Genomic DNA, 72,089 nt, shown 5'->3' on the forward strand with positions numbered 1-72,089 from the left:
AGTCCCAGTCCGGCACATATTTTCACTGACGTCATTCCATTCTACAGCCGATGGTAGTCCTTATTCGCAGTTATTCATTTGATGATAATCACTTGAATGCAAATAACAGCTCCGCCAATGCACTGCCGTTTTATATCTACACGATAGCACCGTCGTTTCTATAAGTGCATATCGCTATACCATGACTTCTGTCACCTCAGTGAAAAGCACAAAAATGGAAAGAAACATGAGTCAAATATTACGAAACAGTCGCATTATCAACCCAGTTATATGGATGCGGATTGTGAATATACAAGGATCGGAAATGGGATTTCTTGGAGCGGTGAAGGAATGTAAAAGAATAAGGAAAATACGTAATTGAGATGTTCGAAAGGAGTTGAAAACTTGGAGTATGGATGAAACCAAAAATATATGATACGAAAATCTGGAAATAATGGATCAACAGAGACTGCCGCGTCAAATGAAGAATATACCAAAGGGTAAATGGAGACCCTGGCAGGTCGAGAACAAGATGGGAACCGTAACAGGCTGCAAATTGTCTCATAAGGACAGTGCAGAAGAGAATGTATAATTACATGCTCTGTCACTAATGACCTCGTCGTTGATGGAACGTTGCACTTTAAGTCACCTCCCATTTTACACACAGGGTGGTCCATTGATCGTGACTGGGCCAAATATCTCACGAAATAAGCGTCAAACGAAAAAATTACAAAGAACGAAACTTGTCTAGCTTGAAGGGGGAAACCCGATGGCGCTATGGTTGGCCCTCTAGATGACGTTGCCATAGGTCAAAAGGATATCAACTGCGTTTTTTCAAATAGGAACCCCCATTTTTTATTACATATTCGTGTAGTACGTAAAGATATGTGAATGTTTTAGTTGGACCACTTTTTCGCTTTGTGATAGATGGCGCTGTAATAGTCACAAACAACTGGCTCACAATTTTAGACGGACAGTTGGTAACGGATAGGTTTCTTAAATTAAAATACAGAACGTAAGTACGTTTGAACATTTTATATCGGTTGTTCCAATGTGATATATGTACCTTTGTGAAGTTATCATTTCTGAGAACGCATGCTGTTACAGCGTGATTACCTGTAAATATCACATTAATGCAATAAATGCTCAAAATGATGTCCGTCAACCTCAATGCATTTGGCAATACGTGTAACGACATTCCTCTCAACAGCGAGTTCAAATGGTTCAAATGGCTCTGAGCACTATGGGACTCAACTGCTGAGGTCATTAGTCCCCTAGAACTTAGAACTACTTAAACCTAACTAACCTAAGGACATCACAAACATCCATGCCCGAGGCAGGATTCGAACCTGCGACCGTAGCGGTCTTGCGGTTCCAGACTGCAGCGCCTTTAACCGCACGGCCACTTCGGCCGGCTCAACAGCGAGTAGTTCGCCTTCCGTAATGTTCGCACATGCATTGACAATGCGCTGACGCATGTTGTCAGGCGTTGTCGGTGTATCCTTCAACTTTCCCTACAGAAAGCAATCCAGGGACGTCAGATCCGGTGAACGAGCGGGCCATGGTATGGTACTTCGACGACCAATCCACCTGTCATGAAATATTCTATTCAGTACCGCTTCAACTATGTTCTGTCATGCAGTGAAACATCTTGTAGTAACATCGGTAGAACATTACGTAGGAAATCACCATTAAATTGGCATCGATAAAATGGGGGCCAATTATCCTTCGTCCATAATGCCCTACCATACACTAACCCGCCAAGGTCGCTCATGTTCCACTTGTCACAGCCATCGTGGATTTTCCGTTGCCCAGTAGTGCATATTATGCCGGTTTACGTTACCGCTGTTGGTGAATGACGCTTCGTCGTTAAATAGAACGTGTGCAAAAAATCTGTCAACGTCCCGTGCCCTGTGGCAGGACTGTACACAACGTTCAAAGTCGTCGCCATGGAATTCTTGGTGCATAGAAATGTGGTACGGGTGCAATCGATGTTGATGTAGCATTCGCAACACCGACGTTTTTGAGATTCCTGATTCTCGCGCAATTTGTCTGCTACTGATGTGCGGATTAGCCGCGACAGCAGCTAAAACACCTACTTGGGTATTATCATTTTTTGAAGGTCGTGGTTGACGTTTCACATGTGGCTGAACAATTCCTGTTTCTTTAAATAACGTAGCTATAATGCGAACGGTCCGCACACTTGGATGATGTCAAGGAGAGCAGCATACATAGCACACGCCCGTTGGGCATTTTGATCACAATAGCCATACATCAACACGATATCGGCCTTTTCCGCAATTGGTAAACGGTCCATTTCAACACGGGTAATGTTGTTGTTGTTGTGGTCTTCAGTCCTGAGACTGGTTTGATGCAGCTCTCCATGCTACTCTATCCTGTGCAAGCTTCTTCATCTCCCAGTACCTACTGCAACCTACATCCTTCTGAATCTGCTAAGTGTATTCAGCTCTTGGTCTCCCTCTACGATTTTTACCCTCCACGCTGCCCTCCAATACTAAATTGGTGATCCCTTGATGCCTCAGAACATGTCCTACCAACCGATCCCTTCTTCTAGTCAAGTTGTGCCACAAACTTCGCATCTCCCCAATCCTATTCAATACCTCCTCATTAGTTATATGATATACCCATCTAATCTTCAGCATTCTACTGTAGCACCACATTTCAAAAGCTTCTATTCTCTTCCTGTCCAAACTAGTTATCGTACATGTTTCACTTCCATACATGGCTACACTCCATACAAATACTTTCAGAAACGACTTCCTGACACTTAAATCTATACTCGATGTTAACAAATATCTCTTCTTCAGAAACGCTTTCCTTGCCATTGCCAGTCTACATTTTATATCCTCTCTACTTCGACCATCATCAGTTATTTTGCTCCCCAAATAACAAAATTCCCTTAACTACTTTAAGCGTCTCATTTCCTAATCTAATTCCCTCAGCATCACCCGAGTTAACTCGACTACATTCCATTGTCCTCGTTTTGCTTTTGTTGATGTTCATCTTATATCCTCCTTTCAAGACACTATCCATTCCGTTCAACTGCTCCTAATGTATCTCGAAGCAAATACCGTCCGCACTGGTGGAATGTTACGTGATACCACGTACTTATACGTTTGTGACTATTACAGAGCCATCTATCACAAAGCGAAAAAAATGGTCCAACTAAAACATTCATATTTCTTTACGTACTACACGAATATGTAATAAAAATGGGGGTTCCTATTTAGAAAAACGCAGTTGATATCCGTTTGATCTAAGACAGCGCCATCGAGCGGGCCAACCATAGCGCCATGCGGTTTCCCCCTTCAAGCTAGACGAGTTTCGTTCTTTGTAGTTTTCCGTTTGATGCTTATTTTGTGAGATATTTGGCCCGTCACTATCAATGGACTACCCTGTATAATGCGAGACGCAAAAGCGGGCTGTTGAATAGAGATTATGAAATGGCCAAAACACTCGGTGCGTTGTGTTAACAGGGCGTAAGGGCCGCTACGAAGGCCACAGCAGCCGCATACTCGCGCCAACCGTGACCTCGGCCCGTTGTTTACTCCTGCGGCTGCGTAGGACCTACGGGAGCGGCGCCGGAACTGCCTTTGGCGGGCGCGGGCGCTGCCCGCCCGGCCCCTCCGTGGTGGGGGCCGGAGGCGTGTCAGCCGCTGCGGCAGGTCGGCGCGCCGGGGGCCGGGGGCTTCCTGCCGGGGAAGTACTGCTGCCCGCCGGCCGCGACCGCGCGCGGTCATATAGCGGCGGCCGGCGCACAACCAGCCAGTCCCAGACTAGCAGCAGCAGCAGCAGCAGCAGCAGCAGCTCAGCCCGGCTGACACTACTCCCTCTCTCCCCTCATGGCGCCCACAGCCACAGCCAGTGTCATTGTCGGCAATGGCCGCAGTCTGCGCTACGACACCAACTCCGGCATTCTACAGGTTTGTACCACCACCTACTGTGCACTTTAAGATTCGACAAAAAGAATGCAGGTTTCGTAGTAACACTGACCTTGACCAAAACGTGTCTCGTAATCGACATAATTGAACAGTAAACCTCTTACAACTCGCTTTCATTTTATTTTCGTAATCGACAAAATTGAATAGCTGAGCTCTTACAAATCGCTTTCATATTATCATTTATTGTATTGACAACATAATAAAACAAGATCAGTGGCACCTCCTGCGACACAATGCCGTCTTTTTGCTTTCATATTAATTTTTTGTTTTCAATGTTCAGCATAGTGTTTTCTGCGAATATACTAGTACTTTTGTAAGACTTTTTGGCTTTATCACCTGTTTATACTTTTATGACGGTAATCGGGCGTCACAGTTGATACCGGTTCCAATGTAACTCGTCGAAATTAAGTGATGCATGTGTTAAGTGACTGGATCCGTGTACATATAGCCCCTGATTGCGCGTTACATCCGTAAAAATATCACATACTAAGTCCAACCATGATCGGAATAGGCAAATCCGGTAATAAAGCTAACTTCTGTAAGCAATCGCAGCGGCTGAAGAAAATATGCAAATAATTAGTTGCTTTAAATGTAAGCGTTGGTTTCCGCGGCCATTGTCGTAGTCAATAAAATTCTTTTAGGTATGTGACCGAATTGTCATTGTGTAAGACTTCTGACGTTTCCGCAACTATTTCAAATGGCCTTAACAGAAACATACTGAGGAAGGCCATTTGCATTAGTGGCCAAAGCGTCGGAAGTTGTACACACTGACAATCCGGTCACGTACCCAGAGGAATTTTACTGACAGTTAGCTCATTTAGACTATTCTTATACTGTCTCGGGGTAATCAACATTTATTTCAGGGTGTCAAACAAAATTAGTTCCTTTGCACGTATTTAAACAGCTTATTGGAACAGTAGTAGTTCGTTTTTCACATTAATGTTATACAGGCTCTTCGTATTCATAATGAATTGTTTACTAGTTCTGTTGCAAATTTCATGCGTATCAGGTAATACCTAACTGCGATTTAGTTAATAATTAACAGTATTTTTCCTCGTAGCAGTAAACAAATGTCATAACGTACCAAAATGTGGCAAAATATCATCAAAAACTGAGAAACGACGCAGTAACAGTAAGTGACAGGGGAAAAGTGTTAAAGTAGCAATAATTAACAGCAAATCATGCACATAATCCACCTCCGTGGGTCAGGGCGTCTGACCTATACTTGGGGGACCTGCGCTACTTTCCCAGTGCCTCCCTAGCTTCTCCATGGTAGAAGCACTGAAATGGGGTGCCGCTTATCTCGGAGAAATAGTTGCGAATTACTTCTATTTATTTATTTTTTCAATTTATTTGCTTTCGGGACATACCCCTGCAGCCATGTCAATCCGTAGCCCACATCTCGTGGTCGTGCGGTAGCGTTCTCGCTTCCCACGCGCGGGTTCCCGGGTTCGATTCCCGGCGGGGTCAGGGATTTTCTCTGCCTCGTGATGGCTGGGTGTTGTGTGCTGTCCTTAGGTTAGTTAGGTTTAAGTAGTTCTAAGTTCTAGGGGACTTATGACCACAGCAGTTGAGTCCCATAGTGCTCAGAGCCATTTTTTTGTCAATCCGTTCTTGAAAGTGGTCGTCAACGACCGCGGACGAATACTGTGCTCGCACGTCTCTAATATCAGCGTCCATTGACGATGGTGCAGAGTGGAGCTTTCGAATCTTTAAGGTATTCCCGTCAGGGCAATGAATATCCGAATATACTTTCGTGTGAAGGGCAAAACAGGTAATAGAGCATGTAATACCCGACCTGTGGTGGTTGTGTACACATCATGTGGTAACAGTGGAAATATGTTCTTCTGTACCAACATTGTGACGCCGTATTAATGAACTTTTTTTGCTGAATATTGTCTCTGATCTTCAAGTCAATGGAATGTGTAACGCTTTTAAAGGGCGTTAACATAAACGTTTTTTTTAATTTACGTATTGTCAGCTAGAAGCATAAGAGTTTTGTAAAAGTTTGTATAATAATTCATTACGCCTCGGATGCTTAAATACACACAGAATATTCACATTACTGCTTTTGGCAAATATCCAGCATCTTCAGATGTTATAAAATCTACCACAAAGCTTCGTTCAGATATACAGTGTGAGTCAAAAACTTTACTACTTTGGAATGATATAGAAATTTACTGAGACAATTTACATAATCGGTACATGTGTCATTTTGTAGCAAACAGTCTCAAGTTTGATTCATATAGTGCATCGGTACCCCATTCCGACACCAGGAGCGCCAGCGTAGTGAACAGTTAAAATGGCTACTTTCACTGGAGCCGAGTGTTTTGGCTTCATGAAACGAACTCTGCAACAACTGTTAGTCGTAAATTTCGCACCGGATACGCAAAGGACCCCCAAGCAGGCCTACAATTTACTCTTGGCACAATGACTTTGTTGAGACGGGTTGTTCACAGCGACGTGATAAATCACCAGGTTTATTAACCGGTGGTAGTCACGTAGAACCAAAATGACACTTGATATTTTTATGTGATACTTGAGGGTGTTCGCTACAAAATAACACATATACCGATTCTGTAAGTTATCTCAATAAATTTCTATATCATTCCAAAGTTGTAAAGTCCTTTTCGACTTACCCTGTACAGCGTGGTCAGAGAGAGTCAGAGAAACTTGTAATGGGGTTGCAGGGGAGGTTGTTCACAGAAATAATTATTGAGAAAAAAATCGCTACGTTGCGTCGTTTCCTAGTTATTTAAACGTTGAAGTTAGCCATTCAGGTCATCGCATGTGCAAATTCAAGCAGCCAGCGAAAGACAGTGTCGCCACACTTGTTCTTCGCTTGGTTTCCTCAAATGGAATAAACGTAGCTTGTGCTCGCCTGTTTTAAATTTATCACTTCTGAAAAGCACACTTTTCAACTGGAAATGAGCATTTGAACAAGTGCTAACACACGGACCCACAGGTGTCTGTGCATTACAGAATTTCAGCGCATGCAAGTGCTTGCATTGTGCGCGTGCATCCACGTGATTGGCTCATTTCAGTGCTAAATAACTCGGAAACGGAGTAACGTGATGATTTTTTTTAACAATTATTTCTGAGCACAAACTCCCCTGCAGCATCCTTACAAGCTTTTCAGACTGTTTACGACAAACCTGAATAAGAAAAACAATTCGCAATTCAAACATCACGAAGTCATCTAATCTGTATGCAGTTTTGTAGTGGATTTTATCACATCTGAAGGTGGCAGCTATTTGCGAGAAGCGATAATGTCAATATTTTATAAATACTGAAACCATCATGACAATATATTATACATAAATTAAAAGTGCAATAGACTTAGTATGAGATAATTTTTCGTAGAGTTGACTAACGGAGTGAGTCCTGTTGTCTTTTTGCAGATAGTGGGAAACGGCAACAAAATCCGCGTGCGCAGCAACTCTGGCTGCATCCAGATCACGGGCAACGACAGTCGCGTGCTGGTGGAACAGAACGGCGGCAGCGTCTGCTACACGGGCAACGGCGGCAAGGTGCGAGTCGTCGCCACGGTAGGCGGGGGCTGCGTCACCTACACGGGGAGCGGAGGCCGCGTCAAGGCTCCCGCCGCCGTCGCCGCCCCCGCCGACGCCCCGGCCGCCTCCACCCCCACCGCCCCCAGAGCACCCGTCTCGCCGCCGGGTGCCGCTGCCCCCACCGTCACCACCACGCGGCGTTTCAAATCGCGCAGCATGACGCCGAAGGAGCAGGCCACGTTCGCCAGTGCGTTTCACATCCACGACCAGTGCCTGCAGTTCGTAGTGGGCGGCCTCGTGATCGTCTCCTAAGAGGCTCAACTCGGCTTCCCCAGAAGACGTGGCCGCAACCAACTCGGCACTCCACAACTCTCACTGGACCTCGCCTGTCTCCACGTTCCTTCAACAGAAGCACGAGAGGCTCATTCATCCCTTTGTGTAAACTAGAACGTCCACTTCGCTCAAATGATACTCGACGTATGTGGACAGGTTTCAAACAACCAATATTTTCCCAACAGGAAAAAGCTGTTACCCTTCCAGTGGTAAACCAGGTATCTCCAATTACAAATCTACCTCATGCACTATAATCACTCCTCTGAGATGCCACCTGCTGGTCCAGAGTGGTACAGTCTGCATACCTTCCCACAGAAACACTCCAGTGCCATTCATAAGTACCATTCTCTCATCCCAAACTACACGGTCCCATTGATCCAAATTTACCTCATCTACTCATCCCAAATACCCACCTGCTGGTTCAGTGTGGGTTAACTTACAGTGAAAGTCAGAAGAATAAATACTGCTTCAGTGTGCATCAGTCTACACTGGAAGACAGAAGTTTGCCTTCTGTGTGCATTGGGAATACCTTCGTGACCATTATGCCTAGGGTGGTGGAAACTCACCTCAAATGAAGACTGCACAAGTTAAAGACAATCTAATCAATCGACTTCTGCATGAACACGAATCTCCTGCATAATTTTGTTCTCATGTTTAAATCATCTCAGCCATTATTCAAGGAGAAGTTCCACCATCACAAAGGGCCCATCAGTGCATTTAATGCTCTGTATCCATATCGGGGTGTTCCTTCAATCAGTCGCTCTGCTTCATCAATTGTCATAGTAGAAGTAAGTGTCTTAAAACGAAAGGACTGCAATGGTTCTTCTTTCAGTGTTTTAAATGGACGTGTTCCTGAAGACATAATTGTGGGACTGTGTTGAAACGTATCTTTTGATTTACTACAGAGGAACAATAATGAAGTTTGCAGGTGGCGCTAACACATGTGATTCTGTTAAGTACTTATGCTGAAATATGTAACTATGGACTGCTATGTTGCTGTGCCTCGAAGAAATGGACATGCCAGAGTTTTCATAAATGAATCGTGTAGAAGTTCTAAATCAACTAGTTGTTGATTTCTTATGTCCATGTATGAGTGCATTGTCGATAAGTTTTTTTCTACGAAGCTGAGACACCAAAGACGCGCAAACCTGTGATACAGATTTATTTAAGTGTGTAATCAGTATTATGGTTCCTTTTGGTTATTGTTCCTCCATGCTGGTCTTGCCATTTTTGTGTCCGCAGAGGCCCGTATTATTCGTATATCATAATGGTCAGGAACCCTATTGTTTTGATCTGACTATTGTCTTCCAAAACTCGTTTATTTATTCTTTTTTAATAAAAATTTTGTTTCAATTGAAAAATATTCTCTTTCTTCTATGCCGCTACCTGTGAACAATTCCACTAACACAGAATACTTAATTTTCGAAGCCCCAGGTCTTGGGCAGCATAAACAACAGTGAAAGAAAATGGCAAAACTACAAACATCTGAAATAAATTTGTCAACAGATTGTTGGTATTCTCCTATTTATTTACGTCTATGTAATTTCTCATTTAACTTGCATCAGGAAATATGAATGATCTCTACCAGGAAAACAAATACAGCTGAAGCACTTCCTACAACGTCCGACAGTTCTCACATTGAGTATCATTTATTGCAGTTTTAATTTTCATTCGCAACTTATATCTGCCATTAAGCGTTTGATATTACGTTTAGTTAGGCATTCCAAGCAGAATTACCAATATGTGAAACTTTTTGTTCTTCGGTAATGCTATTACTTATTCCTGCAATGTTGAATGTTATAAACTTCATGAACCATTTTTTTTTCCTCCTTACATCGTCTGTGAGAGTGAATAGAAAATATACATTAAATATATAGTTCATAGAATCAATAAACAGTGCTGATACGAAAAATTAAGTAGATCTGATTGTTTTTTGCAATTATAACCTTGGTTACTGTACAACATTAACAAATTGTGCCAGAAAATCAACAATCAAATATTTTCAATTTTGAAAACTATAGTCAGGTACCAAAATTAGCTTTATGAGCAAGATAAACCCAAAGATTATGAGAAGATGACCGAGTTTAATATCACAAATAGAGACGAAACACACCGAAGTTAAAAATATACAGTAGAAAAAGAGAACACCTTACTCTTCAGAGAAAGCAAATAAAAACGCATTCCCATTTCCTATTTGCACCATGTATTTTGGTACTATTACGTTGGAATAAGAAGTAAATGGGTAACAAAAAATCAAATGAGCAATAGATAAAAATCGAAAACCAAACGCACCATGGCTGTACAGATGTGAATCTGCTCTTCCAGTTAGAAAAGCACAATATTTAAAAATTAAAGAACCTAGTTAACAATTGCATTTTATATTGTGTTTTGGAAGCTGTTGTGTGAAGCGGTGCTGTTGGTCCCAGTTTACAAACGACAAAGAAGAATCTCTCAGAAACAATGTGAAGCTTTATAAGCACTACAATATAGAGATAAAATAGACTTACATAAAAACGTCAAGAAGAATAAAAAGCTACAAACAGGCAAGGTATGTGATAAAAGTGAACTCACGAACAGGTAGAGGAAATTGAGGAAAAAATCTAAGAGCAATTTAAAGAAGCAAATTTGACAATATAACAACATAGGACAAAAACAAACTAACGCTATTTAAATTCTAGAAACTACGGAACTGAACAATTAATAGTAACTATTACAGTTAAAAAAATTTATAGAAAGGATATGAAGAGAGAAAAATCAAGAAATATTAATACCATCCCACAATCTAACAAAAGCTAACAATGGAGTAGGAAGATGACGAGGATATTTCTAACAAAGACTTAGGGCTAAAGTAATACGAGATGTCAGAAATGTGTTATTAAAACATTACAAATTCATTTCAATGCTACCTTCACGAAATTAGCAACTGCTGCACAATGCAGTCAGGTAGTTTATGTCAAAGCATACAACAAACTGCTGTTTGTTTACGCGATAAATGAAAAAAAAAGTATTTGTGGGACCTGTCAGGAATCTCCTGAGAGGCTAACTACTGGCTTCAGACCCCTTATCATATATGACGCATATGACACATCAGAGGCTGATTTCGATATCAGCTATGAAATGCCACACTAGAGGGTGATTATAATTGAACTTTAAAAACGCTGTATAAATAACACCACTTCTCAGAGTGACATCAAACTGCAACGGAATGTTATTGGAGAAGAGAGAAAACGTATGGCAGAAGAAAAAAAATAATGTAAAAATGCGCACGACCCATTGAAGTTGACATAAATACCCCGGGTACACGACTTTTCCTCCTTTCGCGTCTGCGACGTTCGCCATGACTGTCTCAAGGCAGTATCGCGCTCTGCTTGTAAAGCTGCATTACAGTAATGATGACTATGCACACGTCGCTCTGCAGAAGTTCCGGACAGTGAAGGGTTTGACAAAAGGCGTTGGTCCGATAACTGCCGTGGGTCTGCAGAAAAGATGGGTTCTTTTGGTGTGAAACCTGGTCGAGGGAGGAAACGAATTGATTCGACGTCAGGCCGGCCGGTGTGGCCGTGCGGTTAAAGGCGCTTCAGTCTGGAACCGCGTGACCGCTACGGTCGCAGGTTCGAATCCTGCCTCGGGCATGGATGTGTCTGATGTCCTTAGGTTAGTTAGGTTTAATTAGTTCTAAGTTCTAGGCGACTGATGACCTCAGAAGTTAAGTCGCCTAGTGCTCAGAGCCATTTGAACCATTTGATTCGACGTCAGTGGAAGCAGTGGCCACAGCAATGCAGGAGGAGACGAGTGGTGGTGTGCAAACGCGTACTGCAAGGAGAATTGCCCAAACATTGGACATACGTGAGAGCACGGTGCGTTAAATCCTACGAAATATCCTTCTATGCTATCCATTCTAAATTACTCATGTGCACGAGTTGTTTCCTGTTGACAGACCAGCAAGAGAGACGTTTGCTTTAGAATTTCTAAAATGGGTTACTGTTGATGGCAAATTGCACAGTCCGTTGGGTATAGGAGGGGGAAGGGTGTATGGAATGCTCAAATGTGTGTGTGAATTTCTAAGGCACCAAACTGCTTACGTCATCGGTCCCTAGACTGACACACTATTTAAACTAACTTATGCTAAGAACAACACACACACACACACGCACCCATGCCCAAGGGAGGACTCGAACCTCCGGCGGGAGGGGCCGCGCAATCCGGGACATGGCGCTTCTAACCGCGCGGCCACTCCGCACGGCAGGGTGTATGGAGATCACGGGAATGTATGACTTCTCTACGAAAATGTAACTTACAGGACATTCTTGCTGACTGTTCTTAAGTATTGCTCGCCTGCCTGGAACCCTCATCAAGTGAAAATTCCCATACTAAGGGCGAATTGGTTCAAATGGCTCTGAGCACTATGGGACTTAACATCTGAGGTCATCAGTCCCCTAGAACTTAGAACTACTTAAACCTAACTAACCTAAGGACATCACACACATTCATGCTCGAGGCAGGATTCGAACCTGCGACCGTAGCAGTCGCGCGGTTCCGGATTGCAGCGCCTAGGGGCGAATGAAGAGTTGCGTATTTCCTGATGGATCTGTTCGTTTGGCTCGAGAACACCATACACATGTTAACGGAACTTCAGAACGACGACAATTTGTCCCGCTACGAATATAAATGCTCTTATGACTACAATAATAAAGACACATATATTAGTGCACTTCAGCACCATACGGAAGCAGTCACAAACTGAATAAGATGGGGGAAGTCGCCAATAATTCTGTTATTACGTGCTCTGTGCCAAAGACAGCCCAATTGCTTGGGGACTTTGAAGACGTGTAGATTAAATCTCGACGTGTGTGGAGGTTCACAACTAAAATATTAAATTTCTGATTAGGAACAACTGTAGTAATGGTGCCAAAGACGTGCTTATTAAGTTACAAGCAGGAATGTGGTCACGTAGAACTACAAATCGCATCGCATTAAGTCCGCCATACCAAAACATCTAACAACAATAATTTGTGATTAGCGTTCGTTTCTTTCACTTATCGTGCAGGTACTTTGACTTCAGGAAAAATAAACTTTATACGTCATCTGAAATTATTAAAATAGAATTCCAGCAAATTTTAATGATGTGTCAGATAATTAGCGGAAGGCTACTCACGGTGTGAGAAGAAATCATGAAAGGAGTCTATACAGATAGATACGGGGGGAGTTTTGTGAACTCCCCTCTGGTGCGCATACATGTCTGAGACTTTGCATTGTCATGGTAAAGTTTCTTCAATTTCCTGAGGGTAGCACAGCTTTGTGCTGCTCGCCGGCACGCGGGAGAACGGATAGGTTTGCGCGCCCAACGACTCACGGTGCTTTTGTTCACTGCCAAGTCTCTGAAGACATTCTACAAGCGCCTATGAATATCTGTGACGCTCTGATCTTCCGCGAAAAGGGGCCCAGTGGCAGCTTTCTGCTTTAACCGCATCCCCGTTACAGACACCATTCTGAAGGTTACGTATAGCGCCGCCATCTATTGGAATCTCATGAAACTATAGGGGCCGAAGCGGGAATATTCTGCAATGTCTCACAACAAATTCCGCATATTTGCAACCGAAATTGGAGGAGAAAAAAATATTGCATTACTTATTGAACACCCCTCGTACAAATCCATATTTCGTATTGTTAAGAAGAAAGCGATTAAGGCCAAATTTGGTATCGCTTGACCTACAGTCCTTTCAGTTGTCATCTCCTGTTCTAAAGTAAGTGTTCCACAGTTTTACGACACTGCAAAAGAGTCAGTAAGTTCTTAAACAAGCAACAGAAGAAAACGGTACATTTACTCTGTAGCAGTTTATGCACAGCTGTGAAACTTCCTGACCGATGAAAACTATGTGCAGGGAGATTGAACTCGGAACCTTGATTTTTGCAGATGAGGCTGTTATGCCTCAGAGCACAACACCCGCAGCAGAGAAACAGTTATCGTGATAATAGCTTCTAGACTTCGACTAAGCCATTTCTTCACTGTATAATTTCTTCCTTTACAGATAGTCTATCAAGGTATAAAAAAGAGCTTATGTGATGTTGGGAAACAAGGACGGAGGTACAGGCAGGGCTGGAATAGAAGTGTAGATGAACAGTTCATTCGGTAAGATCAATACCCGCAAAATGTAGGGTGCTGCAGGAAAAAGTGGTTCAAAACCCAAATATCTTATAGAAGCTAAGTTTCTCCCACAGATTTGTACAACCAGACTATGATATATAAAATGTAATGTAGTGCGCAACGAGAGAAATCTGATCATTCCTTACTTTCGTGTTCACGATAACTGAAGTTCCCTTTCCGAACTGTTCCTGGGTTATTCAAGGTTCAGACTGAATAATGTGTTGCAACCCTGTCTCTCTCCATTCTCAACTGCTGTTTCCCTTACATGTCCTTGAGTTCTTACGATTGCAGTCTGTTTTCTGTACAGACAGCCTTTCGCTCCCTGTATTTTATTCCTCATTAATTTAGAATTTAAGAGTGTATTCCAGCCAACGTTGTCTAATTTAATTACGTTATACATGTTGGTTTGCTTCTCTTCAAGCTTACCTTCTAAAATAAATCGTAGAGAGAGCAATACTTCCCATGATCCTTTGGAATAAAACCTGTTGCTCCCCGGGTCAGATTCTACCAGTCGTTCTATTCTTCAATCGTATTTCTCAATCACGACTGCCTAAATTTGTGGTTCGGTTATACTCACACCAGCTCTTCGAAATGGCGATTATTAGATTCTTCTTGAAGTATGAGAGCACACTATCTGATCTCAAGCATCTAGACGCCTTTTTGTGTATTAATGTGGGCCAATGTCCACCTTTCTCCATTCTGATGGCTTCAACTCTGTTGGTGGCACTTTGAATGAGGTGTCTGACTTTCCGTGGAGGAACGGCAGCCCATTCTTCCTCAACAGCCGCAAATACGTAGTGACACTGGACACTGGGGTCTGTAGCGAGTTCAATCATTTAACTCATTCCAAAGGCGTTCTATTGGGTTCAGGAATGTTATTGTCCACAAACCATTGCCACACAGATGCTGCGTTATGACAGGGTGTGTTGTCACGCTAATACAATCATCGTGAAAGGTCTCTGTTGGATTCCTTTCATGTTTAATTTCTTAAATCTGTTGTCATTTACGGCATAAATTCCTCTTCTAAATTTACTGTGGCGTTTCTGACTATCTGGGAGGAGACTGAGTAGTGGAACGTGTTACTTTTACACATAAACAAGAACGATCTGTCACACTACTACACTTTAAAACACAGTTTATATGTAATTCATGTCACACAGTCTCATACGGAACCTACATCCGCTTTCTTTTATATACTGTATATGATAAGATACTGTCATGCCCCTTCCCTTCTGTGTGAGAGGATGAATGAGCAAACGTATTTCTAGTTGCATGCTTGAGGGTAGCACACAAGCCTGTCTGCTAGAGAACAGTAGGACCAACGTCGGAACAGGTAGCTACACTTTCTAAAAGCAAAGAGGTTTCTATCCTTAGTATGGTCCTGTCTGTCCGTTGTCATGTTGGTATAGGAAGCTGCCCCTCTGGCCACTTCCGTTTGTATTTGTGAGCCACCCTCAGGAAGCACGCTCGGTAGTAGCGCAGGTCAGTCTGTCCGTGGCGAGCGTCTGAAGTGGTAAGATCTCCGGCTAAGCGCGTGTCTGCTAAGTCCGTAGGACAATGGATTTCTTAAGTTCAGCCTAACTGAAAATTTAATCACCTTTATTTCGGGTTTAGCTCTAAAATATCTAAGGTTATCTTAAATTGCAGCGCAGTGTAATTCTCGTGTGAAGTTCAGATTATTTTCCGGTAGTTGCTTTGTCACTACTTTATGAGTAATGTGGAACCACGTGTTGATCAGTAACTCTAACTAAGATCAATCTTAAATGCGAATGCTTGTGTGATTATAACGTCTCGTCTTGACAATATTTTCAATATAGCAACTTTTCTTTATGTTCAACCCACGTGGGATGTACTTTGCGAGACCAGTACCACGTGCTTATATAACTGTTTGACCCGTCAGGTTAACAGTAAGACGTTAATAACCAGTTCGGGGTTTTTCTTTTGGAAATTGCTTTTGATCTAATTTATTTTAATTATCAAAATTATTGTGGAGTTATACACTTTGTGTAAACCATGTTGACCACGTGAAGCATGTGGTGTAATCATCAAAGTAGCCCTCAGCTATTCTTTTTGGGAAGATTTCACAGAGAGTTAGTATGAATTTAGTATACCAGTGTGTGGTAATTACATGACGGACAGGATTGTGCTACGAACGTAATTTCTTTGGGTGAAAATCTGAATCTGTTTGTAGTGGTTAACTTTCTCTTGCATGCGTTTCAACGTTCTTTGTGTGTTGTTTTATGAATGCAGTGTTGTATGCAGTCTCCCAATCTTGGCTCCATATTTGATGTGTTCCGTAAGATTGCAATCTCACATTTTCACAATCCTAAATAAGGCACCAGTTTAGTTAGGAATCAAGTGTAATATGCTGAAATTTCAATGATCAATCCTAAAATAAATTTCCAAATATAAACTGATTTCTTTCTTTTTATTTAAATTCTCTTTTATATATATACACTCCTGGAAATGGAAAAAAGAACACATTGACACCGGTGTGTCAGACCCACCATACTTGCTCCGGACACTGCGAGAGGGCTTTACAAGCAATGATCACACGCACGGCACAGCGGACACACCAGGAACCGCGGTGTTGGCCGTCGAATGGCGCTAGCTGCGCAGCATTTGTGCACCGCCGCCGTCAGTGTCAGCCAGTTTGCTGTGGCATACGGAGCTCCATCACAATCTTTAACACTGGTAGCATGCCGCGACAGCGTGGACGTGAACCGTATGTGCAGTTGACGGACTTTGAGCGAGGGCGTATAGTGGGCATGCGGGAGGCCGGGTGGACGTACCGCCGAATTGCTCAACACGTGGGGCGTGAGGTCTCCACAGTACATCGATATTGTCGCCAGTGGTCGGCGGAAGGTGCACGTGCCCGTCGACCTGGGACCGGACCGCAGCGACGCACGGATGCACGCCAAGACCGTAGGATCCTACGCAGTGCCGTAGGGGACCGCACCGCCACTTCCCAGCAAATTAGGGACACTGTTGCTCCTGGGGTATCGGCGAGGACCATTCGCAACCGTCTCCATGAAGCTGGGCTACGGTCCCGCACACCGTTAGGCCGTCTTCCGCTCACGCCCCAACATCGTGCAGCCCGCCTCCAGTGGTGTCGCGACAGGCGTGAATGGAGGGACGAATGGAGACGTGTCGTCTTCAGCGATGAGAGTCGCTTCTGCCTTGGTGCCAATGATGGTCGTATGCGTGTTTGGCGCCGTGCAGGCGAGCGCCACAATCAGGACTGCATACGACCGAGGCACACAGGGCCAACACCCGGCATCATGGTGTGGGGAGCGATCTCCTACACTGGCCGTACACCACTGGTGATCGTCGAGGGGACACTGAATAGTGCACGGTACATCCAAACCGTCATCGAACCCATCGTTCTACCATTCCTAGACCGGCAAGGGAACTTGCTGTTCCAACAGGACAATGCACGTCCGCATGTATCCCGTGCCACCCAACGTGCTCTAGAAGGTGTAAGTCAACTACCCTGGCCAGCAAGATCTCCGGATCTGTCCCCCATTGAGAATGTTTGGGACTGGATGAAGCGTCGTCTCACGCGGTCTGCACGTCCAGCACGAACGCTGGTCCAACTGAGGCGCCAGGTGGAAATGGCATGGCAAGCCGTTCCACAGGACTACATCCAGCATCTCTACGATCGTCTCCATGGGAGAATAGCAGCCTGCATTGCTGCGAAAGGTGGATATACACTGTACTAGTGCCGACATTGTGCATGCTCTGTTGCCTGTGTCTATGTGCCTGTGGTTCTGTCAGTGTGATCATGTGATGTATCTGACCCCAGGAATGTGTCAATAAAGTTTCCCCTTCCTGGGACAATGAATTCACGGTGTTCTTATTTCAATTTCCAGGAGTGTATATATATATATATATATATATATATATATATATATATATATATATATATTACCGGTTGTTGTATGACTATTAAAAGATTATCATTAATGTTAGTCTGTTTTGGGAATTTGGTAAACCTAGACTAGATACCTGATGAAACAGTTGCTTAGTAATGCAAGATTAACTTCCCCAGACAGCTCACAGCTTTTAACCCGCTTTTATTGGCTAGCAGTAACGCTAACATAGCAAATTAAAGCTACAAAATTACACATGGCGACCCTGTTCTGTGATTCCGCTAGACTCTGGAATCTCTGAAACGTTAGATTGCGAGCATTGTATAATCTTAATTTTTTTCCCTACAGCGCTCAAACAACTTCTGCGTTGTTTCTGAGCAGACTTTCAAATGATTCACGGCGTTGTTGAACGGCGTTGTGTTGTTTGTCTTGTTCTGTTTTCTATATTTGTGTGTTTTATATGTGTGTGTGTGTTTTTTTTCTCGCTTGTAAATTCCACTGTTTCGAGCAAAGATAAAAATTTGTTTTGCGTGTGAAAAAGTGTGTACTAGGTTGGGTATCTTTCGTGTGACTGTCGTAATTTTTGGGGGACACATTTATTTTGATTAGTGTGTCGTGTACTTGGTATAAATTGAACTAATGCAGACACGTAACCAAGCTAAAAGTAGGCGGTCCAACAACTTAAGCAACATGGACCAAGGGGGTAATTTGATTTCGAATATTAACGCGTCAGACGGTTCCGAAAATGCATTGGGGAATACTTCAGAGGAAATGCAAAACAGCACGAACGGGCTCACATCAGAGCCAGAAATTAATTTGCCTCCAACTAACCAAATTGATTTGGCAGAACTCATGAAAGCCTTATTGCAACAAAATAAAGAAAACGCAGAGAAATCTGAAAAATCGATCCGCGAGCTAGGCGAACAAATGACGCAGAAATCTGAAAAATCGATCCGCGAGCTAGGCGAACAAATGACGCAAAAATCAGAAAAATCGTTCCGAGAACAAAAAGAATCATCCGAAAAATCGATCCGAGAGCTAGGCGAACAAATAGACGAAAAACTAATCCAGCAGACAAATAAAGTCGACAAGTCGATGCAGAGAGTGTCCGATGATATCTCACAAAGAATAAACAATCTGGCAAGTGAAATAAAAAGTGATATTATGAAAGAATTAGGCCGTACATTTGAACAAATCGATGATCGTCTGCAAGCCTTAGAACAGGGCAAGCGGGGTCGCGATGCAGAATCGAAAGAGAGCGAAGAACAGCTACTTAGGAATTTCCAAGCGCTGAGAGAAGAATGCGAAAGAGAGCACCAGCAGGTACTCTCGAGGGTCCAAGAGGCGGAAACGCATTGTCCCACGTCCGTTAGCAACACAATAGCGGACAACAGTTTAGCGATTCACGCGTTGGAACAGCAAGTAGAACAATTGAAGCAGACTGGGGCGGAGGACAAGAGACAAATACATGATAAGATTGCGGCATTAGCGGACATTGTAGGCACGATGAAGCTGACGGAAAGCGAGAACAATACTACACCGGTAACGGCCGCAGAGACCGAAGAAGTGCGTTCGCTTCTTAGATTTCAGAAGGGGCAGTTCGAAGTGAACAGGCAGCACAAAGCTGTAACAGGCGAATTACAAGAACACGTGGCGCATCTGGAAAACCGCATGGCGTGTGATTCCGAACTCGCCAATAGCACTAAAAATAGCTGTGCGAACAGTGCAGAGAGGGACTCCGGCCACGAGGGAGATTTTGACGACAGGGAAGAATGTAATTTGAGGGGCAGACATGAGAAAAATAGAAACATTCAAGGGCCTCGCCAGGAGGAAATGCGGGGATTTGATTTCAAACATTTCCTTACGGTGAGAAAGTTTGAGATATTTCGAAATTCGCAAAACGGAATACATCCACGAGCATGGCTCGAGCAATTTGAGTTTTGTCTTCCCCCCGACTGGGCAAGTTCACGTAAGATAGAATATATGTGTGGCTATTTGGAAGGCGAACCGGCGAGTCGCATGAGGTCGGCAGCGCGTCACTGCAACTCCACTCGGGAGTTTCGACAAGCCTTTCTGTCCGCCTATTGGTCGGAAGCGGCACAAGATAGGGTCAAACATGGCATAATTATGCTGCCAAATTTGAACCAGTCTGGTTTCGGCAGTCCAGCACGCCTATTCGACCACATGCTGCAGGCAAATCAATTTCTATACGACCCATACGGGCCTGCGAAACTAATTATGATATGCATCACCAAATTGCCGATGCACTTGCGGCACGTCATTCTTGCGGGACGGTGCAAAGAGGACGTGGAAACGTTTAAAACACTTCTCCAAGAGTTGGAATATAATACAGCAGAATGCCCGCCTAATCAGGCACAAAGTTATTACGGGGCACAGCAGCGCGACCGCAGTCGTGGCCGTATTACTAATCAACGGCGTGACTGGTCGTCGCGACGCGAACGGAACAATAATCGGGACCGGCCGTATAGAAACTGGGGTGACAGTCGCGAACACAGGTGGAACAGCAGAAATGATCGAGGACGTGGACAGAATCGTGAACGGAACAGTTACGGCAACCAGAATCGATACTACGGTGAACACGGTGGGAATAGGACTACAGGCGGAGCACCTCATGATTTTGAAATTCGGCGAGCTAACCCTAGACATAATCCAGCAAATGGAAATGAACAAAACCGGCAATGACAAACGATCAGCGCAGAAGGCGCCCAATCGGAACCAATGAACGACATGGCAAAGGAGTGCATACGGTATATAGAGAGGGAAGATATTAGAGAGGATTTGTTGCAAGAAACTACGAGTGCTAAAATTTCGGGAATAAATCCAGTCGTGACAGTTGCAGTAAACGAAATATGTTTTAAGTGTGTCATTGACACTGGAAGCCCTTTCTCGATAGTGAGCGAGGCAGCATTTCAAAAATGCGAAAGGACTGGGACTTGGCCCGTTTTTCAAGTGCGAGGAATAAAGGTGAAGGGCGCAATCTACGGTAAGAGCATAGAAATCCGAAGGCAAACTCGGCTTAATGTTACCTGCCAGGGAAAAGAGTTTGAGTACAACTTCTTTGTGCTCCCAATGCTGAATGTGGCAATGATTTTAGGAAATGACTTCATGAAAGCCCACCATGCAGTAATTGACATGGGTGGAGGAGTAATGACAGTTCAAGTTGGGGATCAGCCAATTAATTTAGTATTTGATGAATGCATATTACGTGCCGAGTCAGAAATTAGTTGCCTAAAATTTCAAGCTCAAACCGAGTCGCAACCCAGACTGGAGCTACTCGTGAACTATGTAAGTGAGTCGTGATCTACGTCTGGTGAGCAGGGGAAAAATGTTGCTTTTGCTGATGCACTGAGAAAGAGCATCGCGGGTGTCAGAACCACGGACAGGGAAAAGGAGAAATTGTATTGCCTACTTAGGAATCATGAACGGGTATTTTCTGAGACTCCGGGGGCGATTAAGGGTTTTACGTACCAATTCAGAGTACGTGACCATCAGAAGTTTTCTGTTAGACCACACCCTATTCCCGTGGCGTATAAAGCCCAGGTGGAGAAGGAAATAAACAAGATGTTAGAACAAGGAATAATTGAGCGGGCAGTAAGCTCGTACAACTCACCCTTGCTTGTCGTGCCAAAACGCGACAACTCAGTTCGTTTGGTGCTAGACTCGAGACAGATAAACACAATTATTATGTCGGAAACGGACAGGCCTGAGAGCCTTGAGGAACTCTTACAACGTTTCCACGGGGTAAAGGTACTATCATCTGTCGACCTCCGTTCGAGTTTTTGGCAAATCGTGCTACACCCATCTTGCAGATTATATACAGCGTTCCTGTGTTACGGAAATTGTTTCCAATTCCGGCGTCTCCCGTTCGGACTAAACGTCTCATCAGCTGCTTTTATAAGGGGATTAAATAGCATTTTACCTGATGATTGCCGGCCAGTGTGGCCGTGCGGTTAAAGGCGCTTCAGTCTGGAACCGCGTGACCGCTACGGTCGCAGGTTCGAATCCTGCCTCGGGCATGGATGTGTGTGATGTCCTTAGGTTAGTTAGGTTTAATTAGTTCTAAGTTCTAGGCGACTGATGACCTCAGAAGTTGAGTCGCATAGTGCTCAGAGCCATTTGAGCCAACCTGATGATTTGAAACAGCGAGTGACAATTTACGTGGATGACATATTAATTGCAGAAAAGTCGTGGGAGGACCATAATGACGTTCTGAACAGACTACTGGATGTTTTTGAGAAGGCAGGTGTAACAGTCAACTTAGATAAGTCACAGTTCGGACGAGAGAACATAAAATTCTTAGGCCATATTGTCTCAGCAAATGGAATACAACCTGAACCGGAGAAAATTGTGGCGATAGCGGAGTGTGCAATGCCGACAAATAAAAAACAGTTGCGAGCATTCTTAGGCCTGTGTAATTTTTATAAGCGATTTATAAATTTTAGTGTACTTGGTACACCCCGTCTATGTGGACTAACAGGGAAGAACGCTTTGTGGGTCTGGGATCAAGAGGCACAGGATGAATTTTATAAATTGAAAAAGGCATTGGTAGAGGCTCCCATCCTCGTGCATCCCGACCTGACACAAGAATTCTGTTTAATGACGGACAGTTCCTTGTCAGGATTAGGTGCGGTACTGTTTCAAACGGAAGGAAATGATGATATTACAACTTGGAAAACAATCTCGTTTGGGAGCAGGGTGCTCTCTCGATGTGAAAAAAATTATTCTGTGACGGAACTCGAAGCACTCGCGATAGTTTGGGCATTCTCAAAATTTAGGTATTTTTTATTTGGGAGGACCACCAAGGTGTACACTGACCATCGTGCACTCCAATTTCTTATGAGCACAAAAATCACGCATGGGAGACTAGGATGCTGGACACTATACCTACAGGAATATAACTTCACTGTAGAATACATTCCTGGACAGAAAAATGTAATTTCTGACGCTTTATCGCGCATTCCTATAGGTTTGGTTCACACAGAAGAAAGGGAACTCGGTGAAAATAATTTTAGCATCCTATACTTACAGAATGTAGCGTTCGAGAATTTTGTTACCACCTCTTTAGGGAGTATAGCGGACGAACAGGATAAGGACGCAGTATTGAAAGATATAAAGAAGAAGTGGGAGGACAAGGAGAATGTAGGAATACGCCAGTACTACTTAGTGCGCAATAGAATATTATTCAAGAAACGAGCCCCGGACGACTCCAGATGGGTGTTGGTGATTCCGGAGGAACTCGTAAACAAAATTATATGGTACATACACTTGAGTTATGGTCACTTCGGAGCACAGAAATGTTGTGAAAAACTGAAAGAGACATGCTATTTTAATAACATGCTACGGCGTATTCGTGGTGTACTTAGAGTGTGCGTACCTTGTCAGCGAGCAAAGGCGGCCACAGTGACTTATGCTGCATCATTGCACCCGATAATACCAAGCAAACTTTGTGACCTCGCGGCCGTGGATCTATTTGGGCCACTAATACGATCTAAAGCAGGTTTTGCATATGTTTTCGTAGCGGTGGAGCTAACCTCCAAGTTTGTGTGTCTGACTCCGTTGAAGCGAGCCACAGGAAGGGCAGTGGCAACTGCATTTGCAAAGCAGTTTCTGCATGAAGTTGGGAGCGTGAAAATGGTTATCTCGGATAATGGACCAGAATTTAGATCGAAATACTGGCAGCGGATGCTTCGAAGAAGAAGAATTAAACCTATATATATATCTCTCTTTCACCCCAGCTCGAACCCCAGTGAGCGTATTATGCGTGAATTAGGAAAATTATGTAGGTTATACTGCAGTCGTGATCACCGATCGTGGGACATACACCTAAAAGGATTTCAGAACATAATTAATGAGTTGCCTAATACGTCAACAAAGCTTCCGCCAATCACTGTGCTAAAAAACAAGGAGCCCCCAAGCAAAATCAAAGAGGTGGTGCCTTGGCCATTAGAGCCGAGACTACGCCGGAACGCAATTGTTGACTTAGCTTTACGCAACATCAAGCGTGCAGCAGAAGCCAGAGTCAAGGCGTATAAGAAACACGTGAGAAAAACAGTGTTTCATGTAGGACAAAAAGTTCTTATCAGATCACACAAGCTGTCTAACAAACGGTCAGGTGTCTGCAAGAAATTTTTTAATCTCTTTAACGGCCCGTATCAGATAAGGAAGATTCCCCATGAAAACGCCATAGAAGTGGAAACTCTTCGATCGAAGAAATCAAAAGGGCTACACCATGTGTCAAACGTAAAACCATACATTGAGTAGAAAGGGCAGTGAGGAGTAGAGAGGACGGTGAAGAGAAACAATTGATTAGTTTACATTTGTGATAAATGCATTTTGAATAATATGTTGGTAAAAATAATGATAAAGATGTTTCTATGTGATTGATTGAAGTGATGTTTTAATTTTTTTTCTTTCCTTGTGCAATTAGGATTTAGTTTGATTCAAACTTGAAGATAAAAGGTTTCTTTGTGAACGAGTAAAATACTGTTTATGTTTTTTTGTGTCAATTGAAAAGAGTCGCTCCTGAGGGAAGCAAGATCTGTGTTGAATTAACGCAAAACTCAGGGGAATATCCGATCTGTGGGTATTATGGGTCTGGCAAACCCAGGTCCCCAGCTGTTAGTAGCCTTGTTTCCGATTTTCTGCTTTCAGTGCTACTATCTACCTATTACTATTCTATATCTGTCAGTATAAATGAGCATCTCTTACTATAGTATGCGTGCTGTAAGAATATTTTAAGATAGGAGAACTCTGAGAAAGGAATGAGTAAATCTGGATTCTTGAAAACAGGATGCGATAATACGATTGTTTAACCATTGGCTTCCCAATATGCGATGATATGTTAATATTGATGATATATGTCCTTTTTGTTCTTTATAGCTGAGTACGTAAAAGTGCTGCCTGTGGATTTCGTAAGTAGATTGATTCCCTTCAAGGTGAAAGAAGAATTGTGGTTTGTGTAATTTACGTGGCCCTGAAATATTATTGTGGTAGTCAAATATGAGCAGTTTTTCAGCAAATGGAGAATGGAACAGAAATATGGATCCTTTTTGTAGTCTTGATTGATGTTGAGCCAAAGCCTGAAAAATTATTCTGCGTTAATACTTGTCCCAGAAAAGCGACGTTTATGTATTTTGCTGATGCTGTGAGCATTACAGCTTACTGTTTTCGCTGGTGCGGAATGCACTGCAGCCTATATGATTTGTACTGAGGAAACTTCCCTCTTGAAGGTAGAGGAAGATTAAATAATTTTGATTATGGGACCGAAGGAAAGCTTGGTTTAATGTAATAAGGGTGAAACAAAACATTTGTCATTTAAACTACAGGAGGATTCAGATCTTTTGTGTCTGTTGTAAGTTCAACATATTAAGATGATACTGTTTTACAGAATAGAGGTGACCACAATTTTGCCATTCATGAGAAATGAATCCAGAATGACCACCACAGGCGAAATAACTGATTTAGAACCGAAAGGTAACTTAAAGAAGGAACGAAATCGCAGCAAAATGGGTAAAAAAATGTAGTATAACCTGTATAATGCAGATATTTTTAACCTTCTCAGAGTCATCTGCGTGATTAATTCTTGTGATAACGTAATTTTAGATGAAATTTTCTTCCTGTTTTATGTGTGAATATATGAGTATGATAAATGTATAGTTGCGAGTCTCTTTTCAGGTGTGTCAACTGGTATAAATGTTTTTGCGTGTAAATAACCATTGTTCTTTTTAATGTGTATGTTTAAGGAAAGTTCTCCATATTCATTATATGACAAGACATATGCGGGGAGCGTCAGGAAGAAGACGAATTAGAACAATGTTGTAGTGGTGTAAACCCTTTGTTGAAGTAGCATTGAAGTAGCTTGTTGGATTAACTAGTAGTGGATAGAAGTAGAATTTTGAGTAATGCATGTTTATGGGTAGTTAGTTTGTAGAATAGACAACAGGTGTGCATGTGTGTGTAAATAACATGTGAACCCTATGCTGTCCTGACCTATACTTGCACAAGGCATAATCCTATTCATTTTAGTGAATTAATAAATAGCATTTGATTTATTAAAACGTAAGGGAACCACATTAGTGATGTGGATTTAAATATTATATTGTCAGTTCATTTAATTTTTATTTTTTTACATTGTCAAGTCATTTCACTTTTTTTTACATTGTCAAGTCATTTAACTTTTATTTTATATTGTCGATTCATCTAATTTTTTTTATTTAAAAAAAAAATTGAGTCTCTCTTTTGTTCTTAAAAATTGTGAAAGACAATACTAAGTGGTATTATGTATGACATTGTGTAATCACATAACTATGATTAAAAAAAAAATTTCTGTGAATGCAGTTGAGAACGTGAAAGCGAACCGGCTAAACCCTTACGAGACAGCGGGAGCAGCCAGACTAGTTGTAAACTGGCGGGTTTCCCAGCAGGACACGCTGTCAGCCAGGCCACTTCGGGAGCGCGGTCGACAACAAAAGAAGGGCACGCGGCAAACACTTTCCCTTGCACCTGGAGCTAATGGGCGGCCGCCCCGTGCGACCCTTCCTGAAGGCGATGACCTGAGATGGGCGAGCGGTCCACCGCGCGGAAATCCATCTGCAGGCAACGCACCACACGCACGCGACCGTGACGAGACAGCCGCGGTAAAACGACAAAAGACAGGGGATAAAAGGGCGTGGAGCCTTTTGACAGGTACTGTCCAGAGAAACTTGCAGACGTCAACGACGCCTATCGACATTTCCTGACGGATGCCTACTGCCAAGCGACATTAAATCATGGTTCGATGTTCTCTGGTCGTTAAGGGTGGCACAAAAGAAGAGCCATTAAGTGTCATCCTTGCCCAGGAATATCAACCTGGTGTATCAATCGAGGATACCGCATGAATTTGACAACACAAACATGGAACCAAATCGAGATGTACGTGACACGGGCCACCAAGAGAAACGTCATGAGAGGGTAGAGACGGCGGGATCGCACGCAACAGATGGACAAAAATCCCTACTGACAGCTGCGGCGACGAACCCCCCCCTCCCCCGCCCCTTATATTGTGCCTCGGAACAGTGGAACTAGTGAGTGTATCAGTGAACAGTGATTATACGGTTCTTAGTTCAATTGCTTCGTTCGTCAGTCAGATTGCTATTCATTCTCATTGGGCTGTGATCGATTAGCCTTTGCATGGGGCATATTTATTGTGAGGAACCCCTTAAGGGTAACAATCACATAATTATTGTAGTTTCAGTATAATGACACAGTGCTCATTGTTTGCTAACTAATTGAAATATAGTAGAGTGATTAAATTAGTGCCACATAGTTATTTTAATTCTACAAATTATTAGTTTTATAAGATATATAATTTTTTTGCGATAACCACTTTGTAAAACATGTTTTTTCTCTTATCATTTTTTTGTTTTTGCGGATTGTGCATTGTAATGTTCTGCTTTATAATACTGATGTTATTTCATGTTCTTTTTTAATTGCTGTGGCACCTTTGCTATTTTCATAAATTTCGCTTGTTAATAAACAGTCATAAATTTTCCTGTGATCAGTTGGCTCTTGCAATGAGCAAATACTGGTGAACTCCATAAGGGTAACAACCAGAAATTGTTTTCATATTAACCATTGTTTTTACTTGCTGAACGAATTAGGTCTACACTATCTTTTAAATAGGTGTCACAGATTGTTTTTTTTTCTGTTTGAAATTGGTAGATTTTAAAGATTTGTTGAAATTATTGTGTTTTAGCAAGTAGCTGGTGACCTTTTGCCTTTTCTTTACACTTTTGGTTTAAGTAGGGTGTGAGAAGCCTGCTTGGGAATGTCCTAGCATGGCCAGAAAATTCCCTGCACAGTCTTTTCCCGGAGCGTTGGGTTTATGAAAGGTCTCTGTTGGATTCCTTTCATGTTTAATTTCTTAAATCTATTGTCATTTACGGCATAAATTCCTCTTCTAAATTTACTGTGGCGTTTCTGACTATCTGGGAGGAGACTGAGTAGTGGAACGTGTTACTTTTACACATAAACAAGAACGATCTGTCACACTACTACACTTTAAAACACAGTTTATATGTAATTCATGTCACACAGTCTCATACGGAACCTACATCCGCTTTCTTTTATATACTGTATATGATAAGATACTGTCATCCCCCTTCCCTTCTGTGTGAGAGGATGAATGAGCAAACGTATTTCTAGTTGCATGCTTGAGGGTAGCACACAAGCCTGTCTGCTAGAGAACAGTAGGACCAACGTCGGAACAGGTAGCTACACTTTCTAAAAGCAAAGAGGTTTCTATCATTAGTATGGTCCTGTCTGTCCGTTGTCATGCTGGTATAGGAAGCTGCCCCTCTGGGCACTTCCGTTTGTATTTGTGAGCCACCCTCAGGAAGCACGCTCGGTAGTAGCACAGGTCAGTCTGTCCGTGGCGAGCGTCTGAAGTGGTAAGATCTCCGACTAAGCGCGTGTCTGCTAAGTCCGTAGGACAATGGATTTGTTAAGTTCAGCCTAACTGAAAATTTAATCACCTTTATTTCGGGATTAGCTCTAAAATATCTAGGGTTATCTTAAATTGCAGCGCAGTGTAGCATGTGGTGTAATCATCAAAGTAGCCCTCAGCTATTCTTTTTGGGAAGATTTCACAGAGAGTTAGTATGAATTTAGTATACCAGTGTGTGGTAATTACATGACGGACAGGATTGTGCTATGAACGTAATTTCTTTGGGTGAAAATCTGAATCTGTTTGTAGTGGTTAACTTTCTCTTGCATGCGTTTCAATGTTCTTTGTGTGTTGTTTTATGAATGCAGTGTTGTATGCAGTCTCCCAATCTTGGCTCCATATTTGATGTGTTCCGTAAGATTGCAATCTCACATTTTCACAATCCTAAATAAGGCACCAGTTTAGTTAGGAATCAACTGTAATATGCTGAAATTTCAATGATCAATCTTAAAATAAATTTCCAAATATAAACTGATTTCTTTCTTTTTATTTAAATTCTCTTTTATATATATATATATTACCGGTTGTTGTATGACTATTAAAAGATTATCATTAATGTTAGTCTGTTTTGGGAATTTGGTAAACCTAGACTAGATACCTGATGAAACAGTTGCTTAGTAATGCAAGATTAACTTCCCCAGACAGCTCACAGCTTTTAACCCGCTTTTATTGGCTAGCAGTAACGCTAACATAGCAAATTAAAGCTACAAAATTACAATCGTCCCTGAACTGTTCTGTACTATACAGAGTACACTATGTTCTAAATGTGTGCACCTCCTTCCACAGTCGGCGTTTCCTTAAATGCAATAAAGATAACTCGCTCTAACCACAAAAATCCTCCACATACCGTGTAACCTCCCAACTGTAAAAATACAATTATAACATTCTGCTCCTATAAGGTTTTTTTTTTTTTTTTTTTTTTTTTAACAGCCCAGTGCAATGCTGGCCGCTAGATTTGTCATGTATAGAAACAAACAATTGCTTTTTCTTTACGATAATCGGGATGACCATAGAAATTAGTAAATTCTTTAAATTCAGATGAATGATTGTCAAAAAGTTAATTATATAAAAAAAGATCATTATTAAAAGATTTTTTGAAAAATTTACATGGGACTTGATATAACAATAGTACAAATTTTGTTGTAACGAACTACATATCCGCGCGGCTGCTTTTACCTCATACTACATCGCTCAGGCACGACTGCCCCAACCGGCCGACTGAGAGCTACCACAACTACTACTGACACTGCTCTTACTGCAGCCAACACTGCTCTCTGTTCTGAGATTCTCTTATAGCTTACAATCGCAGGCAGCGCGTGAGCAATCCATCGAAATTACATCTGCTCGAGTGCGCTAGCAATAAATTCCTTAGTCATGGACCTCTTACAACCACAACACCACCTCCTCTGCGCTTCACTGTTGCCACCTCAGTCGGTGGCACTTAGCGTTTTTCAGGCACTTGCCGAACCCAAACTGCTCCATCGGGTTGCCACAAGTATAGAGCGAGCAGAATACTGAGGCCGGTAGATACACAAACGGCAGGGAACACGTGGTGAGAGCGGCAGTGGTGGGGGCTGTGCGCAGGCGCTATAGGGGAAAAGCCGAGCGCTGGAGGGGAAGTGCCGTTCTAAACTGAAGCCTACACACACATTTTTTGTAAGTAGGTCTCCTTCATGCCCGCACTTGGATGGGATGGTGACCATGAGAGGTGGCATGCCTTTGCGATGCACAAAGTGGCTTGCCCCCTCTCATACTTACAGCAATCATCTTACTCTTAGTAACTCGATTTGGGGAAGTACAGCCGAGAATGGTCATTACAGTGCTAGTATTGAGAACTCGGAAGATATGAATGTTTTCCTCTCTAATTGAACGCAGTGAAGAGTTGCTATTCATTCCCACGTGGGATCTCTTGTCGCCTGGGTGGTCTAGAAAGACAGGAGGGTTCTGCTGGTCAAGGAAGGGTTATGCCGGTTGGTGTGAGGGAATGGTGTAGATACTACCCAGACGCCGAAATTGTCAACAGAGCGGGACGACACGCCCACAGTGGGTTCTGAGGGAGCGCCTGGGGTGAGATATTCTGTTTAATGTTTTAGAACATGTTTTTTGCTCGCGTATCATGTCATTTCTGGAAACCCAGAATCTGCTCTGTAGGAATCAACATGGATTCCGGAAACAGCGGTCGTGTGAGACCCAACTCGCTTTATTTGTTCATGAGACCCAGAAAATATTAGATACAGGCTCCCAGGTAGATGCCATTTTCCTTGACTTCCGGAAGGCGTTCGATACAGTTCCGCACTGTCGCCTGATAAACAAAGTAAGAGTCTACGGAATATCAGACCAGCTGTGTGGCTGGATTGAAGAGTTTTAGCAAACAGAGCACAGCATGTTGTTCTCAATGGAGAGACGTCTACAGACGTTAAAGTAACCTCTGGCGTGCCACAGGGGAGTGTTGTGGGACCATTGCTTTTCACAATATATATAAATGACCTAGTAGAGAGTGTCGGAAGTCCCATACTACTTTTCGCGGATGATGCTGTAGTATACAGTTGCAGCATTAGAAAATTGCAGCGAAATGCAGGAAGATCTGCAGCGGATAGGCACTTCGTGCAGGCAGTGGCAACTGACCCTTAACATAGACAAAAGTAATGTAAAGCGAATACGTAAAAAGAAGGATCCTTTATTGTACGATTATATGATAGCGGAACAAACACTGGTAACAGTTACTTCTGTAAAATATCTGGGAGTATGCGTACGGAACGATTTGAAGTGGAATCATCATATAAAATTAATTGTTGGTAAGGCGGGTGTCAGGTTGAGATTCATTGGGAGAGTCCTTAGAAAATGTAGTGCATCAACAAAGGAGGTGGCTTACAAAACACTCGTTCGACCTATACTTGAGTATTGCTCATCATTGTGGGATCCGTACCGGGTCGGGTTGACAGAGGAGGTAGAGAAGATCCAAAGAAGAGTGGCGCGTTTCGTCACAGGGTTATTTGGTAAGTGTAATAGCGTTACGGAGATGTTTAGCAAACTCAAGTGGCAGACTCTGCAAGAGAGGCGCTCTGCATCGCAGTGTAGCTTGCTGTTCAGGTTTCGAGAGGTGCGTTTCTGGATGAGGTATCGAATATATTGCTTCCCCCTACTTATACCTCCTGAGGAGATCACGAATGTAAAATTAGAGAGATTCGAGCGCGCACGGAGGCTTTCCGGCAGTCGTTCTTCCTGCAAACCATACGCGACTGGAACAGGAAAGGTAGGTAATGACAGTGGCACGTAAAGTGGCCTCCGCCACACACCTTTGGGTGGCTTGCGGAGTATAAATGTAGATGTAGATGTAGAAAGTCGGTAAACACACCTTCTGGCGAGCTATGAGCCAGGCGTGGGAACGACATGAGTTCCCAGGTAGTTTTCGCGGCAAATTCCCGTGTTTTCTGTAAAAGATTACCTACGATTGGCTTGATAAGGGAAAAGCTCCGTGACATAGCAAAATCGGCGCAGAAATTGGTCCCAAGTGTCGCCATTGGTGGAGTAGAAGTGCTTCGGCAATACAGTGGAATTTTCCACCGGTTATCAAGTTGCTGATTGGCACATTTAACCACGGCCACTGTGGTGGGGCTGGTAATGCACTGTGTTTGGCTTGTACGGGTGCTCTGTGATGGGAGTCTAGTCTTGCCTTTCGATCTGAATAGGTTACAAGACTGAGCACTCGCTGCTCTTGACAGTCTGCCTTCCGATGGCTGTGTGATATACTTTGGTTTAATAGTACCTGTTTGACAAAGTTGCTGAAGATTCGGCTTCAGTATAACTTTCCGTGTACAGTTGGCAATTGAGCGTTCTGCGTACAAACGGCCTATGTTGTCCGTCTTGAGCAGTTTTGGCTAAAGTTGACTGTATCGGACTTACTGTGTGACTTCGCTTGTTAAAATCAATCACTGTACCATCAGTGATTGTGTGGCGAGCCTTCTTCGTCTCCCTCAGAGACGCATTTGAACTGCTAGGAAGTCTTTAGTGTGGAACAACCAGGCCAGGATAATTAGTATCCGGCTATATTCGCGACATTATCATCACCACGACGGGACGTCGAAGCAACCAGCCATCGCCTCCGGTACGCCAAATTGTGTTCTTGCAGTAAAGAAGACAGCCTGGTAATGTATGTCCGCAGCACCAGCAGATTAGGGAATTTTACTACGTGATAATCAGAGCTCAGCAGAGTGCGCCTGTTTCCGTACTTTCTATCTTGGTTCTGTCTTGGGTTTTCATTGTCTGAGTTCTCACTACTGTTCCAGCGCAATTAATGTCGGGTTTGCTGGGTGTTTTTCTTAAGATTTGTGTTGCAAGTAACTGGCTCCACATACCACTTGGTCATAAATGTCACAAGCTAGTTTATGGACAACTTCACCTTCACAGCAATTATCTGTGTATCAAATTGACGTATTGTAAATGTTTCATTTGTTTTTCATTTTGAATTTAGTCAGAATAAATCCAACTGTTATCTTGAACAGAACTTTCATTCTGTAGCTCTTTAGAGCAACCCTTTGATCTGTCACGACATTAACTAAACTTTCCACTGTTAAATTAATTTTTATCGAACTCAATTATTCCGGGTGCCAAATTCTTCTCTACTCCACTTGCAGGGTCGATTACGATCAGTTTGCATTTCTTTTTTAATCCATGTGCAACAGCAAAAGTCGGAGTTAGTAAAGGGGGGGCGGCTTAGAGTATCATTTGCATATACAAATTCTAGGCGAATTTAGTGCTAAACACACTACTATCCCCAACACCTCGCAACCATGCAAAAAGATCTAATGTCACATCTGCTTCGGTTAGTATCTAAAAAGAATTCCGCCGAAAAGCAGCGATTCATTTTCGTGTGGCTTGTTAACTATTTGTAACTTTCAGAGAAGTGTCACGAGTGGCGAATTTTGAGTAATTTTACTGGCATGTCACAGTTTGCTTCTTTTGCCGAAAAACAGTGGATTTTACACAGTCTCAACTCGCTAACACATCGGCAGACGCAACTGCGAGAGACTTCTGAAATAATGGCCTATTAAGCCTATTAAGTGAGGAAGTGAGGAAAAGCATCTTATGAAAAAGCATATCCTTGGAACAAAAAACGTCCAATGACTTGACTTACGTTGTTCCAAATCCCATAGCATTTCTCGTTTCATCAGCTATCGATGGCCTTTAAAAATTACATTCTTTCATCGAAAACGTGGAATAATACGGTAGATAATGAAGTTTTGCATAATAACCATATGGCAAAAAACTCAGGCTTTGCGCGCTTATCGTTTGACAGAATCTCATTTCGATATCCGAAAACGTTTATGAAATATGAGGAATGTTGTGGATATTTCACTCTGGCTTTATCACTGGCGCGGCGCGATCGCAAATGAATGCGCTGCGTCAGATCAATTTACTCGAGACTGGTGACAGATCGAGAGCTCCACTCAAGTCTAAAGAAAACTTCAATACGTTAGCTAATTTTCTTACGGAGCAATATACGAGGTTCACTCCAAAAGAAATGCACGCTATTTTTGTAAAAATACAGTTTTCATTCTGCATATGTGAAAATTTTACATTGTGTAGATACATCCTTCCCACTTATTTTCAAACTTAGTTCAACCTGTTCCCGTGAGTGGCGCCGTCACAGCATGTCTTCAAGATGGCTGCTACACTTGTTCATCAGAAGCAACATGCTTTCATAGAATTCCTGTACTGTGAAAACGAGACAGTGGGAAACATCCACAAGAGGTTGAAAAAGGTGTATGGAGATGCTGCTGTCGATGGCAGTACAGATAGTCGGTGGGCAAGCAGATTACGTGATGAAAGCGGGCACGGCAATATTGAGGATTGTCCTCACAGCGGCAGGTCTCGTACTGCACTCACTCCAGACGATGTGCAGAGAGTTAACGAATTGGTGACTGCTGACAGACGCATCACAGTGAACGATTTGTCACGCTATGTTGGATAGATGTTCAAATGGTTCTGAGCACTATGCGACTTAACTTCTGAGGTCATCAGTCGCCTAGAACTTAGAACTAATTAAACCTAACCAACCTAAGGACATCACACACATCCATGCCCGAGGCAGGATTCGAACTTGCGACCGTAGCGGTCGCTCGGTTCCAGACTGTAGCGCCTAGAACCGCGCGGCCACTCCGGCCGGCTTGGATAGAGGAAGGAAGTGTTTGCAGAATACTGAAAGTGTTGGTGTTAAAAAAGGTTTGTGTCAGGTGAGTTCCCAGGATGTTTACAGTGGCTCACAAAGAAACAAGAAAAACGGTATGCAGCGAACTTTTGGAACAGTACGAGAATGGTGGAGATGAATTTCTTGGAAGAATTGTGACAGGTGATGAAACATGGCTCCATCATTTTTCACCAGAGACGAAGAGGCAATCAATGGAGTGGCATCATACAAATTCACTCAAGAAAAGGAAAATTCAAAACTACACCTTCTGCTGGAAAAGTTATGGCTACGGTGTTTTTCGATTTCGAAGGACTCTTGCTTGTGGACATCATGCCAAGTGGAACCACCATAAATTCTGATGCATATGTGACGACACTGACGAAACTTCAAGCTCGACTGCGTCGTCTTCGATCACATCGGCAAAAGCAGGATGTTTTGCTGTTGCACAACAATGCACGGCCACATATCAGTCAAAAAACCATGGAAGCGATCACAAAACTAGGATGGACAACACTGAAACACCCGCCTTACAGTCCTGACCTGGTTCCATGTGACTATCATCTCTTTGGGAAACTGAAAGACTCTCTTCGTGGAACAAGGTTTGAAGATGATGACTCCCTTGTGCACGCTGCCAAACAGTGGTTCCAACAGGGTGGTCCTGAATTTTATCGTGAGGGTATACAGGCGCTGGTCCAAGAGGGCGTAAGGCAGTTGAGAGGGATGGAAATTATGTGGAGAAGTGAAAATATTGTTCCTAAAGGATGTATCTACACACTGTATAACTTTCAGTCATGTAGAATAAAAGATGGATTTAAAAAAAAATAGTGGGCATTTCTTTTGGAGTGACCCTCATATTATGTAACATGCCCCAAACTCAAAATCATAGCGACGCGTAATTTTCATTGCAAACATTTTTCGATCTTCACGCAGTGTCTCACTTCCTCGTAAATATCACAGTAACTGTGACGAAATGGTGCGCACATCATAATGAATCTGACGTAAAGCTACAAGTAAAGCAAAAAATGAAATTAGTCGTTTGAGAACGACCGCAGGGCGTGCGCCTAGATCCCGTCATTGCCGACCTGCTGAATGGTGGCAAACGCTTCACGGCCTCCCCTTCCGAACAAACGAATGAACTCGCCCAGCGCTTTAGATGAAAACTGCGTATCACTGCGCATCGGTCACCGCATCTTGCGCGATTCATGACTCCAAATCACTCGCTTCTAGTCGTCTGCTGTCCCTTGGCGTCGCTTTTTACAGCACCTCAAGCGTCGCTTAGCACTGATTACAGAAATGTGTGGTTTAGGAGGAGCTGTTCTACCATTGTGCCCTAGTCTCTGTCACTCCCTGTGCGCAGTAAATGTACTACCTTAACTGCTGGTAATACTTTGCATCTCAGGAGTGATTCCTCCCGCTGATTTCATGGGAATGTTTACAACTAGAGTTGGGTCGTGTGTGAACTAACGGGTCCAAAGGAACGGTTCATCAAGATAAACGGAACGAGATATGAACGAATTCTAAGGAACGGTCTTTCATAGTTCACTTCGGTCGCGGCTTTCTACTTAATAGTTCCCGGGAACGGGAAACGGTCGGTCTCGTTCCCGGAACAGCACGTCGGCCGGTCTCGTTCCAGCCTCGGTCCCGTTCCCATCTGTCTCGGTCTCGCTCGGCCGGACTCGTCCTTCTTCGCGTGGCCACTCGTCGCAGTTCCATTGCCGACTGCTCATAGTTCAGTAAAGAGTTGTTCGTTTCGTTCGCTGCGCACGCCCATTCTAGATCTGTTTCAAACCGTTTTTGAACTCTGAACTTCTGGTTCTTTTCCTATTCTACTTGGCTTCCATGACCGGTAATTGAAATGTATTTTGTAATTACGTAAATTAAACAAAATTGCTTGGTATTTTACAACATACATCTTTTCAGGTAACAAAACGGCGTATCAGCTTACCTCACTATTTCGATAAACAGCAGAAAAACTACTTGTAAAAAGGCAAGATTTTTTTGTTATTACACATGCAAAGGAAGTCGTCACGGCACACACAAGTGGCCATTCTCCGTCTTTTTTTGATCCAAGGTAAAAGAGCATGATCATTGTTAAGTAAGGCACTTCGACTGACAACCGAATGAAGTCCGCGTTCCATAATGGAATGTCTGGTGTCACATTTTGTAAACGGAATACGATAACTTCTACAATATTATTTCAGTGGTACAGGATGGCACACAAAAAATCGGCCCCGAGTACTAGACTGCTCATTGTCGCTTACCAATCGTCATCTATTGTTTCGAAGTTGTTGTTTGCATTAGCTTATTTGTTATTTATTCACTGCCTAGTTATTACATGTTTATCTATTCTGCTGGTAGCTGTCAACAAATCCTGCGCAGTTGGCGAGCAGTCTGTACTCGGGGCCGGTTTTTCGTGCGCCACCTCATATTATTTCACTACGATCAGCCACGTAACGCTACAGTTGGCTAAACGAGAGGTTTTGCAGAATCACGAAAATTACAGGCACGTGAGAATTCTGTTATGAATAAAAACTCTGTACTCCAGGGGGGAGGCAAGTGCCCCCTCTTGGAGCCTTCCATCTTCTGTCACCTATGCTACTAATTTTCAATTTTTTTATAAGAACCGTATACCGAGCACAAATGAACGGTGAACGAGTAAAAATGAACTGTTCCCAAAGAAGAGCGATCACCAGTGAACTAGTTTCGGAAAGTTCGACGGTCACTATCCGTCAGTACAAGAAGTCTCACTGCTCTTGGCTTAGCTGTGGCTGTTGTTTCGCTTTTCCAGTCACATGACCAAGAGTGACATGGGCAGCTTTAGAAGTGTTGAAATGTCCCTAATGGATCTGTTACTCAAGTGATATCTAATAACAAGCCCTCACCTGACAGACGCATTCTGCTGTTGCTGCTTCTCTACGGACGACAAAATACACTACTGGTCATTAAAATTGCTACACCAACAAGAAATGCAGTTGTTAAACGCGTATCCATTGGACAAATATATTATACTAGAACCGACATGTGATTACATTTTCACGCAATTTGGGTGCACACATCCTGAGAAATCAGTACTCAGAACAACCACCTCTGGCCGTAATAACGGCCTTGATACGCCTGGGCATTGAGTCAGAGCTTGGACGGCGTGTACAGGTACATGCAGCTTCAACGCGATGCCACAGTTCATTAAGAGTAGTAACCGGTGCATTGTGACGAGCCAGTTGCTCGACCACCATGGACCAGACGTTTTCAATTGGTGAGAGATCTGGAGAATGTGCTGGCCAGGGCAGCAGTCGAACATTTTCTGTATCCAGAAAGGCCCGTACAGGACCTGCAACATGCGGTCGTGCATTATCCTGCTGAAATGTAGGGCTTCGCAGGGATCTAAGAAGGGTAGAGCCACGGGTCGTAACACATCTGAAATGTAACGTCCACTGTTCAAAATGCCGTCAATGCGAACAAGAGGTGACCGAGACGTCTAACCAATGGCACCCCATACCATCATCATACTGGGTGATAGACCAGTATGGCGATGACGAATACACGCTTCCAATTTGCGTTCACCGCGATGTCGCCAAACACGGATGCGACCATCACGATGCTGTAAACAAACCTGGATTCATCCGAAAAAACGACGTTTTGCCATTCGTGCACCCAGGTTCGTCGTTGAGTACACCATCGCAGGCGCTCCTGTCTGTGATGCAGCGTCAAGGATAACCGCGGCCATGGTCTCCGGGCTGATAGTCCAAGGTGCTGCAAACGTCGTCGAACTGTTCGTGCAGATGATTGTTGCCTTGCAAACGTCCCCATCTATTGACTCAGGGATCGAGACGTGGCTGCACGATCCGTTACAGCCATGTGGATAAGATGCCTGTCATCTCAACTGCTAGTGATACGAGGCCGTTGGGATCCAGCACGGCGTTCCTTATTACCCTCCTGAACCCACCGATTCCATATTCTGTTAACAGTCATTGGATCTCGACCAACGCGAGCAGCAATGTCGCGATACGATAAACCGCAATCGCGATAGGCTACAATCCGACCTTTATCAAAGTCGGAAAGGTGATGGTACGCATTTCTCCTCCTTACACGAGACATCACAACAATGTTTCACCAGGCAACGCCGGTCAACTGCTGTTTGTGTATGAAAAATCGGTTGGAAACTTCCCTCTTGTTAGCACGTTGTAGGTGTCGCCACCGGCTCCAACCTCGTGTGAATGCTCTGAAAATCTAATCATTTGCATATCACAGCATCTTCTTCCTGTGGGTGAAATTTCGCGTCTGTAGCACGTCATCTTCGTGGTGTAGCAATTTTAATGGCCAGTAGTGTACTCCCCGCCTCGTTTTACACTGGCGTTCCACCTTTCGTGACATCTTATGGTCAGTTCTACACTACACAGGGGGTCCGGGTTACATTTGGTCAGATAATTTACTTCGACTATCACATATGGGCCTATTCTATGTACTAGGGGAAACTGTTTTGTTGTAGTTGGTTCTCTGAGGGAGAAGTTTGAGGGAAAGTCGTCTACTGCATTCCAGAAGTCTGTCACATGATTTTTTCCATGACACTGTATGCAGTAGATTTAGATACAACTAGAAGAATTTTGCACCAAAAAAGCGGGCTCGATGAAATTCCCTAGTTGGGTGTTTTAGTAGATCAACCAAACCCTCCAGTTATCATAGACATGCAGAAGCCTCAGAATACTAGCAAATATGTTGTAGATCAAGGGGATAACTTAAGACTTAATAGGGCACTCAGTACTTATCACAAAAGACCTTCGCCTTCCATACACATAACAGTGGCACTGTTTGAAGGCCCACACAACCGCCAGTGCCTTCAGATCTGTCACAGTGTAGGCCCTTTCACATCCTGACAGCACTCTGCTTGCAAATCCGATAATTCTCACTTCCGTTCTTGCCTTGCGATTCATCGGTCTGGAAAAGGTAAGCACTCTAAGATAAGGTATCCACTGCAAGACAAAAATCCCTAGTCATGTCGGGGTGTTGTAGGATGTCAGAATTTACAAGTGACTGTTTAATTTTACCAATGTCATCTTTACACAATTCGTCCAACACCAATGCGCATTCTTCTTTAGAAGACTCAGTAGTGCCTCACTATTGAGTAACTCCATGGGGACGAAGCACCTAAGGAATTAAGTAAGTCTCATAAAAGCTTTGAGTTGCCTCTTTTTTCTTGGGGATGGGAACTGCTCTATTGCATCCATTTTTCCCGATTCTGGTACTATACCTTGGCGCGAAATTATATGGCCCAGGAATTTTATTTCACGCCATACGAGCTTAGATTTCTTTAAGCTGGCGATTACGCCTGCGTCCGCAAACTTAGCCAACACTTCGTCAATCAGTTCTAAGAATTTCTGCCAAGTGACAGTCGCAATAAGCAGATCGTCGACATAAGCTGTCACACGATCTCATAGCTCAGGTCTGATCACAGTATCGAATGTGGTAATAAACACACCTGCGCTTACATTCAAACCAAAGGGCAGAACTCTAAACTGGTAACTTCTACGAGTGAGTACGAATGCAATGTATTTCTTCGATCATTTGGACAGCTTGATTTGCCAGTACAATGATCGTAAATCGATCGAGGTAAGGTATTTGGTTCCAAAGAATTTCTGAATCCGTTCTTTCGGGTTCTCGGGTCTTGTCGTGAGGGGTACAGTGATTTTATTGACGTCACGTGCATCCAGCACCAAGGGAATGCTACCGACAGGCTTAGCCATAGCTAACAGTGGGCTGCTATAGGGTGAGAAAGAAGTCTTGATTACACCCCAGTCTAGCATTTTCCGTAACTCCTTCATCACTGCCTATTTCTGAGACCACGGCACAGAATAGGCGGCATGATAACAGGTCTAATGTTCATACACTTGAATGTTTTACACTATCCTCGTATCACCCCTGGTTTTTCCAAGAATACTTCCTTGTAATGGTGGAGTAATCTTACTAGCTCACATTGTTGCTCGGCGCTTAAATAATCTGATTTTGCCTGGGCCAGATTATCCACATTACGTAACTTCTTCGTTATGGGCAACATTTATTATACAATAACCTTCCTCGGGTCGGTTGTTGCGCAAAAACAAAACATTTGGTTGTATGCATTTCACCTTGACACCATGGCAGTACTTACCATGATTGTCATTGGTTTTTACAAGATCCAGTGCAATCTTCTCTCCATGGTCTACTATGAAAATAAGCCCATGTGAGATGTCGATCTGTGCGTCCCTGCCGAGCATTAAGTCCCATCCCAGAATCGCAGGAACTGACAGATTATTTACTAATAGAAAAGTTCAACAAATGGCTCATTTTCATACCATGACGTCAGCCTGGCCCTGATGTTTAATCACTTGACTTTTAGCACTAATAGCCCGCACAACATTACAATTTTGTACGGAGAAATAGGGAAAGCTTGACCTGATTGACACTTTTGAAGAAGCTATAATCCTTAGACGAAAGAGATCTCCCGTGTTGATGGAACCGTTAACAGCGTTTTGTACCACTTCCACTAGGTCTTTTGTAGTATTATGGGTTTCCTGAGACAACTTCTGTCTCAGGTCATCCCCGTCTTCGTATTGCAACATGGTTAAATGCCGTTGTGTCGTGCCTTCATTCTGTGCCGCGACCGACTGACGAAGGCCTACAGGGGTCGTCCACAGTCTGTCGCCTGCGAATATGAACTTTGCTCAGCTTCCGTCACATCCACAATGCGTACATTGTGTGATTGCGTCCGATTAGGTCATGCACATGTTTTCGGCGACTGCCAGTGTTGCCGTTGACTACTATCATCGACATAGCCGACATCTGATTAATGTGTATTTTGCGTCCAACCACCGGTTCCGGGATTCTGCCATGACCCGTTTGCAATCCTCATATTTTTATTACGGTTGCTATTATCAAGACCATATTATTTCATCTTTTTCTATTATAGTTGTTGTTGCTACCGTTCTGGTAGTTTCCATTGTTATTATTGGCAGCATGGTAGTTATTACCACTGCAATTAGATTGTGGCCTACCGTTATGTTCTGACCATCTTTCCCGATGTTACTGTATCTGAAACCGCCGTTTCTATGGTTATCATCATTACGGTGATTGTTATTGTTCCATTCATCATTGAAAGTTTAACTGGCAATGTCTGATAAAGTTTTCCCGTTGCATTAAGTTTGTCAAAGTTGGTATGCCTGGTTCCGTGTAAGTCATACTTCGGTTTGTCTCATAGCCTGTGTTACTACACGACACTCTTTCATTCCTAGTCACGTGTTCATACGAGGGCAGTTCAATAAAGAATGATCATAATTTTTTTTGACAAAATACCTTTACTCATCCTCATAATTTTGATGGTCCTTCTCAAAGTAGTCTCCCATGAATGCGATGCACTTGTCCCAGCGTTTCTGCCAGTCTTAAAATACATGCTGGAAACCATTTTTGAGAGGTCCTTCAAAATCGTCTCCGCAGCCTTAACCACTGCTTCTGATGATTGATAATGCCTCCCATGAAGGCGTTTGCAACATATTCAGCAACAACATTGGCAATATGCGGCCGCGCATTATCGTTGTGCAGCATCCAGCCTGCTTCACGCAAATGTGGTTTTCTGTTCCTGATATGGACTTTCAATGTTTTCAGGGCATCCCTGTAGTATTGTCCAATTACTGATGTGTGTGCAGGTATAACATGCTGACAAACCATTCCATGAATATCAAAGAATGAGATGACCATAACGTTCCCAGCAGAAGCAACCGCTTTTGCTTTTTTGTGGGTTGGCGATGAAGGATATTTCCACACTGAGCTTTGCTGTTTGCTCTCAGAATCAAAATGATGTAGCGAAGTTTCATCAGTAGTGATTAAATTTGAAAGAAACTCCGGATCTTTCTCTAACATCAACTTTAACTGCATGCAGACCTGCACGCGAATGGTTTTTTGTTCGGGGATCAACAGTCTTGGCACCCATCGCGCACAAACACGTATCATGTGTAACTTCTCTGTCAACAACGTGTGGGTGACACCCAATGAAATGCTGAGAATTTCAGAAAGTGATCTTAAAATAATTCGTCGATCCTCTCTCAAAATGAGAGCAGCAGTTTTGCTGTTTTCTTCCGTAAGAGCAGTAACTGGAGCACAGTGTCCACCTTCCTTTGAAATTGATTGTCTCCCATCTTTAAACATTTTAAACCACCTTCCATCTGTAGGGAAGAACATACTTTCCATAGACCTCTTGTAACATTGTATAGGATTCAGCTGAAGATTTGTTGAGACGAAAGCAGAATTTCAAAGCCGCCTATTGTTCCTTGCTCGTTACCACCATTGCAGCGGTAGGCGATACTAAACATGTCTGACCTTGCCTGCCTCTCACAGGCGGGGACCAGGAGTCCCAACAATGAAACTACTACGGCATGTTTGTTGCACATTAAGCTAACAGAATATCAAAAGATTAAATTTTAGCGCGAGAAATTATGACCATAAAAAAACTATGATCATTCTTTATTGAATAGCTCTCGCACATAGGTGTTGTTGTATTACCATACCGAGGAACAGCGTGGCTTATATCGTTTAGCTCTGCGTTTTTTTCATACGCATTTCTCCGACCTGCGTTTGTCAGTTATCTTGCCGCATGGGGAAGCTGGCCTGTGCGATTTCCCTAATACTAGTTAGCTCCTCACGTAAGCCTTGACAAGTTTCACCCTCGCTATAACATGCCTCTATTGTGGCATTTTCTACCCATCTCTAGATAGTCTCCCTCATCTGTGTACTCATTTCGTCCACAATTGAAGTGACTTTTTTCGTGTGACCTTCTAAAGTGTCATGAGATTCTTTCATTCCTTTCAGATCTGCCGTCAGTTTTTCACTTCATCCGGCAAATCTTTGCAGTTAGTCTGCAAAGTAGAAATGTCTTCGCGAATACTATCTAAATTCTCCTTAATATTCTTCGCGATAACTTTATCGCGAGCACCTAAGACTACATTTAGTCTTGATACTAACTCCTCATCTCGAAGAGTTACTGCTTGATTTAGTTGTTTGATCATTTCCTTCTCCGTAAGTTCCTGCTTAGTACCTCACTCTTTTTGTAATGTAGCCTGTTTAACTTCATGCTCCTCTTCTAATAAAGCCTGTTTCCTATCTCGTACCTTTTCAGGCTCGATCAGGGGTTGTTTTTCCCTAAGAGCCTGTCGCTCTTCACTCTCTTTTTCTAGCCCAGCTTACTTTTCTTCGCGTTCTTTCTGTCTTATATCCAGTTTTTGTAACAGGATAGTAATCAAACCTGTTCCTGGTACGTTCTATGTTAGACGATCAGCTGACCCTGCCAGATTTATCAATAACATTTTTACTACTGGTCATAGGACACATATTTCCTTTGTCTACTATGTCCCTTTCCGATCCGGAATACTTTCATTTTTTGTGTTTCTGCTTCCCATGTGTGAATTGCAGTTGTAGGTGAAGACTGAAATATTGTCGTATCTGTTTCCTGCACATTCTCATTTTACTCAACGTCAGGGATTTCCTTCCGCTTTGACCTAACCATTGTCCTAAGCCATTATTAAACTTCGCAGGCAGTACACATAAAATACAAAAAAAGTTATAACTAATCAGACAAATATTTGCACCAAATTGTTTATCGGGCTGCTCTTAAAATGGCTGCAACAATTGAAAACTGTTTCGCAGCTGATATTTCGCACGTAAGTCGTGCTGCGTTTACCTATAGCCCGTTCAAAAAATATGCTGTGCGCATGTAGCTTAAGCTTACTGGTAAACGACCTGAAAGTGAAAACATGCACATCGGTCCTTACCTGTGATAACTCCTCTGAATAATACTGCCATACAGTTTAATATAAGTGGCCAACTCTAGTTTATTAGATAATTTGATTTTGTTTACTTTTCTTCCTCTCAGTTCATTTAAATTTCGAAATATATATTCATAAGTATGATACAACGTATGATTTTATACATACAAAATTGAGATAAAATTTGTTTATTGGACCCCACGCTATGGAGTGCCAGTGTAGTGTAATTCTATATGTATAAGGGTTGGAACTTTAATAGCCGGCGGCGGTGGTCTCGCGGTTCTAGGTGCGCAGTCCGGAACCGCGCGACTGCTACGGTCGCAGGTTCGAATCCTGCCTCGGGCATGGATGTGTGTGATGTCCTTAGGTTAGTTAGGTTTAACTAGTTCTAAGTTCTAGGGAACTGATGACCTAAGATGTTAAGTCCCATAGTGCTCAGAGCCATTTGAACCATTTTTGAACTTTAATAGTGGCAACTATTTATTTACAGCTCGTAAAAAATAGATGCGTGTTTCAAATTTTTACTGACCTTCAGAGTAGTCACCAGCATTGCGTATAACCCGTTGCTAGCGATGTGGAAGTCGTAGGATACTCTTAGCAGTGCCAGTTGTGTTGACAGTTCGAGCGGCGCGGTCTATTGGCCAATGAATTTGCAGCAATTCTGAAGCGAATGCCGTGAAGTGTGTCCTTCAGTTTAGAAATCGAGTTGAACTTACGAGGGCTTATTTCAGGGGAGTGTAGTAGGTGGGACAGCACTTAGCAGCTCCATTAGTCAAGCAAATCAGTAACAGCTTGCACTGTACGTGTTTGAACATTGTCTAGCAAAGTGATGTTCAGGTCCTGCAGAACATGCCAACACTTCTGTCTCGATGCTGTTCATTTTTGGAACACAACCTACGACCAGCTTAGAAAATGGTTCAAGTGGCTCTGAGCACTATGGAACTTAACATCTGTGGTCATCAGTCCCGTAGAACTTAGAAGTACTTAAACCTAACTAACCTAAGGACATCACACACATCCATACCCGCGGTCGCGCGGTTCCAGACTGAAGCGCCTAGAACCGCTCGGCCACCCCGGCCGGCACCAGCTTAGAGACAGAAGTGATGACACTTTCTACAGGACCTGACCATCACTTTGCAGGACAATGCTCAAGCACGTACAGTGCAAACTGTTACTGATTTGTTTGACTGATGGAGCTGCTAAGTGCTGTCCCACCGACTGCACTCCCCTGAATTAAGCCCTCGTAAGTTCAACTCGATTTCTAAACTGAAGGTCACACTTCACGGCATTCGCTTCAGAATTGCTGCAAATTCGTCGGGCAATAGACTGCGCCGCTCGAACTGTCAACACAACTGGCACTGCTAAAAGTTACTACGACTTCCACATCCCTGGCAACGGGTTATACACAATGCGGGGGACTACTTTGAAGGTCAGTAAAACTTTGAAACACGTATGTATTTTGTACGAGCTGTAAATAAATAGTTGCCACTATTAAAGTTACAACCCTCGCATATATTGTGTATACACTGTGTGTGTGTGTGTAAATGTCAATCAATGATCTGTGTGTACTGTAATTGTAACATTTTGTACGAAATTGTCTTTTAAACAGATATGGTTAATTATTTATATCACAGATTTTATTATAATCTTTCAAACTGTAAAAATGTTAACACAGATTTATTACATCCAACATTTCAGTGTGTTAAATAATTGATTTTAATTATTTTCTTTTATCGAAGTTACAATTATTGCACACGAAAGGAAAAACAACGTATGAACATGATCTCTTTTGGACTCAGGGGTTGAAACTTTATGGTTAGTATGTACTCATATTTATTAGTAGCGCATTGGTTTGTTAATTTTAATTTCATGAATCATATTTAGTTATAGCTTTTTCGGTAAAGGTGCCTACGTGAAAAATAACGTACTCGAAATTTGGGGCCCGGTATGTCAAAATTTGCATCAGAAAACGAAAATAACAACTGAGATACTTTTATAAACGCACAAACTGAATAAATTAACTCAATGATATCTGGGCTAGAAGAGCCACAATTACCAAAAATAGTTGTGCCGATCGTAACGGCGGACAATCATAGGGTAACATCGTAAGTAATAAAACCTTTAATAACTGCAGGAAAGGACACAATTCGTCTATAAATAAAGGATGGTTGCAATAGCTGAAAATAACGTTTTGGATTCTGGAAACGATTTAGATAAATTAACAATTTTAGACTTATTATAGACCTCTCAGTCTTGCTAGATCAGCGATATTATTCCAAAATGTAGAATGTCTTCACTTTTATCAGACAAATGAAAATTAACTGAGTATATATTGTGTAAGATGGCAAGAACTATTCCCCTTACATGAAGTCATTAAAGATCACCTAAATGACATTGAGCGAACAGTAGGGCTGAACAAAAATGACTGACAAGGCACAATGCATCTGGTAGAGGGTATAGTATGGACGTATTGGAATAATTAATGTCGGGTGATGGTTTTAAAGTAATTCACACGGCATGAAAACTTTGTGGAAACACGTCGATTTACTGGAGGCTAGTTTATCCCAGGGAAGTATTCGAGTGACCTCTGCCGGCGGGGGAGCGGCAAAGGGAAGCGACAATAGGCACCTTAGGGCGGCTCAAGCTCTGAGAATGCGGTAACAGGGGGCGGCCTCCAGCTCCCTTAAGATGAGTGACAGTGAGTGGGTGGTTGACCCCATGCTGGTGTACCGGGAAGCAGACGGAGAACTTGTACGCCTGTTGATAAATGTCCGTCGTCCCGTTTTCAGTGAAACATGAGGGAAAGCCGCGCAAAGCTACGGTGGAGCGGTCAACAGAGGTCAAAATATGCGTGTTCATGACTATAGCAACTTCACGCTGAATTCGGTGATATTGCGCCCGCTCAGGCCACTGATTAATTTGTTGGATCACGTGGGCAAAGTTTCCACGAGGGTTTCATGGGCCTTGTATTGTAGAATTCTTCTCGCACTTCGCATTACGCCTGGGTCAGTCGATAGGAATTACATTTGATTTATCGCGCTTTACTCCACGCAAACGCAATTTATTACCACTGCCAGTTAGGAGAGTCATGTAATGTGATGATTGAAGGTCGCGAGTTAAAATAAATCTGTGCTAATCGACTGCATCTGTTTTCAATCAAGTAGTTGAAATCCCAAGTCACTTTCTTAATTAATTTTATGTTCAACATTTGCATCTGGTGTTCAATAGCTGAATATAACATCAATGTGCTCCCCTTTTTAATTAAAAGGGATCAATTCTGAATCGATTAATGTCAACACTGCAGTTCAATCAGGAGTCACAGGGCCTTATTACTTTCTTTGCGTTATCTGACATTGCAGCAGTTTTGCACTCTCTGTTGATCTGTTAGTCAATTACCTGGGGTGAACACACACCAAAACCAGATAAGTGATGGGTGGGGTGTTACATATGGCTGAACCATGCCAGGATATGATAATTCGGGATTTGCTAGGAAGTAGTCTTGAAAAAGGAAATTTTCCCACGTGATCCATTACTTAGCAAATTTTAATTGAAAAACGAGTAGCATTAGTTACAGTAAGTTACATTGTCTTCTTCATGTGCTGTCCTTTCAAAGTGACATTTATAGGTGCCTATGCATTGTATTTGTGTGTATTTGTGATTTGTTGGAGTACTTATGATGTGCAGTGCCGTAATCAGCCAATGCTGAGCACACAGAACACAATCATTGGTACTAGCCCTTTTGGGGGAATTCTTCAGGAACTGTTTGTCGGGTCACTGCTCACACCCAGTGTATCAATTGGTGTCCTGATATATTTATTTATTTATTTATTTATGCATTTATTTTACCTGGCAAGATTAGGGCCTTCAGGCCCTCTCTTACACCTAACCAGGCATACTCAGATTCAACAAATTTCAGTTTCTACAGAACATTAAGGACATATTACATGTTATACAGTATTAATGTTAAGAAAAAAATAGAGATTATAAACGTAGTACAATGATAATTATAACAATCAAAAATTAATTATAACAATCAAGAATAATAATAATAGTAATAATAATAATAATAATGACTATGTATATGAGAGTAAACATATTTTTCTTTTATGAATGTCAGTCCTATTGCTAGTTGGGAATTTTCTCGTTATATTCTTGCAGCTTGTGAGTTATTCTCATCAAGCAGAGATATAAGACGATAGAATGGGGTGAAAGAGATATAGAAGAGGTAGATAGGTTAGAGGAAGAGAAATAGAATGGTAAAATTCGAAGCTATGATGGAGAGGAGAAAGAAAGAGATGAGAGGGGCCCAACAATGGTGGCTATACCGTCCCTAATATGTAAGTCTTGAGTTCACTCTTGAATGTTGAGTGGTTCCGGATAAGACGCAGATCACAGGGGAGCGCGTTCCATAGTCGTATGGCTGAGATGGAGAATGACATGGAGAAAGATTTTGTGTTATGTAAAGGTACAGCCAAGATGCTAGACGTATCCGATCTGGTATTGCGGTTGTGGAATGATGATAGGTGTTTAATGTGAGAAGATAAGTATTGGGGGCACCAGTGGCTAAGAAATCGATGAAGTAAGCACATCGTGTGGAGATCGCGTGCCTTATGTGGGCGTATCCAACCTAGCTGGGAGTATGAAGGACTGATATGATCATACAACCGTATATTGCATACGTATCTAACGCAAGCGTTCATCACTAGCTCGAGGCGTCTCGAATTTTCACTATTTGTGCCGTGTTGAACTACATCACAGTAGTAAAGATTAGGCAAGACTAGTGTTTGGACTAATTTTTGTTTAACATGGGTTGGAAATATTTTTCTAAATTTCTGAATTGCATGTAGGGAGGAGAGCGATTTCCGGCAAGCTGTAACTGTTTGTTCTTCCCAGTTTAGGTGTTCATCCAAGATTATTCCAAGGTCTTTTACTGTTTTTTGGTATGGTAGTTGGGTACCATTGAGGTGTATTTGAGGGACTGTTTCGTGAAAGTACCGACTGATTAACTTTGGATGAGATATAAGTATGACCTGGGATTTCTTGGGGTTTAGTTTCAGACCTAGGTTCTGTGCCCATCGAGAAACAGAGCAAAGATCTGCGTTCATACTCGCTACTGCGTCAGCAATGTTCTTGGGGCTTGCACTTATGTACAGTTGGATGTCGTCGGCATATAGATGGTAGTTGCAGGAGTGAATCACTGAAGAAATATCATTAATGTATAGTGAGAAGAGTAGTGGACCAAGGACGGAGCCTTGGGGAACTCCAGAGCGCACGTTTTTCCATGATGACTTTTCCGACCCACAAATGACTTGTTGACTTCTGTTTTTGAGGTAGCTGTCGAACCAGTGTATTGCGCTGTTTGAGAAATTCAGCTGCTTCATTTTAATTAGTAATATATCAAAGTCAACTGTATCAAAAGCCTTGCTAAAGTCAAGCAGTGTTAGGATGGTAGCTTCACGTCTGTCCATAGCATGTTTAATGTCATCAGTTACTTTGATTAATGCAGTTGCTGTACTATGGTGCTTTCGAAAGCCTGACTGATATTTGTCATGGATGTTATGAGTTTTGAGGTAATCCGTCAGCTGTTCATGGACGATGTATTCTAGGGCTTTAGATATTGCAGGTAGTATGCTGATCGGCCTGTAGTCACCTGGCGACTTAGGGTTGTCAGTCTTGGGTATAGGTTGAATTAAACTTTGCTTCCACTCAGTAGGATATGTACTACTGACAAGAGACAGGTTGAAGATGTCTGTGATAACTGGAGTAATAGTGTCTACGACGTTCTTGATCATGCCAATGCTCACTCCATCATTTCCTACTGCCTCGGAAGAGATTCTCGTAATTGCCTTGTGTACTGTGCCGGTAGTGACATGTTTTAGGAAAAACTTGTCTCTCGAGAGATTGATATCTTGGGGCTGGTAATTTGTCGCTGCGTGGCAGTTTACAGCTGTTGAGAAGAAATCGTTTAATTCTTCTGCAGACGCTTGATAAACAGCGTCAGATCTTCGCTTCCCTATACCGAAACTGCGCAGCTTTTTCCACAGTGCAGCAGGTTTTGATATGCCGCATACGACAGAGCGGGCATGTCTGATTTTGGCATTCCTCACGCTCTGCTTGGTTCTATTTCGGAGATTCCTATAAGCTTTGCGTTATCTAATTAGTGAGAGTAAGGGGTACCTGGATTTTGAGTTTTCGTGTAACATAAAAGTGCAAATGATAACGAGGGGAAAAGCCAAGACAATGGCAGAATATAATCAGATTGTTACTCGGGAGAACGTGGGTGATAGTAGGGAAAGCTCTACCGATGAGACTGACGAACGCGAGCTGCAACGTCGTGAAACTGTGTCTCACGACTGGTTTAGTCCACTGAATAGCAATGACGTTGATTCAGGCAATGATACTGAGGGCTCGGGGGACGCAGGGAGTACAGTATTAATCCACAAGTATGAAAGATCCAGCCTAAGAAGCCAGAGGGTGTTGGAACAAAACGGTGTGCGACCATTATCAAACGATTCATTCACAAGTGATCCGACGGGGGCGCGGCGACGGTACTTGTCTAGATATCGAATGGTTCCTCAGAACAGAGGAGAAGAGTCTTATTTTCAACCACAAAAGAACGAGGATCAAAATGCGGCTACTCTCAAAAATATCACGGACCTGTTGCAACAGATGCAAACGGTGAACTTAGAGCAGAGCGCCAATCTTAATGCCGAAATTAAAAAGGCGAATTCGGAGCTGAAAGAGCAGAGCGCCAACCTTAATGCCGAAATTAAAAAGGCGAATTCGGAGTTGAAAGAATAAGTAAAAGAGGAGGTAAAGAATCTCGGCGTTAAGATAGAGAAAGAGATTGCCATCATCAAACGAATGGCAATTGAAGCCAAATTAATTGCGAAAGGTGCAAGGAAAATAGCGACAGAACTCGGGACTCCACGCAAAGCACGGCAAAAGTAGGAAAGGTCATGTTATCAAGGCTACAAAGCCGGATAAAACGTGTCGAAGAAAAGCAACAAGAGCAACCGGACATAGCGCCTTACGAGATATTGAAAGAGGAGGTGGCGTAATTAAAAAGAAATTTAGAGGACGAGGTAAAAGTCTCATTACAGAGACATCAGGAAAGGAGAAGGGTGTAATTACTGTGTCGACTGAACCGTCACTTGCCGGAACACAGATAACCGCTTCACGGTGTGACAAAGTTGACACTATAAGCAACGGGAGCCACGCCTTCATTCACAGCTCTGAGGCAACGACCCAGGTAAACAGGGACAGCGCGCAGCAGTCCAGTGAGCACAATTGCTGTCGGCTGATTAGATGTACCGAACAACTGTCGAACATACAGAGGGGGAGAGATGACGATAGCGTGTCGGAACGAATTAATCCACGTCCCGAAGTTCTTACGAATCGTAAGAACGGGCGAAATGATAACTGGAATGATGACCGGTTTGACTACAAGCATTTTTTATCAGTCCGAAAGTTCCATCACTACAAGGACGAAAGTAATAGCTTGTATCCAAAAACTTTTATGGGACAATTCGAGTTACCCTTGCCCCCACACTGGCCATTGATGTACTAGCTGGATTTTGTGTGCTCCCATATGGAGGGCGCGACCGCTGAGTACATGAGAAGAATTCAAAAATGCCTTCTTGGGCAAGTATTGGTTTAAAGAAACCCAAGAAAGGATCAAACAAGAAATTATGATGTCCAGAGATATGGAAGGGGCAAGGTACCGGAGTACGATCAAATTTTTTGAAAATATGACAAAAAGGAACCAGTACCTAGACAACCCATGTAGCGGTGCGGAAATCATCAGATTATGCTACATGAAACTTCTTCCCATCTCGTATCAACAATCACTTGCTGGTCGTTGTGGTAGTGATACTGACGGTTCTAGGCGCGCAGTCCGGAACCGTGCGACTGCTACGGTCGCAGGTTCGAATCCTGCCTCGGGCATGGCTGTGTGTGATGTCCTTAGGTTAGTTAGGTTTAAGTAGTTCTAAGTTCTAGGGGACTGATGACCACAGCAGTTGAGTCCCATAGTGCTCAGAGCCATTTGAACCATTTGGTAGTGATACTGAGGTATTTAAGGGCATTTTGCGCGAACTGGAATTCGCATTTCAAGAGGAACAGGCGCGGGAGAAACGTCAACAGCGTGAACAAAATAACAACCGTCGCAATAATGGACCCAAGTGGGATAGTAGGCCAGTACCGAAATACAACGTCCACAATCAAGATAAGAGTAATGGCAACCCGAAAAGAAGGTACACGGAAGAAGAGCGACACTCTCCGGTGCAACATAATAAATCACAAAGGACTTGGGGCGGTAATCAGCAATCGGGAAGGAACAGGAATAATGGTTACCAAAATAACAACCAGGAAGAGGTCGAAGTTCGCCCTCCGAAACCTGGTCCATCCCACCTTAACGGGCAGGATTACGAATGACTAGACTAGAGCGCGGACGTAGTAAATATTGGCTTAGAATAAGGATTTTTGCTAAAGTGTCTTGTTTGTTTGTGTATGTACTGATCTTCGTGGTAGAATGTCTCGTGTATATATGCCTATATTTTGTGTTTTTATTATTAATAATGATATCTCGCCTGTCAATGTTGAGAAAGTGAAGTGCACTAATTATTTTGTAAAAACACACGATTAAAGAATGGAAAACAAGTATTTCTGGGTGTACCCGTAGAAAAAGATAGATTAGGAACTCTGTAAATTACAGGAAGGTTCACTGTAATTGTATCTCCGTCATTGGAGAACATATTTAAGGTGGCCAGTCCCGTAGGTCGTTACGAGGACGCACAGATGCATCTCGTATGTCCCTGAATACGTAGGAAGTGGACAGCTATAAGCAGTTGCGTGAATTAGCACACCCAGTGCATGTTAAAATGAACCGGATGTAATTAATACGCCAGAAATACTTGTTGATACCAAGATAGTGTAACAACTGCGAGTGTGAGCAATGAGCTATATTTGTGTTGTGCCATTGTGACATTGCTAATCCGAAACATGTTCACAGGCCTTATAAAACCATTCGTGACAAAAGGAGAAAACGGGAAGAAAACAGAGGAGAGAAGAGGTGGCGCAATAGAACACGATAAAGGACGCTATCCAAACTTCCAACAAAAATCTTGGTAAGACAGACACATGTCTAAGTTTGTGGTGTTTTATACATGTTCGCAGGCACAATAAGAGGGACGTCTGCCGCATAGGGAATTCAGAAGAAAAAACACGATTAGAGATAAAAAGTAGTAAATAGTAGATATATAGTCGGGTTGGCCAACATCGTGTTAGTCGTAGGAATTGATAGTTAGAAATGGTGATGTGATCCTGTCCAGATACTCTTCATTCCCTATCCCTTGATTGTGTGTGTGTGAATGACTGTGAAGCAAGTTGTCTTGTACATTTTTTTATGTTTATGTAAAAAAAAGTTCTGTTACATTTCAATTTTAATTGATCCTGAAGTTGATTTACAAACAAGTAAAATTATTCCTTTTGTAATGAAACAAGTTCATTGTCTTCAAAAAAAATGTATGGTACTGATGGTTAAACATGAGCACTTACCATGTACTAAAATTAGTTGTCTTAGTGTGTTAAAGGTGGCGTAACTGAGCAAGAGGAAGTTGAAGCTACGACACCTGGCACACCACACACGAGCTGACAAGGGACGAGAACGACAGCAGTGAGGGGAGCACACAGATGACGATGGTGATGGCATGCAGACCACGCCCTGAATCGAAATCGACGGGGACAGTGGTCAACTCAGCAGCCAAGGAGAGGTGACATCCAGCACCTCTGTGTACGACAAAGAGGTCGGTCGTGGTCTCTGTACACGGTACGGATCGGGAGCAGCAATGAAGAGATCCAAGAAAGTTTCTATATTTGTTGATCGCCATGTCATGTGGAGCGACAGCCCAGCTGACCTTTTGTGCCTAATGACACCAACTTTGAAGGCCTGAGCAAAAAATAGGCTCTTCTCTGATCACGGTCCCTCCCTTGCCCTAAAACGTCTATAGAAGGAGCAATGACCTGTGGCTGAGCCACGAGAGGTGACCGATCATAGATGCACCGCTGGGGTCCTGTGCCTGTCGGACAAGATGTCAACAACGAGCTCTTAGGTGAGAGTCATCCTGCCTCAAGAAGATGCGGGTGCCTGTGGCGCCATCTCGGTAATCGACGTTGCTCTCTTCTCAGCCGTTAGCCATCCCTCAACTTGCTAGTCAGTACTAATGTAACTTCCGTTCCTGCAAGAAACTTGTGCCGTGTGTGTGACTGTGTCAGTGTGGATTCAAATGAATAACATGCACCTCAACGAACGTAAAGTACTCATTTGTTCTGTTTATGAATTATGTTATAAGAAGGTTATGATTTTTATAAATGTGCCATTTGTTAAAACGTCATATATTTGTCATGCCACGTCTCTTTGTGCTAGAATAAGATTTCATACTTATACCTTGTTACAAATACACAACAGTGGTTACTCAATACGCAATGATTCTTGTTATTTTGTTTGTGTTTTATAGATATGTATATATAAAAAGGAGATACTGACAGGTTTCAGATATATTATATAATGGTAAGACAGAGATTTAGGAACCAGGTTTTAAATTGAAAGATTTCCAGGGGCAGATGTCGACTCTGACCACAATCTATTGGTTATGACCTGTAGATTAAAACTGAAGAAACTGCAAAAAGGTGGGAATTTAAGGAGATGGGACCTGGATAAACTGAAAGAACCAGAGGTTGTACAGAGTTTCAGGGAGAGCATAAGGGAACAATTGACATGAATGGGGGCAAGAAATACAGTAGAAGAAGAATGGGTAGATCTGAGGGATGAAGTAGTGAAGGCAGCAGACGATCAAGTAGGTAAAAAGACGAGGGCTAGTAGAAATCCTTGGGTGACAGAAGAAATACTGAATTTAATTGATGAAAGGAGAAAATATAAAAATGCAGTAAATGAAGCAGGCAAAAAGGAATACAAACGTCTCAAAAATGAGATCGACAGGAAGTGCAAAATGGCTAAGCAGGCATGGCTAGAGGGCAAATGTAAGGATGTAGAGGCTTATCTCACTAAGGGTAAGATAGATACAGCCTACAGGAAAATTAAAGAGACCTTTGGAGGAAAGAGAGCCACTTGTATGAATATCAAAAGCTCAGATGGAAACCCAGTTCCAAACAAAGAAGGGAAGACAGAAAGGTGGAAGGAGTATATAGAGGGTCTATACAAGGGCGATGTACTTAAGGACAATATTATGGAGGATGTAGATGAAGATGAAATGGGAGATATAATACTGCGTGAAGAGTTTGACAGAGCACTGAAAGACCTGAGTCGAAACAAGGCCCCGGGAGTAGACAACATTCCATTAGAACTACTGACAGCCTTGGGAGAGACAGTCCTGACGAAACTCTACCATCTGGTGAGCAAGATGTATGAGACAGGCGAAATACCCTCAGACTTCAAGAAGAATATAATAATTCCAATCCCAAAGAAAGCAGGTGTTGACAAATGTGAAAATTACCGAACTATCAGTTTAATAAGTCACGGCTGCAAACTACTAACGCGGATTCTTTACAGACGAATGGAAAAACTAGTAGAAGACGACCTCGGGGAAGATCAGTTTGGATTCCGTAGAAATGTTGGAACACGTGAGGCAATACTGACCCTACGACTTATCTTAGAAGCTAGATAAAGAAAAGGCAAACCTACGTTTCTAGCATTTGTAGACTTGAAGAAAGCTTTTGACAATGTTGACTGGAATACTCTCTTTCAAATTCTGAAGGTGGCAGGGGTAAAATACAGGGAGCGAAAGGCTATTTACAATTTGTACAGAAACCAGATGGCAATTATAAGAGTCGAGGGACATAAAAGGGAAGCACTGGTAAGGAAGTGAGTGACACAGGGTCGTAGTCTCTCCCCGATGTTATTCAATCTGTATATTGAGCAAGCAGTGAAGGAAACAAAAGAAAAATTCGGAGTAGGTATTAAAATCCATGGAGGAGAAATAAAAACTTTGAGGTTCGCCGATGACAGCAAAGGACTTGGAAGAGCAGTTGAATGGAATGGATAGTGTCTTTTGAAAGGAGGGTATAAGATGAACATCAACAAAAGCAAAACGAGGATAATGGAACGTAGTCGAATGAAGTCGGGTGATGTTGAGGGAATTAGATTAGGAAATGAGACACTTAAAGTAGTAAAGGAGTTTTGTTATTTGGGGAGCAAAATAAACTGATGATGGTCGAAGTAGAGAGGATATAAAATGTAGACTTGCAATGGCAAGGAAAGCGTTTCTGAAGAAGAGAAATTTGTTAACATCGAGTATAGATTTAAGTGTCAGGAAGTCGTTTCTGAAAGTATTTGTATGGAGTGTAGCCATGTATGGAAGTGAAACATGGACGATAAATAGTTTGGACAAGAAGAGAATAGAAGCTTTTGAAATGTGGTGCTACAGAAGAATGCTGAAGATTTGATGGGTAGATCTCATAACTAATGAGGAAGTATTGAATAGGATTGGGGAGAAGAGAAGTTTGTGGCACAACCTGACTAGAAGAAGGGATCGGTTGGTAGGGCACGTGTTGAGGCATCAAGGGATCACCAATTTAGTATTGGAGGGCGGTGTGGAGGGTAAAAATCGTAGAGGGAGACCAAGAGATGAATACACTAAGCAAATTCAGAAGGATGTAGGTTGCAGTAGGTACTGGGAGATGAAAAGCTTGCACAGGATAGAGTAGCATGGAGAGCTGCATCAAACCAGTCTCAGGACTGAAGACCACAACAACAACAAAAAGGGTACATGTGTGTATACAATCCCAGACACTGGACTGGGCCAGACCTTGTTGAATTGTGTAAAGGTGACACTTACACCATGCACAATATAAACGTCCAGAGACAGTGAGGCACAAAAAAAACCTTTATTTATAAAATGTCAAATGGGCGTTCACACATAATTGAATGAGAGCAACCACTATCAACTTCACAAAATGTTACACGAATATTGTTCATATATGTTTTTAGTAATTTAAGTTGAGTGGGGATGGATAACTGAGAGTGAATGGACCTTAAGTTATAATTGCAGGTCTTGCCATTCAAATGACAAGCAGAGAGGTGCTTAAACATACGTATTTGCCCTTTGCGACGTGTGTCCTTGTAATATAATTGTAGTTTTCTTTTGAGTACTCTGGCCAATAATTGTCTCAGGAATCGGCAGAGATTAAAGTAAAATTAGAATAAATAATGACCACGTCTTTAACATTAAATCCAGTCATTGAAGGCAGGTACCCTAGGAATGAGTGGGAGTTTGCATCAGAGAGGAGGCAGTGGTAATCAATTGCCCGTAACTAATCACGCGAATGGAATAAAATACCAGTTATGGAGATACTAATTTTGTACCACAGTTGGTAACACCATAGGAGTCATCACCTGTACTACAAAATTGATTTGAAGAGAGGGGCTATGTAAGATGGCAAGAACTATGCCCCTTACATGAAGCCATTAAAGATCACCTAACTCACGTTGAGCGAACAGTAGGGCTGAACAAAAATGACTGACAAGGCACAATGCATCTTGTAAAGGGTATAGTATGGACGTATTGGAATAATTAATGCCGGGTGATGGTTTTAAAGTAATTCACAAGACATGAAAACTTTGTGGAAACAGGTCGATTTACTGGAGGCTAGTTTATCCCAGGGAAGTATTCGAGTGACCGTGGCCGGCGGGGGAGCGGGGAAGGGAAGCGACAATAGGCACCTTAGGGCGGCTCAAGCTCTGAGAATGCGGTAACAGGGGGCGGCCTCCAGCTGCCTTAAGATGAGTGACAGTGAGTGCGTGGTTGACCCCATGCTGGTGTACCGGGAAGCAGACGGAGAACTTGTACGCCTGTTGATAAATGTCCGTCGTCCCGTTTTCAGTGAAACATGAGAGAAAGCCGCGCAAAGCTACGGTGGAGCGGTCAACAGCGGTCAAATATGCGTGTTCATGACTACAGCAACTTCACGATGAATTCGGTGATATTGCGCCCGCTCGGGCCACTGATTAATTTGTTGGGTCACTTTGGCAAAGTTTCCACGAGTGTTTCATGGGCCGTGTATTGTAGAATTCTTCTCGCTCTTCGCATTACGCCTGGGTCAGTCGATAGGAATTACTTTTGATTTATCGCGCTTTACTCCACGCAAACGCAATTTATTACCACTGCCAGTTAGGAGAGTCATGTAATGTGATGATTGAAGGTCGTGAGTTAAAATAAATCTGTGCTAATCGACTGCATCTGTTTTCAATCAAGTAGTTGAAATCCCAAGTCACTTTCTTAATTAATTTTATGTTCAACATTTGCATCTGGTGTTCAATAGCTGAATATAACATCAATGTACCCCCTTTTTAATTAAAAGGGCTCAATTCTCGGTTCTAGGCGCTGCAGTCCGGAAGCGTGGGACTGCTACGGTCGCAGGTTCGAATCCTGCCTCGGGCATGGATGTGTGTGATGTCCTTAGGTTAGTTAGGTTTAGGTAGTTCTAAGTTCTAGGGGACTCATGACCTAAGATGTTAAGTCCCATAGTGCTCAGAGCCATTTGGACCATTTGGATCAATTCTGAATCAATTAATGTCATCACTGCCACCGCAGTTCAATCAGGAGTCACATGGCCTTATTACTTTCTTTGCGTTATCCGACATTGCGGCAGTTTTGCACTCTCAGTTGACCTGTTAGTCAATTACCTGGGGTGAACACACACCAAAACCAGATATGTGACGGGTGGGGTGTTACAATTGTCCTTTTTAATCACTGCTTACACAGATAATAAATCGTGCACATTGTCTTTCTCCTTTTCAGTCGATGTACTTCACATGAAAAAATGTCAATTTTTTCACATATTACAGAAAAATATTAAGTCTTTTCTTCTTCAAGTATATTCACAGGGAAAAATATGCCAGTAGACGGCACATGTAATTGTGAAAGGGGTGGCGACAGAAAGGGTTTGAGGAGCTGCTCAAGGGTGTCTGCTTAGGTAAAGAGGAAGTGGGAGTGGTTTTGAGAATATGTGGCAGTGGCATTCAAACGAAATATGGAATGGACTGCCAGGATGACCCGATAGAGGATATGTGAACGCTCCAATGGGTGGATGTTGTGATCAAGCGGGTCTTCAGCAGTAGGAGTAGGACGCAGGTAGTTGATTAGGTGGAGTTCTGTGTCAATAGGGCGGATTGGTATGGTCATTTCAGGTTTGGTAACAGGAGGTTTGACTGTACACCTATAGGAGTAAGTGGGATGGGACTAGTTGAAAGTGTTGCAGGTGGATAGATACTGGACGTTGGGATAGTGTTGGTACAGTGGGGGGCAGGTAGGAGGATTTTTGCAGTCAGAAGTTAAATGATCATTGTAGACGAGGCATTTGTGACAATGTTAGGCATGGGTTTGGGGTCGGGAAGCCTCAACTTTGTGTTTGCAGTGACAGATGAAGGCTCCATTCTGAAGGAGGAATCTTTGAATGCAAATGAGGAATATAGGACCAGAATGGTGATGAATTCGAAGTATTTTTCGGATTTCGGAGCTAGAATTGGAATTTAGTTGCCACTCAACTCCACCACTATGACCTCAGAGTCCAGCACCTTGATCACAGCAGTAAGAGTTGGCAGGTGGTGAAGGGGCTGGCGTTGTCCGGGTTGTGATGGGCTTAGTAGGAGCAGGGAGGCATGTGGACCAGAGGTGGTGGGAGATACTCGTCGCAGTCGGTAGGTTAGGAAATCAGCGTAAGAGAATTTGATGATTATGGAGTCTTTTCGGGGTACGAGTTGTGATACGTTGAGGTCTGGAAGGTACTTTCTTATTTCGGAGGAAAGTGTTTTAGGATTGTGGAATCTGAAACAGGGGTGTGAGAGAATGAAGGAATGTGTTGCAGTTATTTGTGGGGTGAGATGGGGGTGGATTACATAGGTTCTGATATTCAGAGCTGATGGTGGAGCAGTTGGATAACAGAGGTAGGTGCTGCATCTCTACTATGTGTGTTGCAGCAATCATTTGAGGACAAGGTGTCAAAGGATGTTGACAGTGGAGTGGGGCGAGATTTTGCTCAACTTCTCATAGTTTTCTTACCTGGAGCTGATAGAGCTGAAGCTGATGCAGATGTTTCTGATGCGTCCATAGCTGCAGAACTGTTGTTGATGCTGGTCTGGTTGTTGCTGGCGTAAGTGTGGCTGATGCCTCTCATTCTGGACCCAGATGTAGCGGCAGTGGCAATAGTGGTGACACTGGAGCAGCAGGAAGGGCTGATTGCACAGCTGACTGGTGCAGTTCTGATATTGGTAAAGAGTATGGTGATGGTGACAGAGCTGCAGTACATTTGTAACATCTGCAAAATAAGGAGTTGATTAAGTCTGAGGATGCAGTGTGTAAGAGTGGGAATGCAGATGGGCTCATCTGAATAGTGGGGAAGGAGGGAAAGAGGGAAAGGAGGGAATAGCAAGTGGGGACAGTGGGTAGGAAGTAAAGGAGTAGGAGGTGGGAGCGGAGAACAGGTGTGAGTAAATGATTATTGATGTCGTAGTTGTAAGTTGATACATCATTGAATGAGAGTGGAAACGGTGATGACTGGCTGACAGAGATGAATACTGACAGCAAAGTTTGGGCTGGTGATGGCTGGCGACGGCCAGTAGCGAGGGTGAAGACTGTTGGCAAATGACTGGCAGCAATGGCGATGAAGGGCAATGAGGACTGGCAGCAATGGCGACGTCTGGCAGTGGAGGCGATGACGATGATGGGCAGCACGGCCTCCTTGTAATAGTGAAGACGTGGACGGCGTCAGCTGGAAGCGTTTCTCTATGGAATTTCAAACCTGAGAGCAGCCCAGGCGGTTGTTGCTCCCGAGAGGAAGAGGGTTTTCAACACTTGACTGACGCTCACGACCTTTACACCGCGTATTTAAAGCCGCCCTGATATGCATCCTCACAGTGGCTTTACTAATGCCACTCTGACGCCACTGGCGCGAAAAGACGTCATCTTTCAGATGTAGAAATACGCCTACCAACTTCCGTTTATTTCGCCCAACACTTACTTGCTGTTGGGATTTTTTTTCCGTCAGTGTGCGTAAAGGCATATATCGTTTTCATATGCGTGTGTAGCAGAAATGCAATTGTCTAATACATTAGATATGTCCATTAGTAATACATTCGTATTGCTAGCTGACGCAATCTGTGCTACTGGAAGGTAATTGTGCTTCACACGTACATGAAAACGATATGTCCTCTGGCATATGGTCTGGCTATTTAATCAGACACGATGTGAAGCTTGAGGCTTATAATAAGTGCCTGAACATTACTGCCTATCGAAATTAGGTAATAGCACAACTATAAATAGATTACAACCTGCTTGGAACCATGTTTTCGTTCTTGAATTGTGGAATGGTTCCTTTGAAACAGATATGACCAGTTTTCTTGCCAGTGCTTCACATGTCTGAGTTCGTGCTTCTCCGCTTCTAATGTCCTCGTCATCGACTGGACGCTGCACTCTAATCGTCCTTATTCATTTCTGACAGCGTCGTTCTAAGAGGTCATACGCTGCAGCAACGTCCTTACTTCCAAACTGCAGGGTCTTGGGTGCTATATTCATTCTTTCTAGTGGTCTACACTGATTCTTAAAAGGATAAGATTACGTTCTTAAGATCTATTGCTACACTTCTTGCACAATATTTCTTAATTTTATGAAGTAAGTTTGTCAGAAAAGAACGTTAATGAATCTCCTTTTAAGTGTGTAGTGATTTCTTATCCGTCAGCCCAACACGTTGGATTAATGTGTTTGGCGTAGGTTGCGAAATAATTTGAAGCTATTCTCTAGTGTTTCGAATTATTATACTGTGTCTTGAATAGCTTCTTAGTTTCTACACCACCATAAAGGATTAAAAGTGTGACATGATTTTTTTTTTTTTTCAAACCGTTGTATGGACCACTCTTTAGGGGTGGTTCATAATAGCATTCGCGATTAAACTCGCTCGTAGCTAGTCTCTGTCGTTCTATAGATAGCAACAATATTTTCGTATGGCTCAATATCTGGCTGCTAACCTATCAACTGGATGTCATGTCGGCCACTTCCATATACAGGTTGGTCCATTCATAGTGACCGGGCCAAATATCTCACGAAATAAGCGTCAAACGAAAAAACTACAAAGAACTAAACTCGTCTAGCTTGAAGGGGAAAACCAGAGGGCGCTATGGTTGGCCCGCTAGATGGCGCTGCCGTAGGTCAAACGGATATCAACTGCGTTTTTTCAAATAGGAACACCCATTTTTTATTAAATACTCGTGTAGTACGTAAAGAAATATGAATGCTTTAGTTGGACCACTTTTTTCGTTTTGTGGTAGGTGGCACTGTAATAGTCACAAACGTATAAGTACGTGGTACCACGTAACATTCCGCCAGTACGGACGGTATTTGCTTCGTGATACATTACCCGTGTTAAAATGGACCGTTTACCAATTGCGGAAAAGGTCGATATCGTGTTGATGTATGGCTATTGTGACAAAAATGCCCAACGGGCTTGTGCTATGTATGCTGCTCGGTATTCAGAGCGACATCATCCAAGTGTCCGGACCGTTCGCCGGATAGTTACTTTATTTAAGGAAACAGGAAACGTTAAGCCACATGTGAAACGTCAACCACGACCTGCAACAAATGATGATGCCCAAGTAAGTGTTTTAGCTGCTGTCGCGGCTAATCCGCACTTCAGTATGTAACCTCCCCCTCACTTATCGACCTTAATGACAGTGAAAAATTAAACCGCGTGTACCTAATGAAAACGTGGGAAAAGCAATCGTCACCGAAGTTAATCTGTCGGTAAGGAGGGAGTAAGGGTTAAATCTAAATGAAAGGAAAAATGCAAATGAAATTGTTTCAAAAGGTTAAAATGGATCTGAGCACTATGGGACCTAATTTCTGAGGTCGTCAGTCCCATAGAACTTAGAAATACTTAAACCTAACTAACCTAAGGACATCACACATATCCATTCCCGAGGCAGGATTCGAACCTGCGACCGTAGCGGTCGCGCGGTTTCAGACTGTAGCGCCTAGAACCGCTCGGCCACTATGGCCGGCATGAAATTGGTGGAAACTAATTTTAAAAAAGGGTAAAGTTAATAAAGAAAGTAAATGTGCGGTCGTTACGTTAACAATTAACTGGCGTTAATTAGATATTTGAGATTTGGGGAAAATTACGGTCGCCAGTCCTATGAACAACTACTATAATAACTGAAAAAGAAAGGTTAATGCTCATACAATTAGCACTAAAAGCGTGGCAACTGAAGGTTGACACGTGTTGTGTGAAAACTGAATGTTTGTCAGAAGTTATAAATTTCGCTACGCTCTGACTTAATTTAACAAAAGAATTAATAAAACTGGAAAATTGAAAGTTAATTTAGTAACTGAAATTAATAGTGAACTTCGTTTCTGAAGCACTACGAAATTAAATAAAATAAGGTTAGTCTTGGGCTTCCTCAACAATCATCTCAAAGGCAACTTGAATCTACGCAATTTATAAGTAAGAGATTTAACTTTGAACTTGAATTAAATGATTTTGAACAATTAACAATAGCAAAATTTAGTACGTACCAAGCTGAGCTGCAGTCACAAGTAAGCTAAAGTATGGTAACAAAACTCGCACTCTTAATTTGTGCTTGTGTAATCTAAGTATAAATCTGTTTGGTTATGGTTGCCAGCTATGAATACTTTAACTAAACTTTGAAATTAAAGCAGTGAAATGGAATTATATTAATTTAATGCTGGCGTTTGAATTTCAACGACACTCGGGTTCATTTCGGAAAAGGAAGGGACCCTGCTTGGTAATGCAATTGGGACGATGAGCAACAAAGGTCCATGCTAAGTTGCTGTATTTTAGTGATGCAAATGGAACAGTTTGAAAACCTGAGCTCTGCCATACAGTTCTAAAACTTCACGTGATTTCAGTCTTCCTTGTTGGTTGATTGAAGGTTTGCAGTCGTCGATCGAGGAGGTGGCGACAATCACTTATTGTCGGCCGTCGCTGTTGCAGAAGCCGGATGTTGGCGCGCCTTCTTCTCGACACGGTCACCTGGCGAAACGGGCTCTTGATGTGTGCCAGTTAATGTTTCTCGTCCGCGACACCGTGCCAGAAACTATCATAGCAAGTCGAGCGCAATTACATGCTGCCAAACCCCGAAAGCGTGGCAACTCGCGGGAGCGTCACTCAACACACGTGCTCCACCGCCCTACTCCAGCCTGCTCTGCCCGCGTTCCATGCTGCAGAGTTAACACTATCCAAGATCCTAACACTTTGGTTCTCCACACGACCTATTGATGTAATCGTTCGATAGCATAGTTTTCCCTAGGCAAGACCCAGCGTAAAAATACAAATAATATCTACAAAACAAACCAATTATACATTGACATAAATGCATATATATATATATATATATATATATATATATATATATATATATATATACAAATTGTAAAACAGTTACAATATATAAAGACACAGAAATGTCATATCTTCAGGTAACAAAATAAGGGAAAAATTTATAGTACAATAGATGGAAATAGGAGGATATGCATTTCCGGCGTTACAAGTAGCAGACAAATTGCGCGAGAATCGGGAATCTCAAAAACGTCGGTATTCAGAATGCTACATCAACATCGATCGCACCCGTACCATATTTCTGTGCACCAGGAATTGCATGGCGACGACTTTGAACGTCGTGTACAGTTCTGCCATTGGGCACAAGAGAAATTACTGGACGATGACAGATTTTTTGCTCGCGTTCTATTTAGCGACGAAGCGTCATTCACCAACAGTGGTAACGTAAACCGGCATAATATGCACTATTGGGCAACGGAAAATCCACGATGGCTGCGACAAGTGGAACAACAGCGACCTTGGCAGGTTAATGTACGGCGCGGCGTTATGGGAGGAAGGATAATTGGCCACCATTTTATCGGTGGCAATCTAAATGGTGCAATGTATGCTGATTTTCTACGTAATGTTCTACCGATGTTACTACAAGTTGTTTCACTGCATGACAGAATGGCGATGTACTTCCAACATGATGGATGTCCGGCACATAGCTCGCGAGCGGCTGAAGTAGTATTGAATAGCATATTTCATGACAGGTGGATTGGTCGTCGAATCACCGCCCGCACGTTCACCGGATCTGACGTCCACGGATTTCTTTCTGTGGGGAAAGTTGAAGGATATTTGCTATCATGAGCCACCAACGACGCCTGACAACATGTGTCAGCGCATTGTCAATGCATGTGCGAACATTACGGAAGGCAAACTACTCGCTGTTGAGAGGAATGTCGTTACACGTATTGCCAAATGCATTGAGGTTGACGGACATCATTTTGAGCATTTATTGCATTAATATGGTATTTACAAGTAATCACGCTGTAACAGCAAGCGTTCTCAGAAACGATAAGTTCACAAAGGTACATGTATCACATTGGAACAACGGAAATAAAATGTTCAAACGTACCTACGTTCTGTATTTTAATTTAAAAAACCTACCTGCTACCAACTGTTCATCTAAAATTGTGAGCCATATACAGTTCAAAACTCTTTTACCTTGTTGTTGTTGCTGTATCACTAACTTCGCGATTGCCGAATTAGGTTAACATTATCGCCTATTGCCAATTTGGTAAGAGCCTTTAATGTTACAGCACCTGTTAGGCCCGAGCGAGGTGGCGCAGTGGTTAGCACACTGGACTCGCGGGAGGACGACGGTTCAATCCGGTGTCCGGCCATACTGATTTAGATTTACCGTGATTTCCCTAAATCGCTCCAGGCAAATTCCGGGATGGTTCCTTCGAAAGGGCACGTCCGACTTCCTTCCCCGTCCTTTCCTAATCCGATGAGACCGATGACCTCGCTGACTGGTCTCCTCGCTCAAAACAACCCAACCCAACCTGTTGCCGGCTGCTGGTGGCCGAGCGGTTCTGGCGCTACAGTCTGGAACCGCGCGACCGCTACGGTCGCGGGTTCGAATCCTGCCTCGGGCATGGATGTTTGTGTTGTCCTTAGGTTAGTTAGGTTTAAGTAGTTCTAAGTTCTAGGGGACTTATGACCTCAGCAGTTGAGTCCCATAGTGCTCAGAACCATTTGAACAACCAACCTGTTAGGATTTTCACGGAGTTGCTCTCCCTGTCGGCAGAGGTAGACGGTGTTGTTTGGCTGTGGCACACAAAAGTAACAGGAGACGCTCTCGACACACCAGTGGAAGCCAGTTCGTTGTAGGTGCAAGTCCTGAGCATCGCCCGTAATTGAAATGTCGCCATTATGCACAGATGTGCATGCTGGTTACATCCACCGCCGGTGAGGAAGAACTGAAATACGAACTAACCGCTACTTTAGCCTTTAGTAACACACCATACTGTACCAGTTCTATATTAATTAAACCAGTCATCAGAAAATTATAGTGTCTTTACGAGCCGGGAGTCATGTGGTTGGGCAAGCCTAAGGAGGTCCCTAATCGCCGGGGAAAAATTCATCTGATATGATTTATCGGCAGTTAATGAACTAGACTTGTGAACTACTGGGTCGATCAGCCTGTGACTGACATCAATCAACCCCTAATCTAAGGACGAAGCTAAATCTATTGATTAAAGTACTGATTAAATTTTATTAGGGCACTTCCCCTTTGTCGCAGTGCTGGACTAGTTGCTGGTCTGTGGCTGGGTAGCACAATATATCAGTGATACAACATGACCTTAAAGTTTTTGACAGAACTTTACCTTCACTTTCAGAAAGACTACTGTGTCCTTCGCAAATAAGCTGGATTTTTCACCTTTGCAATGATACCCACATGCTCCTGATTGTAGTCCCCTAGCAAAATTTCAAGATCTACTCTTCTTGATAGGTGTAATGGTATCGCTCGAATGGAGTGAGCATCAACTTTCGTTAGAATAGTGACTGTGAGTGGAGGTGAGAAAATAAGGACCTTGTTGCTAAACTGAACCGTGTCTCTTGTTTCCGACTGGAATTACTTGTCCGCACTGTTAAGACGAGAGGTATAGAAAAGCGTGGTGAACTTCAAAATCACGAAGGAGGCGGAACGGTCGAGGACATTCCGCGCTTCCCTGATAGCGTGCCGTTCATGTGGAGCTAACACTGGAAGATAAAACGGATACACAGTTATCTATATAAAAAATTAGTAACCACATCAAAAACTTGTACATGGATCGTTAAGACAATGTGGCTGCAGTCGTTCGTCTAGCTTACAATCACTGTTCAAAGCCGGCCGCGGTGGTCTAGCGGTTCTAGGCGCTCAGTCCGGAACCGCGCGACTGCTACGGTCGCAGGTTCGAATCCTGCCTCGGGCATGGATGTGTGTGATGTCCTTAGGTTAGGTAGGTTTAAGTAGTTCTAAGTTCTAGGGGACTGATGACCACAGATGTTAAGTCCCATAGTGCTCAGAGCCATTTGAACCACTGTTCAAACTTCTGGTAACTGACACGGTTTTTCTTTCTCTAGAAAATTCTTTTCCGTTAGCACAGGGGAGCGAGAATATTCGAAATGCCTCTCTTGTGGTTATGTGAATAATGGTTCTCTTGTGTTAAGGTTTTCAGCTCTTCCAAGTAAGTTCCGTATTCGATTATGAGACCCACTGACTGTTTATGATTTGCTTTCCACAATTACGTCTGCTTGCTAAAGAGTAACGGCCGTGATCGGATACAGCAAGTGGAGTTTTCAGAGCTGTCTTACAAGCAGCTTCCACCAAATGTTTATCTTCGACATTGCACAATCCGTATGCTGTACGTCCCAGTGATTTTTGGACGGCTGCCTTAGAGTTACCTCGTGTGTTCTCCTGTACATTTCCTAGTATTTGGAGAAGATGTCGGCTCTTAGACCGGGATATTTTCCTGCTATGTTCCTACTACACCTCTGTATGGGTGAAGATGTAAGTACAAGTGGTGTTATTCCCTTTACATGCTCTGTGCTATGTGTTCATCGTTTGGGTTGCGACCGTGGCTTTGGATACGGGTTTTCTCTGGAATGTGTCAAACAAGTCACAAAGATTGTAGACTTTGGATACGGGTTTTCTCTGGAATGTGGCAAATAAGTCACAAAGATTGTAGACTATTGGTTTCGGTTCAGCATATGCGATCTTTTTCTCTATGGCTTCAGCTCGTGAATTTCAGTTCCTTAACAAAGATGAGGTACTCACTGTCCTACACAGGTTGACCGAGTAGTTTAAGTGCGTAAGAGACATGGATTTAGTGATTCATGTGCCGATGAACCACGTCTATGATAGTAATGTGCTGAAACTTCTGATGTTTGAAAGTACTCGTACGATTTTTAACGGAAGACAGATAATCTAAACTTTCAACCAAGTAATACAGTCGAGTTAAATGTTAACGTAAATGTCGCAATTTTTCCTAAGATTTTGTGTATGATGCTTCTTAGTGTTGTTTATTGCTGTGGTTCCCTTGTCTGGCCATTCACTTTGCTAATATTATGTCGGAAAATTTGTTGAAAGTTGCGCTACTGCAGTTCAAATCAGAAGAGCACGGTTGTGCAGTATTTGCACACTTAACAGCGTATCTGCTACTCCCACAAATACTTTTCCAGAGCGAGAGGAAGAAGCTTTAGGTGGCTGCCCTGCTTTCTTGTGATTACCATAATTTGGTGATTTCAAAAATAGGCCCTGTGACACTAATTGTTTTTAATTTTATACGAGGGCTCATCAGGCAGACTTCCTTCGGGAGCCCTCTTTGATCCCCTTAATCGTTGGCAGTAAATACCTTCCCACAGCGCACCCAAGACGCTACAAGCCCTTGTGCTCCATCGAGTTTGCGCGAGCTGTAATGGAAACAAAATTAGACTGGAGTCCGCATATACGAGCAAGAGTATCTGTAGAGCTGTAGATGAGACAGAAGTTGCCATTATCAGTTGTTTCGCAGCTGTCATTCACGCCAGCGGCGTGAATCTTGCTCTGAGCTTGACGTTTCTTAACTAGGTTTCAGTCACCCATCGCGATCCAGGCCTCACACAGCGTAAAAGTGGCGAATCTAACGGCGGTCGTTGAGTACAACAGTCCATAGGTGAGGTTATTGAGTTTATAAGAAACTGCAGTTAATGGAGCGCAACACAAGTGATCAGCGTTACGCCCCCTTAAAAATGTTAGAAACTCATTGAATAAAATATGAGTCACAGTCTTAAAGAGCACGCTGGTGGGTCTGGAGCGCTGTAGGTAGTGTAGAATTAATACCAGGTGGTCACGTGGCTCTCCATCGGTGACGTAAGCCATGTGACGTACGTGTACGGACAAGCAAATGATTACAATTACAGAAAAATTGGATGACTTATTCACAAGAATCAGCTTCATAAATTGAGGAAGTCAGTAACACGTTGGTCCACCTCTGGCCCTTGGCTGGTTCGGCTTGGCATTGACAGATAGAGTTGTTGGATGTCCTCCTGAGGGATACCGTGCCAATTCTGCCAATTTGGTGAGTTAGATCGTCAAAATTTCTAGATGGTTGGGGAACCCTGCCTTGAATTGTCCAAACGTTCTCAATTGGAGAGAGATCCGGCGACATTGATGGCCAAGGTGTGGATTAGTAAGCACGAAGACAAGCAACAGAAACTCTCACTGTGCGGGCTGTCATTATCTTGCTGAAATGTAAGACCAAGATGACGTGCCATGAAGGGCAACCTAGCGGAGCGTAGAGTATCGTCGACGCACGGCTGTGATGTAATGGTTCCATGGATGAGAACCAAAGGGGTAGTGCTACGGAAGGGAATGGCACGACAGACCATCACTCCCGGCTGTCGGGCCGCATGACAGGCTACATTCAGATTGGATCCCACCACTGCCTGGGGCATCTCCAGACACGTCTTCGGCCTGAGATCTCATTGCCTGGAAGTACAATTGTCTCCAGCGATGACTCTCACTTAAAACTGAGACCTGGTGACCAGCGAAAACGTGTCTGGAGACGCCACAGACATCAGTGGGATACTAACCTGACTTTCGCCCGCCATATGGCTCGACAGCCAGGGGTGATGGTCTGGTGTGCCATTTAGTTTCATAACAGCAACCATTTGGCTGTTATCCCCTGCACTCTTACAGCACAGCGATACGTTGATGATATTCTACGCTCCGTTTTATTGCCCTTGATGTAAAGCCATCCTGGGCTTACATATGAGCAATATAATGCCCGCCTGCGCATGGTGAGAGTTTCTCGTGTTCGCCTTCGTGCTTTCCAAACCATACTTTGGCCAACAAGGTCGCCTGATATCTACCCAAATGAGAACGTTTGAAGAATTATGGTCAGGGTCCTCTAACCATCTCCACGTTTTGATGATCTAACGTGCCAGTTGGACATAATTGTCACGATTTCCCTCTGGAGGACATCCAATAACTGTGTCAATAAATGCCACACTGAGTAACTGCTTGCATTAGGAAAAGAGGTGGACCAACATCTTATTGACTTCTTTTTCTGGAATTTTAATCATTTGTTTGTCTTTACATGCGCGTTAGGTGTACCGATTTCCGTCCCATTCGGATGATTCCTTCGTGGTGCGTCGTTTTCTTGTTATTATTATTTTTTTTAAGAATGTACGTGCCAATCGGTTGTATGAAATCAGAGCAATAAGACTGGTGAACGTGGAGACGTTACAGAGTGGCAGAAACCGTGCGTTTGTTGTGGAAAGCGGGGCCCATAATAGAGCGCTGCCGTTTACTTGGTCGGAGCGACACTGGGGAGAGCGGTTAGCTTCTCGCACGCAGTATGTAAGAGGCACTCAAAGTAGACGGAGGTGCATAACTTAAACGTCTCTCAAGAGGCTAGATATGTCAAGTGTAAAAGCAGCCATTGTGCCACTGGGAAGTCTTGCAGCAGGTACTGTCGTTCGATAATATTATTTTGTCATCATTTTGTTGTAACATCATTCTACATTGCGTCGATATCGTGCAGGTGAACATTGTAACTAAGGCTTGGCTTCTGTTGATTGTTCAGACTTTTGCTTGTAGACTATACGGTGGCAGTTTAAGTATATTTTTGTAAAAGGAAATTATGAAGTGTGGGTTGCTACTATAGGATGGCCAAAATAGACCCATTTCTTATAAACAACATATAGAAAGAGTAGTAAATTATTATTATTATTATTATTATGAAAAACAAAGTACTGAACACTCAATAAGCCAACAGTTCACAACTCTCCACCCCAACAGGCCACGAAGGCCCAAAGGTACTGACTGGCCGCCGTGTCATCCTCAGTTCAGAGGCATCATCACTGGATGCGGATATGGAGGGGCATGTGGTCAGCACACCGCTCTCCCGGCCGTATGTCAGTTTCCGTGACCGGGGTCGCTACTTCTCAGTCAAGTAACTCCTCAGTTTGCCTCACAAGAGCTGAGTGCACCCCCCTTGCCAACAGCGCTCGGCAGACCGGATGGTCACCCATCCAAGTGCTAGCCCAGCCCGACAGCGCTTAACTTCGGTGATCTGACGGAAACCGGTATTACCACAGCGGAGAGGCCGTTGGCCCATAGTTCAGAAGAGGTGCGGAAAATGTTCACAACAAACTTCCACAACTCATCAAGTCTCAACAAGTTTCTGGAAACTTTTCGAATATCATTTGGTGTGTATTCCGCAATCGCGTAGCGAATGTTTGTTTACAACTTTTCAGTTGCAGGCTATTACTGTAGACTTTACCGCTTAAATTAACCCAAAAATGAAAGTCGCAGGTAGACAGATAAGGTGATCTTGGAGGTCATAAACCTGCGGGAATTGTACATTCTTCTCCGAAAGTTTTAGTGGGGTATGATATCAAAAACTGTGAAATATGCTGGAAATACTCTCGTTC

General features: G+C 43.0%; 1 protein-coding gene and 1 pseudogene across 1 annotated transcript; one reads left to right on the top strand and one right to left on the bottom strand.

The window, feature by feature from the left end:
* The first annotated feature begins 3,784 nt into the window (after positions 1–3,784).
* Positions 3,785–60,450, top strand: LOC126263355 (uncharacterized). The gene is made up of 3 exons (XM_049960445.1): positions 3,785–3,923; positions 7,343–7,561; positions 60,274–60,450. Exons 1-3 carry the CDS (start codon positions 3,843–3,845, stop codon positions 60,448–60,450), a joined length of 477 nt encoding a protein of 158 aa, XP_049816402.1. The 5' UTR covers positions 3,785–3,842.
* An 11,201-nt stretch (positions 60,451–71,651) lies between these two features.
* On the bottom strand, positions 71,652–71,769 carry LOC126264042 (5S ribosomal RNA; annotated as a pseudogene).
* Between the last annotated feature and the right edge of the window lie 320 nt (positions 71,770–72,089).

The sequence above is a fragment of the Schistocerca nitens genome, chromosome 6 (genome assembly GCF_023898315.1).
Source record: "Schistocerca nitens isolate TAMUIC-IGC-003100 chromosome 6, iqSchNite1.1, whole genome shotgun sequence".
Taxonomy (NCBI): domain Eukaryota; kingdom Metazoa; phylum Arthropoda; class Insecta; order Orthoptera; family Acrididae; genus Schistocerca; species Schistocerca nitens.

What these genes read in the sequence shown, in the direction of transcription:
- LOC126263355 (XM_049960445.1), top strand. Translation starts at nt 3,843, where the DNA reads ATGGCGCCCACAGCCACAGCCAGTGTCATTGTCGGCAATGGCCGCAGT. An exon ending in CCAACTCCGGCATTCTACAG is followed by an intron (nt 3,924 to 7,342) that starts GTTTGTACCACC and finishes GTCTTTTTGCAG; the next exon opens with ATAGTGGGAAACGGCAACAA. An exon ending in CCGCCGCCGTCGCCGCCCCC is followed by an intron (nt 7,562 to 60,273) that starts GCCGACGCCCCG and finishes TGTGTGTTGCAG; the next exon opens with CAATCATTTGAGGACAAGGT.